At 36.2% G+C, this 72089-nt stretch overlaps 1 protein-coding gene across 4 annotated transcripts; it reads left to right on the top strand.

Moving 5' to 3' along the window:
• Positions 1–21018: 21018 nt before the first annotated feature.
• Positions 21019–64771, top strand: LOC132306078 (uncharacterized). 4 transcript variants are annotated; one of them, XM_059803280.1, is made up of 5 exons: positions 21019–21367; positions 21510–21628; positions 21970–22158; positions 22286–22337; positions 57784–58179. In XM_059803280.1, exons 1-5 carry the CDS (start codon positions 21095–21097, stop codon positions 57916–57918), a joined length of 768 nt encoding a protein of 255 aa, XP_059659263.1. In that variant the 5' UTR covers positions 21019–21094; the 3' UTR covers positions 57919–58179. The 4 variants fall into 4 exon arrangements, with proteins under 4 accessions (XP_059659263.1, XP_059659266.1, XP_059659265.1 ...); XM_059803283.1 differs by lacking the exon at positions 57784–58179 and adding an exon at positions 64431–64771 and having other exon boundaries at positions 21020–21367; XM_059803282.1 differs by lacking the exon at positions 57784–58179 and adding an exon at positions 27325–27417 and having other exon boundaries at positions 21020–21367.
• The last annotated feature ends 7318 nt before the right edge of the window (positions 64772–72089 follow it).

The raw sequence follows: 72089 nt of genomic DNA, 5'->3' as shown, positions 1-72089 counted from the left end.
ATCATGTTTACCTTGTTGACTTGTGGTTTTGGCTATTGGCGATTTTGATATTGTTAAGTACATCCATACTAAATTGATATATTTAGTTGATTTCACACTTTTAGATTTCTAGTTGATAACCTAGAGAATCTATGTCTTGATGTGTGGTATTAGATATTCTAATTATGCTAAATTGTTATATTTAATTGATGTTGCATTTTAGACTTCGAGTAGATAACCTTGAGAATCTATATGTTGTTGCTTTGTGTAAGCGTGCTCCTATGTTGTTGCTTTGTGTAAGCATGCTTCTATATTTTTGCTTTTTGTAAGCATGACCCTATGTTGCTAAAATTGCATGAATGAGGTGATTGATGCTAGAAATGATCTTAGGTAGCTAGGATGCTCCTTGAGTCTCACCTTGACATAGACGTTAGATGGAATGAACCACAATAATTAAATCATGCAAACTTGTAAAACGTAGGTCGATGCATGCTCATTTCCTACGAGTAGCTTTATGTTACTCACCCCTATGATACTAGGGCATATTTCAGGTACAAGAATTAAAGTTAAGACTTCCATTATGCTTGGATGACTTGTGGACTTGAAGACTTCCATTTTTGTGAAGGTTGGCTCGGAATGTGATAAGCGCCGAATATTGCATATTCAAGCACCCTTAATTGCATTATTTAAGTCCATTGTTTGCTTATTTTATGTAGATTATCCCCATTTGTGTGTTTGTATATATTTTCAGGTCCTTTTGCCAAAAAGGAGTACAAATAAGACTTTGTGGATTTTAGACCGTCAAAAGGCACAAGGCTGAATTTCTGGCAGCAGTGGAGTCAGGACTATGGTCGCCATTTCGACCGAGAAAACTCAAGAACTGGACTTCTCTCATAACATAAAAGATTTAGAGCTCTGAATCAGCTTTCCAAATCTTCAAACGGTTTGTCATTCAGAGCTCGGAGCAGAGAGTTATGGCTTTGTTACCAGAGGTGCACAGAACTGCCTCACAGCAATGAAATTCTGCCTTGATCTTCATTTTCGACCAACCATCCTTGAGAATTGGATCTCCACCAAAACATAAAGTATTTAAAGCTCTGAATTACCTTTCCAAATCTTCAAACGGTTTGTCATTCGGAGTTTGGATCGTAAAGTTATGGCCGTTTTACCAAAGTAGGTCTGGGCGGAGCAAACCAAGCATAGGGCATTCTGCCCAATTTTCGAGTGTTCGAGGCCCTATTTCGAGCACTAGAAATTAGGGCAGAATTCTACACGACTCAGCCCACTTGTGCTCAGATTTTACCTACTTTGGAAGCTCTCCTTTATGAGTTGGTTGGGGATGTTTCTTGGAGGAGAGAGAGGGCTTTTTGGGTGGATTTCTTATCTAGATAAAGAGGGGAGAGCCACACATTTACATGAGGCTTATTTCTACAAGATTAGAGGAGAGAGAAGAGAGCAAGAAAAGAGGAGTTCTTCAAGCCAACATAAGGGAGCACAAAAATGGAGTTGGATGCCTTGCTTCCTCCTTCATCTAGAGCTACCATGGGTAACTAAACCTCTTCTTAGGGAGTTGATGTAACCCTTGTCAAGTAAATATGTATTAATTGTGTTTATATTTGGGGAACTTTGCATTTATGTAACAAGTTGTTTAATCTAGAGATACACTTTGATGTATTTGTGTTTCATTCCATATTTAATCTTGTAGAGACTCTTTTCTTGTCTTAGAAATTGTTTCTTCATGATTATGCTACTTACATCTTTATAGTGAGAATGAAGATGAGATTATACAATGGTTTTAATGGCATGTTGTTTAAGAAATTTGATATTCCATGGCTTAGGGAAACCGTTGATGGATTATGGCTTAGTTCTAGACTTCATGTGCACTTATCACACAAATTGAGGACTTTGATAGTTCATAGCTTAGGAAGGATACTTCATTCTATACCCTAGTTTAGATAGATGACTTATGCCAACCTTGGATGGATTATACTTAATTCTTGAATGTGTGAACTTCTTGAAGATATTGTAGTTGTCTTGCATTTCTACATATCATGGTTGCACGTATACTTTGTTCCCCAAGTTAATTGCAATTAGGCATGTTTATATGGCTTGTGGTGAAGTCAATTCCCTAGTCTCTTCTCTATTGTTCTATCTCTTTACTTCCTAGCACACTATTGTTTTATGCACTTTGAATTCCTAGTTTAGTGACCACAAAACAAACCCTCTATGAACACCCCTTATCACTCTAAAATGACTCTAGACACTTAGGTTGCCATAGATTAGCGCAGTCCCAGTGGTTCGACTTACCCAACCAATAGCCCTATTTTACAATGATTCGTGCTATTGCGGAGGTTGATGTATAGTTGATCAACCGATCAATTTTTGGCGCCGTTGCCGGGGACTTGCAAACGGTTTAGCAACCAAAGTTTAGGGTTAAATTTAGTTTGATTGTGCATATTGTGTCTTGTGAATATTCCTTGTGTGTTTTGATCATCTTCGTGTTGTAAGATTCTAGGGACTCGAAGCTCGCCGTGGGATGCTAGCAAATTGTAAGTCTAGAGGACCCCAGGTAAGTCTCTTGACCTTCTAGTTTCGAATTGTGAATATCGTGCATGTGTTAAGCTTAGAAGTAGATAAATTGCAAGCCCTTGTCGAGGCTAATCTTTATTGTGTATTTTCAATTCCAAGCATCGGTCCTTGTCGTGGCCAATTTAATTTTTGTCTTGATAATTGAGGAGAAAGGGAATATCATATGTGGAGGTTATGGTGATGAAGTGTTGTGTTGATTGCTTTGTGTGTTGTTGAATTACTCCTAGATGGAGAATAATTATCTCTCAACTCAATTCTACACACCACATGCATTTTGTGCTTTTTGCTCTAGTAATACACATCATACAAGAGATTGTCTTCCAACGAGACAATTCTCGGATTTTTATCTAGAGCAACCAAATGCAAATTTCTCTGATCCGGGTAGTGATCCATACTTCAATGGTTATAACTCGGGTTCAGGAGATCATCAAAACTTCTTGTGGCATGACATAGGAAATTCAGCCCCACAATCTCTTGGGCAACATTTTCACTCCAATTTTCAACCCAATGATCATTATTTCCAGCCCTCTTCTTCTCCTTTTCTACCGTCTCCATTGGATGAGTTAATAGCTGCCAACGAACAAATGATAGAGTCTATGCATACGCAAATGATGGAGTCCAACAAGCAAATGTTGGATGACATTGTTAGCATGCAATCCACCGCCTATTCTCATTCCCAATCTAGAGTTGATTTAGATGACCAGATAGCCCAAATTCAACAAATGGTTAATGTTCTAAATCAGGAAAAGGAAGACGAATTTCCAATTGAACTTATGGTCAATCCAAAAGAGAATTCTATGAATGATGAGTTTACTTCTAGTAATTTTCATCACGAGAATGTTCAAGTGGTTACCGCATGTGAAAATGAAGAAATAGTGGGTGAAGATCAAATTGTCGCCACACAAAAAATTGAAGAATTTGTGGTTCAAAATGAGGAAATTAATGATGATGAGATTGTATCCTATAAAAATCCAAAACAGCCCCTACATAATCCTTTGCTTGATGCACCTCCTTTAATGGAGGATCCTCTAAAAGCTTGCTTAGCTCATTTCAATTATGAGGATTTTGATGTTGACAATTCTATTTTGGAGGTAAATTCTTTGTTTGATATTCCTCCACCTATTCTCTCTCTTCCTTGGGCAACATCAAATGTATCCCTCTCTTGGGAGCTTGCATCTCATCCCATTCCCTTTCTTGAGTTGTCTCAAACTGTTGAGCCCGAACCACCGGATAAGTGTGGGGAGGATGTTGAAAGTTTGAAGGACAATTCTCCGGGCATTCCCGTGCTAAATATGATTTTTCAAAACCCTTTGCTAGGTGTGCCCTCACTTGATCCATCTTCCCATAATCCAAATCAGCCCCATAATCCAAAGTTCTTCATTGAGGATGAAGAGTGGATTGAGGTCTTTCCATTACCTCTTTCCAACTTTTGTCTTCAAGCTCTTTTCTTTCCGCTTCCAAAAGAGCTTTCTTACTTCGGGAAGCTTGAATCTCTTGAGAGACATGGTATAGGGTGATGAGGACTAACCTGATCTCGGTGCGTCTAGCTATCGACGTTAAATTTAGCACTCATGGGAAGCAATTCTTTCAATTCCAAGCTTCCCTTCTTTCAATTGCCTGAGCCTTGAAATTTTCCAGGAAATGGTTTCGAAAAGCCAAAAATTTGATTTTTCTGGAATGTTCTTCAATTGTGTTTCACAATTTTAAACCGGCTTATTAGACCTTCTCAACTCCTGTTTTCATTCCCGCAAGTTTCCGGCTCCATCAGACAATTTTCTCGGACTTTCGACATGGCACTCACATGCATAGCCTCTCATCTTCAATGCATTGTTGGATCATGGTTCCTCAAAATCATCCATGCATTTGTGTGATGTTGCGAAAGTTTGAAAAGTTTCTTAAATTCATTCATGCAGTAGAGAGTAGTTGCAAGGTCTCAAAATTTTCCCAAATTTCATCCATGCATTTGAGATGAAGTGCAAAGTTTAAATTTTTCCATGCATTGAATTAAAATGGAGTTGCTAAGTTTTAAAAAAATTTCCATGCATTTGAGATGATGTGCAATTTCAATTTTTTTTTCTTTTCTCCTAAATTCATCCAAGCATTGGAGAAAAATTGCTCAGTCTGAAAAAATTTCAAAATTTTTCATGCATTGCATTGAAGCTTAGAGCTTGGCAATTTTTCCATCCCTGCAATTGCAAAGCTTTTGAAATTTTTTTTTTTTCCATAAGTCCATCCATGCATTGCATTAGAATAATGTGCCAAGTTTCATAATTTTCCATGCCAAGTTTCACTTTTTATCCATGTATGCAAGGTGAAACTATTCTATCCATGCATTGATTTGGAAGTATATTGTAAGGTTTTATCAATTCTTCAGCTCTCAGTTGATCATTTTCACATTCACAATGCATAAGAATGAAGCACATAATGTTACAATGCATGCAAAAATTCATCTCTCAACCTCAATGCTCACTGTCGAGTGCTCCAAGGCTTTAACCAAGATTCCATGAGCCTATTGCCTTCATTTAGAGCACTCTAGCTCACATTTGGAGTGCTCTAAATGTGAACCATCAATCCCAAGCTCACTGCCTTCATTTAGAACACTCTAGCTTCTATTTAGAGTGCTCTAAATTTTCAGCCCAACATCCCGCAGCCACTGTCTCCAATTCGAGCGCCTGAAGGCCAAGCTTCGAGTGCTCGAAGCTTCACCAATTCCTTAGTATGCTCACTGCCTAATTGTCGAGCACTCTAGCTCCCTTGTGGAGTGCTCGAAAATTCCCTGCATCACACTCTCTCTCAACCACCATCAACCCTCACCATGCCATGCACAACATCAACAACACACCAACACCATTTACCATGCCAACCCCTCGGCATCTCTCTCCACACATTAACCAACAACACAAACCGAGCCTCACAACAACCAACCTCCCAACTCCTCCTCAACCACCTTTCTCTCTCTCTCTCTCGGCAACTTGAGACAGGCCAACTTCAAACCATTCAACCTCACACCATGCACACCAACCTTCATCTCTCTCTTTTCCCAAACCAAACCATGCATCACCATCCCTCATCTCTCACTCTCTGCAGAATTTTCGAGCACTCGAAGCCAAGCTTCGAGTGCTCGCAGCTGCTCAACTTCTTACCACCATGCCCCATCCGAGCACTCGGCCCCCCCCCCCTCAACCTCTCACCATGCATGCCCTCAAGCACACCACCCAACCCTCGCCTTCACCCAACTCCACACCTCAACTTACAACCAACCTACTCTCGGCTTCCTCACAAAACACCATCCCCAACCCACCCACACTCCATGCAAACCATCTCTCTCTTGGCATGCATTCCACTCCCACCAACCAACCCCCATTTCCTGCAACCTACCCAAACCATCCCTCTCAAACCAACTTTCTCTCTCTCTCGGCAACACAACAACAACCCACCATCCAACACCATGCAACACTACCACCTCTCGGCATCCAACCCTCATCCCTCCCCAACCATGCCAAACACCACCCTCACCACCTCCACGCATGCACACCATGCACGCCAAACCAACCTCACCCCATGCCCATGCCAACCCCTCGGCATCTCTCTCCACACATCAACCAACCAACACCATTCCCTCAACCCCCATTTCCTGCAACCTACCCAAACCATCCCTCTCAAACCAACCAACCTCACCCCTTACTCCTCTCGGCAGCCATCAACTTCTCCTCCATGCAACCAATCCAAACCCACCCTCCCTCTAACCATGCATGCATGCCAAAAAAAAAAAAAAAAAAAAAAAGAATTGTATAGATTTTTGTCTTTCTTTAACATTCATGTTTGTATTCTTATTTATGTTTTGATTTTTCTTAAAAGACCTGTGCTTTTACCTGTGTACATTAGTTGTGTTTGGATAGGTCTTCATGTCCAAGTTTGGGGGACGCTTCTGCGCATTCACATCGATGGATATCTTTTGTCTTCGTCACTCCACTTGGTATTATTGTTCTTTTACCTTCTTTGCTCTTATTTTGTTTCCCTTGTCTTCACACATTGAGGACAATGTGACATTCAAGTTTGGGGGTGCATTAGGACATTTTTGGTTTTGCATTTTTGCTAAGCAATGATAGTATAACTTGACACTTGTCGAAGACAAAGCATATGTTTAATACCTTGTGTATAGAAGCAATTGAGAAATTTTTGAAAATAAAGAAATTTGAATTTGAAGTGATCATGCAAATACAATGTAGTCTGTATAAATGCCTCAATTAGATTCTTGCTGGATTTACACTCTTATAAGCTCCACAATGCACAGATGCACATTGGAAACTTAACTGTGAGGCATGCAACTTGATTGACCTTGACCTTGGCCTAGTTAATCTGATTTGATGAACCTAATAGATGGATACCTTTGGCATGTATCTATTAAAAAAAAAAATGAGAAAGAAAGAAAAAAAATGACCAGTTGACGTTCGTAGCCTTTCCAACTCGAGCTATTAAGCCCTAGGAGTGTCTCTACACTTAGCACCCTAAAGCCATCTGGTTTGGGAGTTGTTGGCCTAACGCTTGCTACAAGGGTTGGTTAGAAAGCTTAAGGGACTTAAACATTGCACGGTCATTCAAAAAAATAAACTTGTAATAAACATGGTTTGCTGGAGTTCGTAGCCTTTCCAACTTAAGCTATTAAGCCCTTTGGAGTGTCTCTACACTTAACAACCTAAAGCCATCTGGTTTGGGAGCTGTTGGCCTAACGCTTGCTACATAGGTTGGTTAGAAAGCTTAAGGGACTTCAGCATTGCACAACCATTCTATGTTTCGCTTATGAGTTACAATAAATTGTTAACAGGCAACAAAAGTTGTCTTGAAAATAAAATCATGCCTTAGGGACTTCATGTAAAGGGGAATTCATTGATTTGAAAACTTGTGCCTTGGAATTGGAAAAGAAAGTAAAAGCCGCATGTTGAGAATTCAATTCACTTTCACTGGAGTTTGAGTTATTTCCATTTAAGAGATGACAATTGAATTATTTATATGGACTATGATGTTGATGCATGCATGTTGAAATGTGTTTAGTATCAATGCTTCATATATGCAAGGTAGTCTTCCCAATGACCCCATCTCCAGCTCTTTTTCTGGTTCAAGTTATTTTTGAGCTATATATATATCTCCTTTTACCATTGATGATATTTTTGTAGTAGCATGCCCATGGTTGTCTTTCCATTAAGTTTTTCATTCTAGTTTTGCTAAGGGACTAGCAAAATGTAAGCTTGGGGGTGTGATAAGCGCCGAATATTGCATATTCAAGCGCCCTTAATTGCATTATTTAAGTCCATTGTTTGCTTATTTTATGTAGATTATCCCCATTTGTGTGTTTGTATATATTTTCAGGTCCTTTTGCCAAAAAGGAGTACAAATAAGACTTTGTGGATTTTAGACCATCGAAAGGCACAAGGCTGAATTTCTGGCAGCAGTGGAGTCAGGACTTTGGTCGCCATTTTGACCTAGAAAACTCAAGAACTGGACTTCCCTCATAACATGAAAGATTTAGAGCTCTGAATCAGCTTTCCAAATCTTCAAACAGTTTATCATTCGGAGCTTGGAGCAGAGAGTTATGGCTTTGTTACCAGAGGAGCGCAGAACTGCCTGGCAGCAATGAAATTCTGCCTTGATCTTCATTTTCGACCAACCATCCTTGAGAATTGGATCTCCACCAAAACATAAAGTATTTAAAGCTCTGAATTACCTTTCCAAATCTTCAAACGGTTTGTCATTCGGAGTTCGGAGCGTAAAGTTATGGCCATTTTACCAAAGTAGGTTCGGGCAGAGCAAACCAAGCATAGGGCATTCTGCCCAATTTTCGAGTGCTCGAGGCCCTATTTCGAGCACTATAAATTAGGGCAGAATTCTACACGACTCAGCCCACTTGTGCTCAGATTTTACCTACTTTGGAAGCTCTCCTATATGAGTTGGTTGGGGATGTTTCTTGGAGGAGAGAGAGGGCTTTTTGGGTGGATTTCTTATCTAGATAAAGAGGGGAGAGCCACACATTTACATGAGGCTTATTTCTACAAGATTAAAGGAGAGAGAAGAGAGCAAGAAAAGAGGAGTTCTTCAAGCCAACACAAGGGAGCACGAAAATGGAGTTGGATGCCTTGCTTCCTCCTTCATCTAGAGCTACCATGGGTAACTAAACCTCTTCTTAGGGAGTTGATGTAACCCTTGTCAAGTAAATATGTATTAATTGTGTTTATATTTGGGGAACTTTGCATTTATGTAACAAGTTGTTTAATCTAGAGATACACTTTGATGTATTTGTGTTTCATTCCATATTTAATCTTGTAGAGACTCTTTTCTTATCTTAGAAATTGTTTCTTCATGATTATGATACTTACATCTTTATAGTGAGAATGAAGATGAGATTATACAATGGTTTTAATGGCATGTTGTTTAAGAAATTTGATATTCCATGGCTTAGGGAAACCGTTGATGGATTATGGCTTAATTCTAGACTTCATGTGCACTTATCACACAAATTGAGGACTTTGATAGTTCATAGCTTAGGAAGGATACTTCATTCTATACCCTAGTTTAGATAGATGACTTATGCCAACCTTGGATAGATTATACTTAATTCTTGAATGTGTGAACTTCTTGAAGATATTGTAGTTGTCTTGCATTTCTACATATCATGGTTACATGTATACTTTGTTCCCCAAGTTAATTGCAATTAGGCATGTTTATATGGCTTGTGGTGAAGTCAATTCCCTAGTCTCTTCTCTATTGTTCTATCTCTTTACTTCCTAGCACACTATTGTTTTATGCACTTTGAATTCCTAGTTTAGTGACCATAAAACAAACCCTCTATGAACACCCCTTATCACTCTAAAATGACTCTAGACACTTAGGTTGCCATAGATTAGCGCAGTCCCAGTGGTTCGACTTATCCGACCAATAGCCCTATTTTACAATGATTCGTGCTATTGCGAAGGTTGATGTATAGTTGATCAACCGATCAGAATGCTAATTGTAGTCTTAATTGTCAAATGTGTATATTTGATTAGAAACTTCTAATGTGTGCTTAAGCACACTTTTGATTCTCATTTTATGTATATGACATGAGGCCAAGGGCCAAACTTCTTTTAGAATCACATTTATGTCATGGATGTTGATTTTTGCCCTTAATGAGATTATATGAAATTCATGCATTTTAATATGCTATTTTGCACCGGAGCGTGTATTGCGTATGAAATTCATTATCTATAATTCATTTAACATGTATGAGGTGTGGCCAAAGGCCAAACGGTATTTTGAAGTCATTTCATAGTTTTGAATTCCAAGTTTTCATTCTAAATTACATTTTTGGCATTTTGGCCGTTGGGGGGTCATATTTTGCATCGGCCATATTTTTGGGCCATGGACCATTGTAGCACATCTTACTAGGTAAGTTACGTTTGCATGCATGGTCGTTTCTGGGCAAAGCTTCTTCTTTGGTGAAATGAGCCTCCTACGGACTCAATTTACACTTTTGTTGCATAATCTGACCTAAGGGTATTTTGGAAATTTTCTTTGGGAAATAAATTCCGTTCTTCATATGGTCACTTAGAAAATGTGATTTTAGGGGGGGTTTCTTCTTCGTGTTTTTCCGGAAAATGTCATATTGGCATCGGAAATCGATCCTGAAGTTCAGCTTCTGTTTTTCCATTTAGCAGCTTTTTGGACCCCTCTGGACCAGTTTTCTTGGGAGGGAATTTTAGGTATTTCACAATGTGTAATTTTTTATTTTTCTCTCTAGTCACATAGAAAACTCAATTTTTTATTTTTCTCTTTGTGTTTTTCCAGAAAATGTCATCTAGGCTCTCAAATTTCCATTTTTTTCGGAAAAACCCCTACTGCCAGGTTTTTGGGCTGCCCATTCTGCCTCCTTCACATGTAAATGGTTAGAAGGGGCTTCGTAACCTGTTACATGTGCATGGGCAGTGTTTTGGTTGAAATTTTTGGTCTCCTAACCGGTTAGGAAGGCTTGGTAACCGGTTAGATGTTCTTGGTTGTCACATTTTTTTACCGTTTTGCCCCTTCTTCTTGCGTTAGCCATATCTTCTTCATCCGGACTCCAAATCAAGTGATTCTTGAGTCTAAATTCATTAATTTTTCGTTGTCTTTCCAATGGTATGCTTGGTGGCACCCACTTTTAAGCTAAAAATGACATTTTTGCCGCCAGGTTCATTCTTGTTCGTTTTTGAAAATGTTGCTTCCGCATTTAATTCCTTTGGGTTCCGTGACCTCGTTGAGGGTCATAATGGTGTCTTAGAGCCATGTTGTATCTCTAGAGACCGTTATTTGTCTTTTACTTCCGCATTTTGGATCCGTTATTGGGTCATCTTTCGGTTCATCACTGACGCACCGGGTTGAAAAACTTGGGCCGTCACAGCAATTCGGCTATGGCGTCCCTTTATCTTCCTTGGGCATCTTCACAAGTAAGTTTCTTTCATCAAATTCCCTTTAAAGTTCTCATGTTCTAGCTTTTTAGATGAACCTTCAGTGATTAATTTTTTAAATTCATCACCTTTAATCCTTCATTCACTGAACCTTTGTACGCACTGTAGCTTTTCTCTCTCACATGTAAAAGACTCATTCTAATGAGAATTGCTTAATCTATGGTTTCATTACCTCTTGAAAATTCCAAATTTCCAATATTTATGCAGAAACTACCATATGTCTTTTGTTTAATCTATCAATCCATTACATATACCATTTGAGCAGTGTATTGCAAGGTTCTACTGAATTTATATACTTTTGTGATTTTAATTACTTATCTACATTTTATTGGTATCACTTCTTGCATGTATGAAATGAGGCTTTCGGACTTGAAAATGTTTGTATGGACTTGAGATAATGAGAAATCAAATAAGTCCTCACTTAAGATCCTCAAGGATAAAATCTTCTTGGAAGAGCCATTTCATGAAAATTAAGAATAGGAATTTATAACGCCTTCCTTAAAGTTGTCGAAGTTTTCACCTCCATCAATTTGATTCATTGCCTATCTCAAAATTCCAAATTTTCAAGTATATTTGCATAAACATTCTTCTATGCAGAATTTGCCTCTAAACAAATCCTCTTGACTACAGTGTTGCAAATATTGAAATTTAGCTAGAAATATTTTTTATGTGCTCTGAATTATGGATTTTATTAGAATTCCATTTTGGGTTTCCATTTCTAGGCTAATTTTATAAATTTCATACCCTAGACCTTGTCACATAACAACTGTTTTTGGGGGTTTCAAGTATGAATTTTCTTAGAACTCAAAATTATGACTGTTTGTGCACATTAAACTGTGTTATTTCATTTGCACAAATTTTTAGGATTACTACTATAAATCTTCAGTCAAAATTAATTTGGGATTTGGAATTTACATTGTGTTTTCATTGGGTTTCCATTCTGATTGTTCTTTGTGTATTTTCAGTCCAAACCCTAAAATTATCCTTGGCTTCCATAAATGTAAAATGAAAATTTGCTTCAAATTTTTTTTTTTTTTTTTTCTCATGCACTACTATTTCAAAATATAGCGAGAAACTAGTTTATCCTCCCACCTTTTTGAGATGACAAAGGGGGAGAAAGATGTGTGATTTCTATTATGCTTATGCGTTTCTTGCTTTTCAATTATATATTTTGATAGATGCATATTGATAGGGGGAGACTTTTACACTTTAATGTCTAAAATATCTGTTGTTGATATAAACTCAATGTATGCTTATCGATAGGGGGAGCATTCTTTCAAATGCAACTCCACCTTGACAATAAACACTTCAATGTTTTGTCATCATCAAAAAGAAAGAGATTGTTGGCCTAAGGATTTTTATCTAACAGTCAATCTTATATTTTGATGATCACAAACCATTGATGGTGTTTAAGTACTAATATTTTCATTGAGTGATATATAGTTGATCAATATTCAATCCTCAATGTTGAGCTAGAAGATCCATTCCAAGCATTCCAAATACTCAAGCTATGGATTCAAGGAAGCCTCAAAGTTGCAAGAAATCAAAGAAAAACTCGGACTTCAAAGATCACACAAAGCATTTCAAAGAAACAAAGTAAGTCTTCATCAAGCCTAAACGATCATGGTCAAAGAATGGAGAAAATGGTAGATAAGATGGTGAGAGCTTAAGATTTAATATCAAAATATATTTGAATATATTTTGAAGCTCAAAATTATAGGACCATGCATATCATACATCATTCATATGCTCCTATGACCATAAGTAATAGACTAGGAACTTCATTTATATGTATTGACATATGAAGTCTTTGCTAAGAAAGAGTTAGTTCAAAGTTTATAAGCTTTGAAAGAACTCATTATTTAAGCTAGAAATTCTAGGACCATGCGCATTAATCATAATATTTATTTCAACCTCTAGAAAGTAAAGGAAAAGGCATTGAAATTAATCTTTCATCTTTAAAGCCTTTGTTGCCATAATTTGGTAAATGACTCTAGGACACAATGCACTTGAAATTTATCATCTACATATGTCCCTAGACTCTTAGAAACAGGCCTTGAACTAAATTGAACCATTCATCAAAGTCCTAGGTGCTAGAAAGATGGATATCTCAAAAGAAGCAATTTTTAGCCCAGAAAAATTTAAGACCAGCCTGTACTAAAAATACAATAACTATTTGTGTCATTAGAATTTTTATGTAAGGCCAGTGGTATTGGAAATCTCACTTCGAGCCCTTGAGTTTAGACTCAAATTTCACCTAAATTGGATTTAAAATGACTAAGATATGAGCTTCACAAAATACATGATTCTGGTATGTGAAATTTCTGACCAAGTTGCACTAAAATGGCCATAACTACTTCTGTGGTTTGAATTTTTGAGTAAGGCCAGTTGGATTAGAAATCTGACTTCAAGGCAATAAATTTAGACTTAAATTTCACCTCATTTGGAGTTTCATGGACTAAGTTATGTCCATTTGAAGTCATACACTCTTTTCTGTCCAATCCAAATTTAGAAGCAGCCTTCATGTAAAAAGAGCCTGCTCCACTTTTTCTAATTGAGCTGCCTCCATTTTATAAAAAGAACCTACTCCATTTTTTTAATGGAGCCGCCTCCATTTGAAAAAAAATCGCCTCCACTCAAAAATAATGAGCCTGCTCCTTTCACTCTAGTAGCATTTCTTGGCTCGTAGAACAATCTTTCAGAAAAAAGCTTGCTCCATTTTTTTAATGGAGCTGCCTCCATTTGAAAAAGAGCCGCCTCCACTTTTACAAAGAGCCGGCTCCTTTGAGGGATTTGAATTACAACGGCAATTTTTCTGCATTTAATTCCTCCAACTACTTCTAACAGCTATATTGAGCTATGAATTTCTTTATATATACAAAGGGCTTGTCCGCAAATACATACACGATTTTGAGAGACATTATATTACATTGCAAAGAGAGCTTTTGTTCTCATCTTCTCTTCATCTATCTCATTTCACTCTTATTCTATCTTGAGAGATTCCAGTAAAGATTAAAAGGGCTTTTGCTCTTGTTTTAATCTTCATAAAGTTTTTGCTATATTATACTACTTGAGAGAGCATTCAAGAACATTCATTCAAGTGCATCAAAGAGAGCTTTTGGCTCTACCATTATACAGAGCTTTTGTTCTGGTTTTACTCACTCATAGAGCCTCTGTTCAGACATCGATCTTCATCTCATATACAAGCTTCCATAGCTGAATTAGAGTGAACTTCAGAGAGCATTTCGTGAGTCTTTGTTGAAATTTTATTCTAGTATTTCATCAGAGCTTTTGTTCTGCATTTTCCTTATCATCTCTCATACATTTCATACTTAGAGTTTGAGCTTCACTTGATTTCATATATACTCTACTATGAGGTTTGATTTGTATCAGTTCTTGAGAGGATTTCTTGTACTATAAATTCTATTTACAAATCTGTTGTAAGCCTAAGAGGAAGAGTTTCTCTTAGCAAAGAAATTGTAAGGGCTGGTGTGACCTATGTAAAACTAAGAGGGTGGTCTCTTAGCAAGGATATTGTAAGGGTTGGTGTGACCCAAAGGAAGACTAAGAAAGGTTTTCTCTTAGCAAGAAGTTACTTCTAATCAAGGTTTGCTCTCCACCCATAAGCAGAAGCTATATTGGATTGGGAAGTCTCAAGAGGGATCTTGAGCCGAGGAGTAAGAGTTTTCGAACCTCGCAAAAATCGCCGTGTTATAGTTTGCAATTTCTCTTCCCTTATCTCTTTTACAATTGTGCTATAAATTGTTTACCTTCATATCTTGATTTCATATGTTGATTATTGCACAATAGGTTATATTATTGATTAGAAATTGTATTTCTATAATTTGCAAAAATTGGCCATTGACTCTATTCACCCCCCTCTAGAGTCAATTCTTGGGCAACATATGTGAAATGCACCAATCTTGTCTCATTGCATAGATTTTATGCTTCATTCATGATTTTTCTCTTTAAATTTTAAGTGTTGTATTCCTTGAAGATTTAAGACTCTTTTCGTGTTATGTGGTAGATTCTACCCATGTTTAAATGCATAGATATTATGCCTTGTTCTTGAATCTATGTATAACTCTTATCGTGTTAATTGGTTTGGTCTAATCTTGTTCACTTGTATAGATATTATGTCTTGTTCTTGATTCCATATATGACTCTTTTCGTGTTTCATGTAACGTCCCATTCTTGTTTAGTTGCATAGATATTATGCCTTATTCTTGATTTCATGTATGACTCTTTTCGTGTTTCATGGAATGTCCTATCCTTGTTAATTGCATAGACATTATGCCTTGTTCTTGAATCCGTGTTTAACTTGCATAGATATTATACCTTGTTCTTGAATCCGTGTTTAACTTGCATAGATATTATGCCTTATTCTTGAATCCGTGTTTGACTTGCATAGACATTATGCCTTGTTCTTGAATCTTTGTATAACTCTTATCGTGTTAATCAGATGTACTAATCTTGTTAATTGCATAGATATTGTGCCATGTTCTTGATTTCGCATATTATCTCTATCGTATTAATTGATATGTTCCAATCTTGTAAATTGCATTGCTTTATGTGATCCATGTATTCTAGTATCTTCTTGTCGTGTTGTATGGATTATTCCAAATCTTGCTTAATTATATTGAAAATGCAATTCATGTTAATCTATGTTCAAGCATTCTTCTTGTCGTGTTCTTTGGATTATCCCAACCATGATTCGTTTCATATGTGTATGTATATCATGATTCTTGTTGCTTCCCACTTTGACATAAACTTTAGGTGGCATGAGCCCCTTTAACATGTTTCACCTTAAGGTGATAAATTTGTAAAATGCTAGGTGAATGCATGCTCATTTCCTACGAGTAGCTTTATGTTGCTCACCTCAAAGTTACTGGGGCATATTTCAAGTACGAAGACTTGGTTCGTGATGCTTAGCATTCCTTGGATGTCGTGTAGCTTTCAAGTTCCCATTTCATGCAAATGTTAGCATGAAATGTCATTTTGTAGCCTTACATGTAAAACTTGTATTCTTTGATTCCATGTAACTTTTAAACTTTATGAAATATTATGAAAACCTTGAAAAATTGCAAGTCATTGCTTCACCATGGTTGCATCGGGTGTGGAAATTCCATTTTCATTCTTTCATAGGGTCTTATTAATCTTGTATGAAGTGTGGCCAAGGACCAAACGGTTATTTGACTCCATTTTGTATTTTTAGATTCCATGTTTTACATTTCAAGTCTATTTTTGCCTTTTTGGCCGTTGGGGGGTCGAATTTTGCATCGGCTATATTTTTAAGCCATAGACCATTGTAGTGCATCTAAATAGATAAGTTACATTTGCGTGCATGGTTGTCTTCAAGAATAACCTCATCGTTTGTGATTTGAGCCTCCTATGGACTCATTTCGTATTTTTATTGCATATTCTGAATTAGGGACATTCTTGACTTTTCATAGTGGTTTTATTTTCTTCTTTCAACATGGTTGAATAGAAAACATGATTTTAGGGGGGGTTTCTTCTTCGTTTTTTTCTATAAATTGTCTTTTTGATACCGGAAATCGCTTACGAAGTTCAGCTTTCAGTTTTTCAATTTAACTTTTTGGACCTCCATGACCAGATTTCATGGAGGGGCATTTTGAACATTTTACATTACATTTTTTTTTTTTTTAATTCTCTTACAATTGACATAGAAAACTCGATTTTGAGGGGGGTTTCTTCTTTGTGTTTTTCCAAAAAATGTCATCTTGGCCCTCAAAAACCCATTTTTCCAAGAAAAACCCCTGCTGTTAGGTTTTCCTTGCTGAAGCCTTCTGTTTTTGTTATCTAACCGGTTAGATGGGGTCTTCTAAACGGTTAGATGTGCTTGGACAGTGTTTTGGTCATGTTTTAGGGCCTTCTAACCGGTTAGATAGGTCTCCTAACCGGTTTGATGTTCATGGGTTGTCTCTTTTTGACCTTTTTGCCCCCGTTTCTTCCGTGAGCCATATCTTCTTCATCCGGACTCCGAATTATGTGATTCTTGAGTCCATCGTACTTGATTTTTTGTTGTCTTTCCAATGGTGTGCTCGGTAGTACTCACTTTTATTTTAGAAATGACCATTTTGCCCCTAGGTTCATTCTAGTCTCTTTTGAAATGTTGCTTCCGCATTTATTTTCTTTGGGTTCCGTGACCTCATTGAGGGTCACATTGGTGTCTTAGGGATGTGTTGTGTCTCTTGAGACCATTGTTTTATCTTTTGCTTCCGCGTTCTAGATCCAGTTCGGGTCATCACAAGAGACACTGGGTTGAAAAATCTAGGGTCGTTACAATAGTAACCAAATCAATTTGACCTTGGCGCTTGGTAAGGAGAGAAGCCATCTCCTCACGTAATAATTTTTCTACCTCCACAGCTCTAGATGATAAGCTGACAAGTTAAAAGAAAAGGAGGAAAGAAAAAAAAAATGGACACGAATAAATCAGGAGCTAACCTTGCCAAGATCATGCAATAACAGTTTTGCCACTTCAGATGAAGGATGAGAACTCAATCGAGTCAAATCTTCCTTCACTAAAAAATTCTTTGTTCATTCAAATGAAAAACCTGGGCTATCTAGAACTGATGTGCCGAAAGTGAAAGACTCCACAATAGGATGAGACACACCAGCTTGTACAGTAAGATGCCGAATATTAGCATTGATCGAACCCACATATTGAGGTAAAGGTCGAGAAGGCAGATGAGAGACGTCAAATACTGGTATGTTCCCACTAGTCATAGTTTTAGACTCACGCTTCCTTTTAGGAGGAGTGGTAAGAGGGAGATCATTTGATTCCCGAGCTTGATCAAGCGTTTTCTTGCTGAATTTCTTTAACACAACTAAAAATAAAATAAAAAATAAAAAAATGAAGGGGTTCAAAGGCACTGTTTATTAAAATGTTAGCTGAGTTAAGGTCCAATCCCTATTACACATTGCATTATTTCTTGCAATTCACCATAAAGGTCACTGTTACTTCTAGTTAATAATTATGTATTAACAAGATTAACTCCTACATATGTGTTAAAGTTAATTCCTAATCAAATATGCATCAGGTCATATTTAGGAATTAGCTATTTATGTGTTTTGGAAGTCATAATCAAATATGATACTTTTTATACACATTTAATCCATATTATGACCTGACAGTAAAGGCAATCACGCACACACATAGCTAATTCCTAACTATGTGTTTAGAAAGTTAATTCCTAAATATGTGTTTTGGAAAGTTAATTCCTAAATATGTGTTAGAAAAGTTAATTCTGTTTTAAACTTTCCTCTATCTCTCACACACACATATATATAATAAAAATGATACTAATAAAAGGCAAAATAAAATTCTAGGCATTTACCATGTTTCCAGAATTAATAAAATTAAAATTTCCATAAATAAATAATACATATATATATATATATATATATATATATATATATAGTATGTACCGTCATTTGTACAAGATGATTCAAAGGTAGGTTTGGGACCCAAACCGTGAACAAACAAGGCTTGGACAGTTACCAACATGGAAAAATCTGACACTCCATGGTCAACGGCGTTCAACACTTTTTCGAGGTCATGAGACGAAGCATCAGGCACAAATTTGAAGTCTGAAAAATTAATAGATAAAGATCAAAAGCAACTAAAAATTCATCAACAAAAATAAAGTACCGAACTTACCAAAGGAGTTTGGATCGCCCTATACACGAGGAATAGATTTTCCTCCTCCGAAAAAAAGATTCTCATGGGGAGAAAATTCCCAATCGTCACCAGAAACATAAAAGAAACAATTTTTTCATTTTTTGTTGTTAGATGGTTTACCGGTAATGAGTTCATTCTTCTTATCCCGGATTGAAAAATACCACCAATCACCCATCCTCTTAGCCAAGTAACAATGGAAGAATTGGGCGACTGTTAGTGAGCCGTTGCCACAAGTTCACCAAAGAACCATGCAACCCAACATTGCTCTCCAGGCATTTGGTGTAAGTTGAGTGGGGGCAAGGTTAAGATGGTTAAGAATCTTTCTGATAATGGTAGGAATTGGGAACCGCAGACCAGAAAAAAGAGCGAACTCATAAAAGCATAGTTCGCCTAGAACAGGAGTACAAGCTCTTTCCTTAGGAGTCGGAAGCTGCAGACAAACAGTCTTGAGAATAGAATATTTTGACCTGAAGTGCTCTAAGTCTACCAAAGTAAGTGAACACTGCATGTCTTGCACTTTCTCTACGAGTCTTTTGCATGGTGGGGACGGGCCGTACTCGGATCTTTCTTCATCGCTGGTTTCTTCATGCAAACTGACCACCTCATGTGAAGACATCGTAGGATTGTAAGAAGGATTTACAACAAAGCAAAGTATGTTGAAAATTTCGCTCACCGACTGGTACAAGCACAAGCTTGTGAACTCTTCAAACGAAGGATTTGGAGAACCAAAACGATAAAAATATAGGAGACGAGCAAAGAGAAAGAAAGGTAGGTGATTTGAAGAATCCAGGGAGAAAGTTCCATTACACGTATTAGGTTGTAGGAATTTTTTCAGCACTGGAGGTAGCTAAAACCCTTTCTCTACTATGCTTTATAAAGATACAAATTGAAATTGGAATCAGGAATACGTAATAGATACAAATTGAAATTGGGTCTCATGATGTTCCAAGAATTCTAATTGTTTTAGAATTAAATGCATTGCCCAAGAATTCTATTTATGTTAGAATACACTAGACACATATCAGGAGTATTTCTGTTTATCGTTAAAATTATTGGTTAATTTATTTATTTTTCACTTAACAAATCCTACACTGTGGAATCAAATCCATAAGGCTTAGTTAAAACTCTTATAAGAGGGGTGTGATTGATTAGAGTATATCAAATACTTTGATGTAAGGCTCTCAACCATTAAAATGGACGAGCCATTGGGCAAGCAATGACTCGCCCAACATTTGGCGCCCAGAGAACAGAGCATCAATTAATCCCTGGCAATAACTAAACTATATTTACTTTGTTTGTTTATGCAAGAATACAAGTTTTAGTGCTTTTTTTTTTTTTTTTGCTATCACCAGTAAATTGATGGAACAAATTAGAACACCTTACTTTAGATGATAAGTTCATTACTTGCTTTTAAACTCTTTTGCACAAACATTATCACTTGTCAAAGTGGGCGAACCGAGGTATGTTTAGTTTAAAGTACTATTCATTATTTGCTAACTTGCACACCTTGTTGAAAAGTTATCTCAACTATAGGAAATTTGTATATGTATGAAAATTATAAAGTACAGATGAAGATTTATATACAAATATATATATATACATACGAAAATAGTGAGAATTTATACGGCGATCCTGACTTTCGACAAGCAAGAATTCAGGAATGGGGGGCAACCGATGAGGAAATCAACAAAAGAGGCTGAACAAACGGATAAGATGATAAGGTGATGAGGTGATAAAATTCGAAAGGTGGTCTTGATTTGATTATATGAAATTCAAATTACTGACAAAACCTCTCCTTAAAGATTGCAACAAACACTCGGCTCAGTTAGCTATAAAAAAACGAACTCCCGTTAACTAATGAGGTACGTGCAATATTGAACTCCACGTCATGAATTGCTTATTTGATTCTGTAAGCTGACTTAGCCATCGAAGCTTGTTTGGCAGGCACCACACCGGTGTTAAGAGAAAACGTTATCGTTTTGGATTGTTGCAGACTAATCTTTGTCATTAACCAACTGGAACATTACTGAAAATAAAAAAAATAAAAAAATAAAAATAAAAATAAAAATTTACACTGATATTGTATCTGTCTGCAGTTCTTTCAATTATTGGCCCCAAACGCCCACCATTTTCACTGTGAGTAACTAGCAGGTGAAACTGGGGATATATAACAACGGCCACCAATTCTGATGATTCATATGCAATTTTGTGGTCCAGAATTGAGGAGGAAAATAATAATAATAATAATAATTGTTCTCCATCTCTCCCATGAAACTAGTTATATACAAAGATGATACGACGGAGTATATGAATTTGGGGTGTTTAGATTCCCAAATGTGTGGGGGAAAAAATGCACACCCTCACTGCTTTCAACTCCTGTGGATTTCTTCCCAAATTTCCTCACCATACAAGTCCAAATCACTCTGTACCTAAAACATTTTGCTGTATGAGAAAACAAAGCAAAACAAGTCTGAGAAACACTTTGCGGCCAACCCTCTTTCTCTCCCTTTTCGGATCAGGTTTCTTGTTGGGTCCCCTAATTGATGGAATTCATTCCAGGGTAAATCTTGTGTTATACCAAAACGGGTCGATCGAAATCGGTCCGCTTCACACAAACATCTGGGTGGGTATTACTGTAAACACTCTTTTCTAACTTGCCTTCTTGTGCATGTGGTCTGCTTGCTACTTTTTATTATGTTATAGATGATAAGTTCAGTTAATTTCAAGTAGCTCTCGAAAACTAAAAGCAGTGTTTCATTTGGTAGGTTCCTCCTTTACTTGGATTGTTCTACTGCACTGTTGGGTTGCTGCAACTGTTTTTGGATGAAAAGTTTCCCTCCAATGTTCCAGAGGGGAACCTAGAGAAAACCACTCTCTCACTTGTGTGAGTATCTCAACTCAACAATCCATTTTTGTCAATTATTTGGGGTGGTTCTTTATGCTATTCTAGAGGGTGGATCCCTTTGGCGCATTGGTAAAGTTGCTTCATTGTGACATGGACAGAGGTCATGAGTTTTATAAACAGAGAACTAAGATCCTTTACTTCTGACCCTCCCCAAATCTCGCAATAGGAGAACCCTTGGGTTCAAAACCTATCGCTTACTCTATTCTATAAGCAGGGAAACACTGAACTTGAATGAACATTAATCATTTTAAATGATTAGTGATGGGGGTGTAAAATTGACTTCTAACATCTTATATTATGTTATCCTTTGAATTATTCAGAGCATTGATAGTATTTATCGAAGTGAGTGCTGAATTGTACAAAGCTGGAGTCGCAGACAACATTGAAGCATGCATATTATTTGCAGGGGCTGAATTGATGTGGTTGTTACTGGATAGGACCAGGCTAGGGTTTGCCTTGGCTTGCTTTGTAGGCCTTGCTTGCCCATTTGCTGAGATTCCTATAATGAAGTAAGTCTGTTTTTATTCTTTCTTAATGGAATCTTAAAAACTACTACAGCTCTTAATTGAGATATATATATATATATATATATATATATATATATATATTTCTAATGTTCATATGTCATTCATTCAGGTTGTTTCATCTCTGGTGTTATCCCCAAGCAAATATTGAAATCTTTGGCCAGGTAATTAATTCATAATGACTGCATGAATCATTATTATTATTATTATTATTAGGGTTAAATTCATTTACACCTCCTATGGTTTGTCAATATTTCAAAATGCCCCCATCTGTGAAAATTCCGACCCCTTGTCGAACATAGGGCCAGCCTTGGTCCAAGGCGACCAAGGCGGTCGCCTAGGCCTCTAAATGCCATTTAGAGGGCCTCAAATTTTCAATCCCATGAGTGATAGACCCCAAATATATATATATATATATATATATATTAGGCCCCTTCCCAAGAGCCATAGGCAAAATAAAATAAAATAAAATAAAAACTTAAAGTTCAATTACACAAATTCACACTCTCGTTAGCCCATTCAAACTTGGGCCCTTAAAAACTTAGTGATTAAATTCGAAATTGAATATGGCCTTACTACTTTATGTGTATATTAGTGTGTATTTCAGTAATTAACTCTGAAATTAAATGCGGTCCTTTACTAATTTTATGTGTTAATATCTATGTATGATAGCAATTACTTTGAAATTAAATGCAGTCCTTGGGGTAGATAATATATTTTTGGATGAAATTTGAATAAATATAAGTTAGTTATGTATTACTTATATAATTGATTTGATATAAAGGGGAAATGTTTGGGTCTAAGTTTGAAGTCATTTGAAGTTGATAAGAACTCCCATAAGGCAAAATTCTACATTTTTTTCAAGAATTTAGAATGGGTTGAAAGTTCTAAATTTGATACATTCGAAAACTTGAAAATCTTTTTGGAGTTTAAATTAACATGATATCATTCTAACTCTTTAGCTCATCTATCTCATAGGGATTGAACTAAGCATTTGTTAAAAAAAATGTACTTTTTTAACTTTATTATGAGAGATGGCATATGTAGAATTTGAGAGAAATTGATAAATTGTGTTTGTTTTTTTTTTTTTTTTTTCAACATTAATATATTTTATGTGCTTATCTTCTCATTTTAATAAAAATTTCACTCTTATAAAGAAACCTTGTGTATAAAAGGCCTCACATCTAAGTTCCTCTCAAGATTTTGTCAATATCAGGGCGGGCTCTGGGACACATTGTCAACTGACAATACCAAATGAGTGAATGAATCTACCATTTTTTTGGTCATTTTCCCATATACAATCAAACACCATTTCTGCAACTCTGGCTACCCTGGCTGTTGAACCAAACACCTTTTATTCGTCTACCCAAACACTGACTCCAGTCCACATCACGAAAACATACATTTCACCTTTTATATGTTGTTGTATTTGCAGTGATATGGGTTCTTGCAGTTTAGATAGTCCATGGGTCTGCTTTGTTTTGTTTTTTTGTTTTTGGCCTTCGTGTTGATGAGATCTCGATTCCGTTTTTTTTTCTTTTTTTTTTTTTTTTTGTGCCTTTTACATTTTTTATTTTTTACCTTTCACATTTATATTTTCATGTTTTATAGTATTCTTTTTGTTATATAATCTGATCCTTTGATTTCGTACAGTTCATCACTCCACGTGTACTGTACTATATGTGTGTGTATTTTTTAGATTTTTTCCTTTCTGATCCACTGACTTCTTGCAATATCTCATATGGTATCCATAGTCAGTTTCCTGTGTTTTTTCTCTGATTTTTCCTGCTTATGGTCAACCAGTTATTCACAATATCTTAATGTTAGTTCATCCTTTGTTTCACTTTTTGTTTTATCTTCCCCAATTATTTCATCGCTGCTTAACCCATTAACCGTTTGAATAAAGGCTTAGAAAAAGATTTGTTATTTGCACTCTTTCTTCTGAGTTCTTGCAGACCCCAATGGAGCTATATGTTTCTTTTATTTGAAAAGTCATTTTAACAGTGAATAATGTTCTCATAAAGTGTTTTTTTTTTATATATATTTTATTAGTCACATAAAAATGGGCAATAATGGTTTTGTTTCTTTTATTTGAAATGTGTTCATTGGTATGTTTTTAATCACTAGAACAACTATGTTCTCTAACAGCAATTTTATTTGTTGTTAAAAGTAAAAAAAGTGTTGCCATAGCTACATGGTAGCATTTCTAGGCAACATTTGTATTTGTTGTCATTACCTATGTCGCGATAGGCATGACAGTAATTATATTTGCTGCATGCATGCCATATATGAAAAACATATAGTGCACAAAAAATGAAGCAAATTTAAAATAAATAAATAAATTCTTATAATCAAGATCAATCCATTCGTAAACCAAATTTACTAACCAAATAAATCCTTAGGATTTGCATCAAATTGTAACCGTCTCATATTCCGTGGTTGTAATCAATCATATTGTATCCCAGTGAAGGAAGTCAAATTGGGAAATCAGCATATGAATTTGATAGAACAAACCATTTGAACAGAGAAAGAATTTGATAGAAGAGACCATTTGAACAGGAACTAACTATTCTCATTCAAAACCTCTGCTTCAGCCTTTGCCATGGGGTCATCCTTGGTCTCTGTTTCTTCTTCCTTTTCCCCTTCTCTTTCCTGGGCCATTTTCTTTCTGTGCAGCTCCTCTGCCTCCTGCATTGCAGCCCCGTTCTCTGCCTGAAGACATTGCATTTCCTCCTCTTGTTGCTGCCGTTCAAACCATGTGTCGGCATCCGCTCAAACTGAAAACCAGAAAACAAAATTGGCATTATCAATCAACAAGTACAACATGGACAGCCCAACTAATACCATTTTTCAAGAAAAATAAAGATCTAGCCAACTAACAATGAGTTTCACCCATTTACTATCTTTGTTATGTACCAAGTATCATCTTACTCTACATAAAACTTGAAATAAAACATTTAACGTATTAGAAACCAACAATTATTATTTGAATGAATACAAGCAACAATTATGCATCAAATAAGTCCCAAATAGGTTTTATGTTACCTAGTGTTTTGAGTCCTGAATATAAAAGGAGGTTTTTAATAAAATAAAGTATGACAAGAATTATGATCATGCAAGCTTATCGATGCTTGTGGCTTTAAATCCAACAGTTATTTATTGAAACTAACTTTATCTTCCCACTGTTAAATTCCCCTCAGGATATAGCTGTATTGATGCAACCTCTGGACCCTTCTTTTCTTGTTTAATCAGTTGGCCAGTTTCAGCCTATGTAAACTTAACAAACTCTCCCTATTGAAAAGCCTAAAAAGAGATTGGGGTTGTGAGTTCCATTACTGTTTGCTGGCTCTAAAATTCTGGAGAAAAATGCAAAAAGAAGAGGGGTTCAAGATCCTTCAAATAGTCCTTCTAACTTATCGATCATCTGTAGCAGGTTCTCTAGTATGCGCTCAAAGCTGCGAAATTCAATCCCAAGTGATACCAATACTACAGCTAGTGAGCCATGGCAGTCTTCACTCTTCACTATCTTTCAGCCCTTTTGACACTTTGGAAAGCAGTCAATAAAGTAGAGATCTGAATTTGAAGGTTTTTCTTAGGAATCTCATACTTTTACTTTGACCCGTCAATAATCACAAAGTTAGGTCGTTGGCACAGTTCAAAATCCACTTCCTTAAGACTCAAAAAGACAATCAAAAGATACACAGCATATATTCCCAAAGATACACTGAGTTTTCAAAGCACATTATTTTTTCAATAATAACTAGCAAGAAGTAATGCTCAGATGTAATTCAATAAAATGCAAAGCATCAAAGGACAAAAATAATCAATGAGAACTAATGTGGTTTCTCAAATATTAGTCTCAAAATAGATTGAGATACTAAGATGGAGTTTGTTTACTAAACATCTAAACCTTCTGGGCATCATTCCTCAATATGGTTTATGTTTTGTTTCTATGTGATCAATTCCGCGTCTACTGGATGAAATATCTGTCCATTCCTTTCTAACAGTTATAACAGTTCCCAAATTTTCACAAATTGATGATTAAAACATTAAATAGACATGAACCTTGTGCTCAAGGAACTTGCCTTGTGGTCCAACACTAAGCCTAACCTCCCACTAAAGTTGGACTGCAATTCCATCTCAACATGAGATGTATTTACAATGTGGGAGCCAAAATGTCAACAAGAGTTTAGCACAATTACCAAGAATTTACACACAAGTATAAGAGAGAGAATCACCTTAACAATTGCAACCATAGGCTTCTTTTTAATATCCTTAGGAATAACGAGCACATGATCCTCCTATGCAACAGCCAAAAACAAAATAAAACCCATAAGTAAATTAATAAGCCAAGAAAATAATAATAAAAATAATAGTAATTTTTATTTTAATTTTAACGTATCTCTAGGTCTTATTTCTCAACATCAAGTCAAAGACAGTTTAGATTTTTGTTTTTTAGACAAAGTTTTACCATTCAAACTACTAAAAACCCACCAATCTGTCCCACGATATATCTATAAGTTAGAATATCTTCTTGTACTTTTCTCTTTGCATTCAATTGTACTCAATTGGTGGTTTAGAAGACTACACAAACATTACAGAAAGGCAGAAACTGTGGTTGCTAAGCCCACATTACAGAGCTTCAAATCCCTAAGAATAATAGAAAGACAACTTCATTGTGGTCACTAAGGCCACATAATAGAAGTTCCAACATTCTGCATTTAAAAGATTATTGATTTCTACTCACATTGCCAAAGGAAATTTAGAAATGTTTGCAAGAAATTTTAACAAAAATCTTAATATTTCATCTATTTAAAAGATCCTTTTAATATACATTTTTAATTTTAGTGATATTTGTTGTCCAAAATATGGTCTAAGTATACTATATACTATAGTAGTATTTATTTAAATATTATCTGAAAAATATAATGTATATATATAATTATTATAATAATCTATATATATATATATATATATATATATATATATATATATATATAATTTGTTATAATATATAGTTTAATATAATAAAATAAAACCTATAAAATAAAAGAACCTGATTAAAAGTCGAGGCTAGAATTTGATTCTATGTCCTTAAGACAGATTCGCCCCGCTATGGTGCTAACGGACTCAGTAGCGTCTATTTCCCAGGATACGACTTGTCTTCCTTCGGTAGTAGCACTGCAAACTAAAGGAATAGGCGAACCGGCTCGATGTAGTACTCTCTGACTCGAACTCAGACTCGGAGTGACTGACTAAGGCTCGACCCCAAATACTAAGGTTCGAACCCACAGACTAAAGAGAGAAAGAGGAAGAAGAAAATTCAGAAGAAGAGAAGAATTCTTTGAATTTTGGTGTGATTTGCAAATGATCCAAATGGGGGTATTTATAGGTTGCAAGGTGCCTTTTCGGGTGGGTGCAACCATGGGTTATGATGGTTCGGAAAAAGGTGTAACCCTTTGAAAAAAACTAAAAAGTGGTTTTTTAATTTAAAAGGTGTAATCCTTTAGAAAAATTAAAATATGGTTTTTTAATTTAAAAGGTGTAACCTTTAGAAAAACTAAAAAGTAGTTTTTTAATTCAAAAAACCAACCACCCAAAAAACCCACCCATTTGTGACCCCCATTTAAATAAGCCCAGCCCAAAAATAGGCCCAATCCAAAATTCCATTTAATAAAAAGAATAATCCGGACTTTATAATTAGGCCCAAGCCCAAACCCAAATCCAAGCCCAAGCTTGACTTATTTAAACTTCAATTGGTTTCAACATTTTTTCTATTTACGCTTTTCAAATACTTCACTTTGGATCTAATTTCTCATTCACCCGGAAACGGATTTGAGAAAGTAAATATACAATGTTCATCTCCTTGCGAATAGGAACGCGCTGGTCTATAGATTCGCAAAAAATTCTTAACAGAATCTATTCCAATTCTCATCCAAAGTTTATATTTTTAATTCCTCCATTTCCAACAATCCCCCACATGAATGGAAATTTGCGCATATTACAAATGAAGAAGATACAGACACTAGAGAGAGTACTATTAGAAAGTAAATGCATCGGGATAGGTAGTTTTTGGCCTTGAACCTTCCCTAGTGTATTATTGTCAGATTTACTGGCTAACAAGTGAACATGATGTCTTGAATTGTTCAGCCGTTGATGTAAACCAAGACAATAGCAAACACAGTTCCTTCGCATACAAAGTCGGTTCTCACGGTTGTGTTCATATGGCCCTGAACAACTCCTGGTATTTCATGAGCACTTTTAGAAAACTTAGCCTTAGAAGTTCTCATAGAAGCGGCCCCACTTCACACTCATATGGGTGACTTCTTATTAAGAATATCCTACTATATCCCACTTGAATTTTCAAGGTATAAGAGTCATTACAAGCATAGCTTACCCTACTCAACGCTGTAGGTAGCACTGTCTCATCATAGAAATGGGTAGAAGATTAAATCCTCCCAGTGCTTTTGGTGAGCCATTCAGAATTTCTATTGTCCATTTGAACCTAGATCTTGGAATCTCCAGTCAACTAAGTTGGGTTTCTATTAAGATGACTCATTCTTTCGGCTTTAATCCCATTCCCCTCGATGAACTATACACTTGCTCTCTTGTCAAACCTTTTGTAAACGGATCCGCTAAATTATCTTTTGACCTGATATAATCTATTGAGATTATCCCACTTGAGAGCAATTGTCTAACGGTATTATGTCGTCGACGTATATGTCGAGACTTACCGTTATACATATTACTTTGTGCCTTTCCAATTGCTGATTGACTATCGCAATGTATGCATATAGCGGGCACAGGTTCAGGCCAATTTGGAATATCTTCTAAGAAATTACGAAGCCACTCAGCTTCTTCACCAGCTTTATCCAAAGCAATAAATTCAGATTCCATAGTGGATCTGGCAATACAAGTTTGTTTTGAAGATTTCCAAGATATGGCACCTCCTCCAATAGTAAAGACGTAGCCACTTGTGGATTTAGAATCTTTTGTATCTGATATCCAATTAGCATCACTGTATCCTTCAAGTACTGTTGGATATCTAGAATAATGTAATCCATAACTTATGGTATATCTTAAATACCTTATAAACTGATTATTGCAGTCCAATGGTTCTTTCCTGGATTACTTGTATATCTACTCAATTTATTAACTGAGTATGTTATGTCTGGTCATGTACAATTCATCAAATACATTAAGTTTCCTATAATGCGAGAATACTCAAGTTGTGATATGCTAGGATCCGTATTTTTCAATAAATGAAGATTTACATCAACAGGAGTCTTTACAAGACTACTATCTTCCTTATTAAACTTTTCTAATATTTTCTTAATATAATGAGATTGAGATAATACTAGACCATCTGATGTTTTAGAAATCTTGATTCCTAGTATGACATCAGCTATGCCTAAATCTTTCATATCAAAATTTTTTGTCAACATCTTTTTAGTAGTTTTGATTATAACATCATTACTACCCATTATTAGCATATCATTTACATATAGGCACACAATGACATATCCAATTTGAGTGTTTTTCACATAAACACATTTATCACACTAATTAATTTTAAAACCATTTGACAACATCACTTTGTCAAATTTTTTATGCCATTGTTTAGGTGCTTGTTTCAATCCATATAAGGATTTTATAAGCTTGTACACCTTCTTTTCTTTTCCTGGAATTATAAAACCTTCAGGTTGTTCCATATAGATTTCCTCTTCTAATTCACCATTCAAGAAGACAGTCTTAACATCCATTTGATATATTTCTAAATTTTGCAATGCTGCAATAGCTAGTAACAATCTAATGGATGTTATTCTTATGACTGGTGAATATGTATCAAAATAATCCAAGCCTTCCTTTTGCCTATATCCCTTAGCAACAAGACGGGCTTTATATTTATCAATTGAATCATCAGGCTTCATCTTCCTCTTGAAAATCCACTTATACCCTAAAGGTTTAATACCAGGAGGAAGATCCACCAGCTCCCAAGTATGATTTTGTATGATAGATTCAATTTCACTATTTATGGCTTCTTTCCATAAAGGAGCTTCAGGAGAAGACATAGCTTCCTTATAGCTTTGTGGCTCATTCTCCAATATATATGTCAGAAAATCAGGACCAAATGACTTAGACGTTCTATCTCTTTTGCTACGTCTAGGTTCTTCCTTATTTTCATCATCTATAGACTCTTGGTCTATATTCTCTTGTATATTACTATTAGCAATATCATGATTTCTTTTAATAGGATTTTTATACGTAAATATATCCTCAAAGAAACAAGTATTCCTTGACTCAATAATTGTATTGACATGGATGTCAGGAATGTCTGATTTATGCACAAGGAAACGATATGCACTACTATTTTGTGCATAACCTATGAAACTACCATCAAAATTTTTTGGTCCTATCTTAATTTTCTTAGGAGTGGGAACCGCAACCTTAGCTAGACACCCCCACACTTTTAAAAATTTATAGGAACGTTTTTGACCTTTCCATAATTCATAAGATGTCACATTTGTTTTCTTTTGAGGTATTTTGTTGAGAACATAATTAGCAGAAAGCAAAGCTTCCCCCCACAAATTCTGGGTTAAACCAAAACTTATCAATATAGCATTCATCATTTCTTTTAAGGTACGGTTTTTGCGTTCAGCAACACCGTTCTGTTGCGGTGAATAAGGAGTGGTAGTTTGGTGAATAATACCATGTTCTGAGCAAATGTCAGCGAATGGTACTTCGTATTCACCACCTCTATCACTTCTAAACACATTTATCTTTTTACCAAGTTGATTCTCAACCTCATTATTGTAATGTTTAAACATTTCCAAGGCTTCATCTTTACTTCTTAACAAGTATACATAGCAATATCTTGTGCAATTATCAATAAAAGTAATAAAATACTTTTTCCCACCTCTAGTTGGCACAGATTTAAAGTCACAGATATCACTGTGAATTAATGCTAGAGGTTCAGTACTTCGCTCTATAGAGTGAAATGAGGTTCTAGTCAATTTTGCTTCTACACATGTTTGACATTTTTTATTTAAATCAATACTAAATTTAGGTATAGACATATGTTAATTAATATACGAATCGTATCATAATTAACATGTCCTAACCTACCATACCACACATCAGATGACTCAATCATATAAGCAGAAGAAGCATTAGCTTTATTATTATTATTAATAGCTTTGGGTACAACAGTCATTACATTGAACTTGAAAAGTCCATTACTTAGATACCCTTTGCCCACATACACCCAATTCTTGGTCAGCACAAACTTGTCAAATATAAAGACCAGCTTGAACCCATTATTGCTTAGAAGTGACCTAGAGACCAAGTTCTTGTTGATGTCTGGTACATGCAGCACATTATTAAGAGTGAGCTCTTTCCCTGAGGTCATTAGTAGCTTGATCTTTCCTTTCCTTCAACCTTTGCAGTAGAAGAGTTCCCATGTAGAGTTGTTCTTCATTATCTATAGCTTCATAAGTAGTGAACATCCTCTTTTCAGAGCAAACATGACGAGTAGCTCCTGTGTCCAACCATCATTCTCTATTGTTGCTCACCAAGTTGATTTCAGAAACCACAGCTGAAAGATTTAGCTCTGACACATTTTCTATCAACTTATCTTCCTCAGCAATATGCACCTCAGTGGTCTTTTTCTTGGGGTTATGTTGTGCTTTGCGGCTACGACAGTCTTTAGCTCGGTGTCCTAGCTTGCCTCATATAAAGCACTTCCCATTGAACTTCTTGTAGTTTCCTTGGCTGGGACCTTCGCCAGACTACTTCCTCTTATTCTTCTGTCCAGCTTCCACTACATTTGCCTTTGACACCATTGAAGAATTCTCGGCTTTCTTTTCAGATGTGCGGTTATCTTCTTCAATTCTTAGCCTGACAATCAGGTCTTCGAGCCCCATTTCCTTGCGCTTATGCTTCAAGTAATTTTTGAAATCTTTCCAAGTAGGTTGCAGCTTTTCAATAATTGAAGCTACTTGAAAGGATTTACTCAATGTCATCTTCTCAGTATGTATCTCATGTAGGATCAGCTGGAGCTCCTGCACTTGGCTCATGACTGTCTTGGAGTCTATCATTTTGAAGTCTAGCACTGGGGCAGTCTCAGTTAGATACTTGCTTAGATTCAGAGTTGTAAGGTAAAACATCTTTTTCTGTTGCCACCTTTTAAACTCCGCCCCATTGAATTTTTCAGGCTTCTCCCCATGACTGACGGGAACATTAGGCATAGTAGTACTCATACTTGCCATTTGCCTGATTAAAATATATTAAATATACAGACCATAGTCAAATTTACAAAAATAAAATAACAACAATATTTAAATAATTAAACAATAGTATAAGTAGTGTCTGTCTTAAGATTGTTGTCCAAAATAAGGTCTAAGTATATTATATACTATAGTATTATTTATTTAAATATTATCTGAAAAATATAATGTGTGTGTGTATATATATATATATATATATATATATATATATAATTTGTTATAATATATAGTTTAATATAATAAAATAAAACATATAAAATAAAAGAACCTGATTAAAAGTCGAGGTTAGAATTTGATTCTATGTCCTTAAGACAGATTCGCCTAGTTATGGTGCTAACGGACTCAGTGACGTCTATCTCCCAAGATACAACGACTTGTCTTTCTTCGGTAGTGGCACTGCAAACCAAAGGAATATGTGAACTGGCTCGGTGTAGTACTCTCTGACTCGAACTCGGACTCGGAGTGACTAACTAAGGCTCGAACCCAAATACTAAGGTTCGAATCCACAGACTAAAGAGAGAAAGAGGAAGAAGAAAATTCAAAAAAAGAGAAGAATTCTCTAAATTTTGGTGTGATTTGCAAATGATCCAAAGGGGGGTATTTATAGGTAGCAAGGTGCTTTTTCGGGTGGGTGCAACTATGGGTTATGATGGTTCTGAAAATTGTGTAACCCTTTGAAAAAAACTAAAAAGTGGTTTTTTAATTTAAAAGGTGTAACCCTTTAGAAAAACTAAAATGTGATTTTTTAATTTAAAAGGTGTAACCTTTTAAAAAAACTAAAAAGTAGTTTTTTAATTCAAAAAATCAACTACCCAAAAAACCCACTCATTTGTGAAACCCATTTAAATAAGTCAAGTCCAAAAATAGGCCAAATCCAAAATTTCATTTAATAAAAGAAATAATCCGGACTTTATAATTAGGCCCAAGCCCAAGCCCAAGCTTGACTTATTTAAACTTCAATTGGTTTCAATATTTTTTCCATTTATGCTTTTCAAACACCTCACTTTGGATCAAATTTTTCATTCACCCGGAAACGGATTTGAGAAAGTAAATATACCACGTTCATCTCCTTGTGAAGAGGAACACGCTGGTCTATAGATCCGCAAAAATTTTTTAGCGGAATCTATTCCAATTCTCATCCAAAGTTTATATTTTTAATGCCTCCGTTTCCAACAATATTTCCTCTCTTTTAATAGAGTTTGGGAGGGTAATTAAGGTCTTTTTTAAAAAACCAATATGGATTTACCAAATAAATAATTGATTAACACAAACGCGTGCGCACACACAGATGAGGGAGCGGCAGGAAAAATATATAAATATTATCATATAAGCATAATGAATAAAATAGCTTATCTCCTCCTCACGTATTCATGCAAAGCTTGTGGACCCTGCTGTGTGAGTATTTTTTTTTTTTTGCTTAGAGCGGCTAGTAGTATTAGTAATGCTACGCTCTTAAAACTAATTAAGCTTTTGGAACCTGTTGTGTGAGTATTGATGCAATTTATATGTAAGTGGACGAAATGGATACATCGCTGATAGTTAGAGAATAATATATCGATTTAACTCCAAAATCAAAGAGGATAGACCAATTAATGAACTGAACAACTTGGTTTCCATTTCTCTCTAATTAGAATAGAAGCTCCCGATTGAAAATTGAAACAGCGCTTGTAGACACTAAAATTTTAGTGGACTTTGATTTGGATAAATGGAGCATTAAATATGGGCCTAATATTTAATTAAGTTATTTAATTGGCCCACATTTGGCCCACTTAAATTATTTAATTAGCCTAGCCCAGATGGTTAAATAAAAAGAATAATTATTCTTAAATAAAATATATTTGGAATAATTATTTTTAAGGATAATTATCACAATATAACCGGCCCGGCCTAGTTATAATTTTATCCTTATTAGGAGATGACACGTGTCATCATCCTATTAATTCAAGAAGCCTATAAATAGAGGCCTGGAGGAAGAAGGAAGAAGGAAGGGGTACACAAATTCAGAATTCAGAAATTTAGAATTCCAGAGATAAATACAGAAACTCTCATCCTCAACATCCAAACCCAAAAGTGAAAAACACCAAGCACATCAAATCGTGCCGTTCTTCATCAAATTCCACGGTGATCAACAACAAGCACAGCCAAAGACGTGCTGTTCTTCATCAAATTTCACGGTGATTCAAGATCAAGCCTGTGCAGCCCTTGGATCCAACCAGCTAACAAAAAAAAGGAGATTTAATCAGAGGACTAGTTCTTTCTTTTGTAAAGAATATTACAGAGGATTGTACCCCATCTATCCAAATTAATAAAATTATATTATTTGCTCTATATTTTGTTTTTATTGCAGACTTAAAAAATTTGTGTGTACAAATTTCTGGCACGCCTGGTGGGACCTCCTTTGCCTCTCATCTCTTCTCCTATCAACAAGTTTCTTCTCTATCAGATTCTATGGCTCCCCCTAAGACTCTGACAAACAAAAAAGCTCAAAAGAACATCGCTACCACAAAGGTCGACGCCAAAGCCATCATGAAAAGTGGCACGAAGGCCAAATCAAGTAATGGAAGTACCTTGGCGGGCCTTGTGACACGTAGCAAGTCCCAGGCGATGGCTTCATCCAAACATCAGCAAGACTTGGTGAAAACCAATCCTGCAAAGCCGGCAAACGTGAAAACCCAACATGTCAAGAACCCTGACGTTGTTCCAGAGGAGATTCCGCCACCAGTAGATTCACCTCATTCCATCCATGATGCTCGCTCTAGTGTTAGTTCACCCACAGAGTCACCACGTCAGACTTCGGAGTATTCAATCACTTCAAGAAACGTTGACTCTCAAGGCCTATCATACTCAAATGTGGTCGCTGTTATGATGACTGGAGCTGCCACGATGGAGGAACAACTAGCAACTATGTCTCGTGCCATTGAGAACCTCACAAAGACTGTTGAAGAGAAGGACTTACAAATCGCTACGCTGATGAACAAATTGGAAGTTCAGACCTTCGGTGAATCACCAGTACAATCTGGGCATCCTACATCTTCCACACCACCGCCAACTGGGAATCGTGCAACTTTCACACCACCACCGTCTGGGAATCCTATATCTTCCACAGCAATACCGACGGAGAATCTTAATTCTACCGCGCAAGGTACTCGCATGGAGGACCCCAAACAGATGCCGGTCACAGAACAGGTGGCTAATCAGAACCAGACGCCGATGACAGAACAGGCAGCTAGTCAAACTAGTCATGCTTCTTCAGTCTCTTCATTATCTGTCGCACAATTGCAAGTTATGATAACGAATACAATCCGAGCCCAATATGGAGGCGTCTCACAGAGCACTCTCATGTACTCAAAGCCCTATACATGGAGAATCGACAGTATGAGGATGCATGTAGGATACCAACCTCCGAAGATTCAGCAATTTGACGGAAAAAGTAACCCCAAGCAACACATTGCCCATTTTGTCAAGACTTGTAACAATGCCGGGACAGGGGGGGACTTGCTAGTTAAACAGTTTGTCCGCTCCCTTAAAGGAAACGCATTCGAGTGGTACACCGACCTAAAGTCAGAGTCAATTGATAGTTGGGACCAAATGGAACGAGAATTCTTGAACAGGTTCTATAGCACTCGTCGTACTGTTAGTATGATAGAGTTAACTAACACGAAGCAATGGAAGGATGAGCCTGTAATCGACTACATTAATCGGTGGAAAGCACTCAGTCTTGATTGCAAGGACCGATTGTCAGAAATCTCTGCTGTGGAGATATGTATGCAGGGAATACATTGGGGCCTTCTTTATATTCTGCAAGGTATAAAACCTCGCACATTTGAAGAATTAGCAACACGTGCCCATAACATGGAGATCAGTATGAAATCCCATGAAGGCAAAAGTCCCGTGGCCATAGAACCATGCAAGGATAAGAAAGATTGGAAGAAGGGCGATAAGTCGTCAAAGACCGTTGTTAAAGATTCCATGGCTATCTCAACCACCCCAATCAAGATATTTGTTAAAGATGACAAGAAGGATGATAAAAAGCCTCGCCAGTTTCAAGAGAGGGAAAGACAGCGTCCTACGCTAAATGAGTTAGAGAAAAAGGAATACCCCTTCCCCGATTCCAATGTCCGTGGCATCTTGGAATGTTTACTCGAAAGTAAAGTTATAGAACTCCCTGAATGCAAACGCCCTCAAGAGATGGGACGTGTCAACGATCCAAAATACTACAAATACCACCGTATTGTCAGTCATCCAATTGAGAAGTGTTTTATCTTCAAGGAGGTGGTGATGAATCTAGCAAAATAGGGAAAAATCTTGTTGGACACGGTTGAAGTTGTAACTTCAAATCATACTACTGATACTGTGACAACCTCTATCGTGGGAAGTGCTCATTCTCAACCTTCAACTTCTGAGATGTATTGCACAACCATCCAGTTTGGCTCATTGGAACCAATCCCCATCTCTCTTGGCAAAGGGAGTGCACTTGACGTTTCAACCTTTGGAAGGGTCTTTCCTCCAGATGATGAAGAAGGATGGACTTTGGTGACAAGGAAGAAACCACGGAAGCAACGAGCTGACATTTTTCGGACTAGTTATTCTGACAGGGGGCAAAGGAAGAAGAAACTTCAATATCGCCATAAGCAGTCTGGCCATAAAAAATGGGTCAAGAAGACACAGTTAACCAAACACGCCTCTATAAGCCAAAGGATCCAGAAGCCTATTACTTTGCAAGAGTTCTTTCTAGAAGGATATCTAGATAACGAAGTTGTGACAGCTTACATGGTTTCAATTAAAACGGGCCCTGATAGTGAGAATAGCAAGGATCAAGCTGAAGCCCAGACTGTGGAGAATCATACAAAGGACGCTGCCGTCATTGAAAAGTCCGATGATGATGAAGTAGTTGGAGGTACTCTGGATTCATGTTATGCACCAATTATTTTCACTGACGAAGATCTTCAGTTGGGTTCAAAGCCGCACAATTGTCCTCTTTTCGTTTCCGGTTACATAAAGGAACAAAGAGTTACTTGAATTCTTGTTGATGGTGGATCAGCGGTGAATCTCATGCCAAAATTTACGATGAAAAATTTTGGCATCACAGTCGACGAGTTATCTCGTAGCCATCTTATTATTCAAGGTTTTAACCAAGGAGGACAGAGAGCTATTGGCATGATTCGAACAAAACTAATTCTTGGCGAGCTCCAAGCTGAAACCTTATTCCATGTTATTGATGCAAAGATGTCCTATAATTTGTTGTTGGGAAGGCCTTGGATATATAGTAATGGTGTCATTCCATCGACTCTTCATCAGTGCTTCAAATTCTACAAGAATGGCGTACAAATGGTTATGGCAGACCATAAACCATTTACAAAAGCAGAATCTCATTTTGCCGATGCCAAGTTCTATATCGATCCTGATACACCTTCAAAAGTGCCCATCCTAAGCCATCCGTCTACACAAGAGATTCAATCTACAAAAACAAAAGAAGCGTTAAGTGATCCATTAGATGTTTCAGTGACAGACATTGTAAAGGTGGCTAAAACAAGAGGGGTCTCGATAAAAGCACATCGGACGAAACCTATTTTAAAGTATGTTCTAAAATCTCAACGACAAGAAGGGCAGTCACCTGTCATTGAGATACTTGAAACCAAGGAATTTAAATTGAAAATGTCACAAACCAAAGAGAAAGAAGATATGCAAAAGCTGAAAGGAGAGTTAACTCTTCCTCTCACCAAGATTCAAAAGTCTTCGCCTTCCAAGCTTCCGTTAAAAGGGTTCATGCGTCTTTCTCAATCTCTGGTCAATCATAGATCACTTCTAAAACAAAGGACTGATGAAGGATTCGATCCTAAAGCATACCACCTCATGGCTAAGTCGGGGTATGATTTTACAAATCCTGCAAACCTTGGAAAACTAAATTCAGAGGTCACCGGTGAGAAAATGCATGGCCTCAATGAGACACGGAAGAAGTTGAAAGATCAAGGGCATAAAATCATTCCACCCAAGTCTGGTATCGGTTTCGTACTTTCTGAGCCACTTCGAATTCACATCACAAAAAAGGATAAGAACTCACACACTTTTTACATTGGGTTTGAAGAAGTTATGGATGAACAAGATTAACAGACTATAAATCAAAAATCGGTCTTCGACTGTATTAGAGCTTCATGTGATCGAATATCTGTATTCAACAAGTTGTCAAGCCAAGAATCAAATGTTTCAAGTTCTCATGTCAACAGTTTACCTCGTGCCTCTGTTTTTAACAGAATGAGCTTTCATGACCAAGGAAGAAAATCTCTACAACCTCAACCTCGAAAGTCAGTATTTTCTCGAATTGGTACTATCAATGATGCACCGCTAAAAAGTAGCAAGAGTGGGAAGTCAGAGGAAACAAGCATTAACATGGTGGAACAATAGTGAAGTTCAGAGCCTAGTGCCCTCGCGAATGAAATGTAAGACAAAGGTAGATGTCACCAATGATGTTACATTAAAAGTTAGAAGGAGAACCATTGTATTCACTAATCAAGCAAAAGAAGTGGAAGACATTGGCGAATCATCTTGTGTTACTTCATACCACATCACTATTGAAGAGGAACCTGACGCTGAACAACCAGATGACATCGAGAAAGCTCCACCAACACTAGAAGACGGGGGGCAAGCTACCGTTGATCAACTCAAAGAAATCAACTTAGGGACTGATGATCAACCCAGATCAGTTTTCATTAGTACATTCCTAAGCTTCTCAGAAGAAAATGATTACTTTCAATTATTGTCTAAGTACAAGGATGTCTTTGCTTGGACATACAAAGATATGCCAGGTCTTGATCCTAAAATTGCAGTGCACAATCTCGCTGTCAAACATGGGACACGTCTGATTAAGCAATTTCAACGTTTCTTCCGTCCAGAGCTAGTTCCGAGGATAGAGGAAGAACAAAACAAATTAATTGAAGTAGGGTTCATTCGTGAGGTCAAATATCCAACATGGATTTCGAGCATTGTTTCAGTGAAGAAGAAAAATGGACAGATTCAAATTTGTGTGGACTTTCGTGATTTGAATGAGGCATGCCCAAAAGATGATTTTCCTCTTCCCATCCCCGAGCTCACTGTAGATGCAACCATATGGCATGAAGCTCTCTCGTTCATGGATTGTTACTCCGGGTACAATCAGATAAGAATGACTCCAAAAGATGAGGAACTAACTGCCTTTCGCACTCCTAAAGGTATATATTGCTACAAAGTTATGCCCTTCGGACTCAAAAATGCGGGAGCAACATACCAGCACGCCATGCAAAGGATCTTCGATGACATAAAGTAGGGTTCATTCGTGAGGTCAAATATCCAACATGGATTTCGAGCATTATTCCAGTGAAGAAGAAAAATGGACAGATTCGAATTTGTGTGGACTTTCGTGATTTGAATGAGGCATGCCCAAAAGATGATTTTCCTCTTCCCATCCCCGAGCTCACTGTAGATGAAACCACATGGCATGAAGCTCTCTCGTTCATGGATTGTTACTCCGGGTACAATCAGATAAGAATGACTCCAAAAGATGAGGAACTAACTGCCTTTCGCACTCCTAAAGGCATATATTGCTACAAAGTTATGCCCTTCGGACTCAAAAATGCGGGAGCAACATACCAGCGCGCCATGCAAAGGATCTTCGATGACATACTCCACAAGATTGTTGAATGTTATGTTGATGACTTAGTGGTAAAGACGAAAGAGCGAAGAAATCATTTACAAGATCTACGTACAGTTTTTAATCGCCTCCAAAAATATCAGCTCAAGATGAATCCCCTTAAATGTGCATTTGGTGTGACTTCAGGAAAATTCCTGGGATACGTTGTACGTCATCGTGGTATTGAGATTGATCCTAATAAAGTTGAGGCCATTCAAAAGATGTCACCACCAAAGAATTTGTGTGAGCTTCGAAGTTTACAAGGTCAACTTGTGTTCATTTGTCGGTTTATCTCAAATTTGGCTGGCCGTTGTCAGCCTTTTAACCGACTCATGAAGAAAGACACCCCATTCAGCTGGGACCAATCTTGCCAAAATGCTTTTGATAGCATCAAAAAGTACCTTCACAATTCTCCGATATTGGGAGCACCTGTACCTGGAAAGCCGCTCATACTTTACATTACTGCGCAAGAAGAATCGTTGGGTGCCCTACTTGCTCAGAATAATGAAGAACATAAAGAAAATGCATTGTATTACTTAAGTCGCAGACTCACCCCAACGGAGCGAAATTATCCTCCAATTGAAAAAACATGCCTCACACTTGTCTTTGCCTCTAAGAAATTGAGGCATTATTTCTTGGCTCATACGATACATCTTATTGTAAGAGCTGATCCTCTCAAATATGTCATGTCTAAACCGGTCCTTTCCGGACGCTTGGCGAGGTGGTCAATTTTGTTTAACGAATTTGAAATTGTTTATGTGCCACGAAAAGCAGTGAAATGACAAGTCTTGGTAAATTTCTTAGCTGACCATCCTATTCCAGCCGATTGGGAAATTTCTGAAAAAATTTCCCGATGAAGAAGTCTTCCTTGTGGATATCCTCCCTTCGTGGATGATGTTTTTCGATGGGACAGCACGATCAGATGGGGCCGGAGCAGGCATAGTTTTTGTTTCTCCACAAAGACATGTTATTCCATACTCTTTTGCACTCGTTGAAAACTGCTCAAATAATGTAGCTGAATATCAAGCCTTGATCACCGGCCTTCAAATGGCAAATGAGATGAAGATCACAGATCTCAAAATATATAGAGACTCTAAGTTGGTGATTAACCAACTTCTTCAAGAATATGAGATTAAGAAAGATGATCTAGTGTCGTACCATCATTATGCCTCTCGTTTATTGAAACGGTTTGATAGTGTCATGCTAGAACACATTCCGAGGAAAGAAAATCGGATAGCGGATGCTTTGGTAAATTTAGCTACAATATTAGCATTAATTGATGAGGACCTGGTTGATGTTCCTGTATGTCAACGATGGGTCTTGCCATAAGTCTTGGAAGATAAATGTGAAGAAAGTAATTTGGTTTCTTGCTGGACACAAGAGGAAGAAGACTGGAGGCTCTCTATCATTGATTATCTGGAACATGGAAAGCTTCCCGAAGATTAACGCCACAAGACTAAAATATGAAGACGAGCACCTCGATTCATCTATTACAATGATACGTTGTATAGGCGTTCATATGAGGGCCTTTTCCTTCACTGCCTCGCAAATGATGAAGCCACCCATGCAATGAAGGAAGCACATTCTGGGATTTGTGGAGCCCATCAGCCTGGACCAAAACTTTATTTTTGCGTCAAAAGAATGGGTTATTATTGGCCCACCATGGTCAAAGACTGCTTGGAGTATGCGAAGAGGTGTCAAGCTTGTCAATTCTATACTAACTTCATACACAAACCACCGGAGCTGTTACACCCTACTGTGACATCATGGCCATTCGATGCATGGGGTTTAGATGTAGTGGGTATTCTAGAAAAATCTTCAAAGGGCCACTTTTATATCTTGGTTACCACTGATTATTTTTCCAAATGGGCGGAAGCTGCACCCTATAAACATGTGAAAAAGGAAACAGTGGTTGATTTCATCAAGTCTAACATTATCTATCGATATGGTGTTCTTCGATACATTATTACTGATAATGGGACGAATTTCAAAAATAGTTGGGTAACTGACCTTTGTGAGAAGTTTGGTTTCAAACAACGTAAATCCTCCATGTACAATGCCCCTGCAAATGGTCTCGCGGAAGCATTCAATAAAACTCTTTGTAAGTTATTGAAGAAAGTAGTCAACCAGACAAAGAGAGATTAGCATGAGCGAATGGAAGAAGCATTGTGGGCATAACGCACTATACATCGTACACCTACTCAAGCGACTCCGTATTCTCTTGTCTATGGCGTAGAAGCGGTTCTTCCATTGGAACAACAGATCCCTTTGTTGAGGATTGCCATACAGGAAGACCTTACAAGTGAAGAAAATGCCATCTTACGTCTTCAAGAACTGGAAGCATTGGATGGGAAGAGACTAGAAGCCCAACAACAGCTAGAGTGTTATCAAGCTCGACTTTCTAAAGCATTCAATAAGAAAGTTCGACCTCGGTCATTTCAAGTTCGAGACTTAGTATTAGCTGTTTGGAGACCAATTATCATGAATCGCAAGGGAAGTAAATTTGTATCTAAATGGGATGGACCATATGTTGTTCGTGAAGTTTATACTAATGGCACATATCTCATTATTGATGAAGACGGAGTAAGAGTGGGGCCCATTAATGACAAATTCCTGAAGCGCTACTACCCATGAAGGCTATGCTACTGATCGTATGAGCTTAAACTACACTATACTCCTGGCCCGCATGAGCTAAAACTATGTACGACCAAAAAAAAAAAAAATTTCATATCCCTTTTGAACTACGTGATGACTTGATCCCTCATTTGGGGGTACGTAGGAAGCTTAGAATTCATTCTAAGTTCAGTATGATGAAAAAAAATAATAATAAATAAATAATAAAAATCGTTACTTGGAAGGGTTCTGAGTTTCCTTTGGACGATAAACTTTTTTTTTTTTTTTTCATTCTCTTTGAGGGATTGGCATGCCTTGATGCACCTTGATACCAGAAACTAATCCAGTCAGATATCTTCACATTCTGTTCTCCTTTGTACTTTTTGCGGAGTCTGTGGAAAGCCAAAAATAGATGTTGACAACTCAAGGGAAGAGAACGTTTGTTGTTGCCAGCTCTCGAGAGTTCATCTGCACACGGAATGACTTCATCATAAATTCTTCCTTGATGGGGGAGACCGCCTAGCGCATATAAATCTCGAAGGGAAATAGACAGCTCGCCAATAGAACAATGAAGAGTATTAGTGGCTGAGCACCAACATTCGAGGAATGCTTTGAATACCTCTTCATGGTGATCATATGAAAACAGGGAGGCGAATAGAACACCATATAGATTTTGTTTTAATAAGAAGTTATTGAAGCGCGCCAAGACATCTTCTAACCATTCCCAATATAATTCGGTGTGTGGCAATTCAGCTGAAAGTATACAGGGAATACTCCATTATACTTTCTTCGCTTGAATGTTGAGACCCAAGAGAGAAAACTGGTTTTCCTCAATTATGCTATCATGAAGTGGAGAATTTAAGATCAAGGCTTCCGAGACAATAGATTCTTCATTAATCTGATCAAGACCAAAGTTCGTGAGGTCGCCAGTAGCCTTGCGTGTCCAATGAGAAGAACATTATTCATTGTCGGGATCAGGCATTCGAATACGTGTCCAATGAGAAGAACAATGTTCATTGTCGGGATCAGGCATTCGAATGCGTGTCCAATGAGAAGAACAATGTTCATTGTCGGGATCAGGCATTCGAATGCGTGTCCAATGAGAAGAACAGTATTTATTGTCGGGATCAGGCAATTGAATGCGTGTCCAAATAGAAGAACAGTGTTCAGTGTCAAATCAGGCAATTGAATACTGAAAGGAAGAAGTGGCTTTGCATGTCCAATGAAGTTGAAAATTTAATATCAAGTTCAATGGATTCTTCATTAATCTGATCAAGACCAAAGTTGGTAAGGTCGCCTGTAGCTTTGCGTGTCCAATGAGAAGAACATTGTTCATTGTCAGGATCAGGCATTTGAATGCGTGTCCAATGAGAAGAACAATGTTTATTCTCGGGATCAGGCATATGAATGGCATCGCGACCGAGAAGTGAGTCGAATACCGTTAATATGGTTCCTTGGCTTCTTCGACAATTTTCGCTCTCTAAGATAGTCACATTTTGCTTCATAAAACACTTGAATGCCACCATGATGGAATAATACACAAATTTTGAAGCTCGATCAATATTGTGAGGAAGGAAGATTTCAATTTCTGATACGGTTGGTGTAATCAAGTTGTTATATCCAATCAAGTCCTGAAAAAAAAAAAAAATAAAATAAAAAATAAAAATAAAAATAATTGATCTCCAGCAAACGTGGAGAAAAGAAAAAAAAAAAAAGAAAAAAAATTGATCTCTTTGTTGGGTTTATTTCCTTCTATATGGAGGAAAGCCCAAGTGGGTTTTATTAAAAACCCAAAGCCCAGCCTTTAGGAAAAAGAAAGCCCTAAGGAAGTTAGTATAAAAAGAGAGATAGGTTAGCCACAAGTAAAAGAACAAAGAGAAGAAAAACGCAGGTTTTTTCCATTCTGCCCAGGTTTGATAAAACGTCCGATCCCGCTTCATCCGTGGTCCGATCAAGCTGAAATTTGAAGGAGAGGTTCATGACTCAGTGACGCACAATCTGAACAGTGAAAATCGGATTTTGAGCTCGGGAACAGTGATTCATGCTCGTGAACAGTCACCGGGTTTTGGTAGAAAAACGTAGGTTTTTCTATTCTGCCCAGATTTCATCAAACGTCCGATTCCGCTTCGTCCGTGGTTCGATCGAGCTGAAATTTGGAGGAGAGATTCACGACTCAATGAGTTAAAATCTAATGGTGAAGATTGGATTTTGAGCTCGGAAATAGTGATTCATACCAATGAACAGTAACTGGGTTTTGGTAGAAAAGCGCAGGTTTTTCTATTCTGCCCAAATTTTATCAAACGTCTGATCCCGCTTCGCTCGTGGTCCAATCGACCTGAAATTTGGAGGAGAGATTCACGACTCAATGAGTTAAAATCTGAACGGTGAAGATCGGATTTTGAGCTCGGAAACAGTGATTCGTGCCCGTGAACAGTAACCGGGTTTTGGTAGAAAAACGCAAGTTTTTTCTATTCTACCCAGATTTCATCAAACGTCCGATCCCGCTTCGTTCGTGGTCCGATCGAGTTGAAATTTGGAGGAGAGATTCACGACTCAATGAGTTAAAATCTGAACGGTGAAGATCAGATTTTGAGCTTGGAAACAATGATTCGTGCTTGTGAACACAGGAAGCGTGGAAAAAAAAAAAAGAAAAAAAAGAAAAAGAAAAAGAAATGAAAGAACAGTTGGATACTTCAAGTCCCACTCGAAAAAGGAAACAAGTCTTGTTAAGCTTGGGACTCGAAGTGGGGGCAATTTGTAGACACTAAAATTTTAGTGGACTTTGATTTGGATAAATGGACCCATTAAATATGGACCTAATATTTAATTAAGTTATATAATTGGCCCACACTTGGTCCACTTAAATTATTTAATTAGCCCAGCCCAGATAGTTAAATAAAAAGAATAATTATTCTTAAATAAAATATATTTGGAATAATTATTTTTAAGGATAATTATCACAATATAACTGGCCCGGCCCAGTTATAATTTTATCCTTATCAGGAGATGACACGTGTCATCATCCTATTAATCCAAGAAACCTATAAATAGAGGCCTGGAGGAAGAAGGAAGGGGTACACAAATTCAGAATTCAGAAATCTAGAATTCCAGAGAGAAATACAGAAATTCTCATCCCCAACATCCAAACCCAAAAGTGAAAAATACCAAGCACATCAAATCGTGCCGTTCTTCATCAAATTCCACGGTGATCAACAACAAGCACAACCAAAGACGTGCCGTTCTTCATCAAATTCCACGGTGATTCAAGATCAAGCCTGTACAGCCCTTAGATCCAACTAACTAACAAAAAAAAGGAGATTTAATCAGAGGACCAGTTCTTTCTTTTGTAAAGAATATTACAGAGGATTGTACCCCATCTATCCAAATTAATAAAATTATATTATTTGCTCCATATTTTGTTTCTATTGCAGACTTACAAAATTTGTGTGTATAGCGCTCTCAATTGAAATTTTCAGAACTAGATATTAACCATGACTACACACCTAAAGTAAATCATACGTGACTTAACATCAAACCATTCACATATTGATATCATGAAAATTAGTTCGCCTTAATATAAAAGCAATAAAACATCAATCTCCGATTAAAGATGAATTTCAGCAAAATTGAAGTGAATCTTACTAAAATTTGTTCAATTTCAAAATCAATTTGACTTCTTGACTTTCAAAGCTTTTCAAATTCAACTCTCTCTTAGAAAGCTAAGGTTTCCTACAATATTAACATCAATGCCTAATTAGAGCATGAAATTCAATAAAAACAAAGTAATACTAATTTAATTTACTTGCAATACTGATCATTGACGAATGAGAAACAAAGCAATACTGGTTGGTGGCGAATCAAATATCGATTATGAATTTTTTTTCTCTAAAATTCGAATCGAAGCTAAACTCTGGGAGCAATGGTGACGAACCATAAACGAATCGAAGCTATCGATTGAAATTGTCTTTGGAGTTTATGACGAAGAGCGAGAAACCTAGGGTTCGCGGTCTAATTTGAGAGAAATAGTGACGAGCAAAGAAGTAAGGAGTGTGAGTAGAGAGAGAAGATGAAGGAACGGGAGTGAAGAGAGAAAGTGATATCTTAATAGAGGGGGGGTGAATAGAGTCAATGGCCAATTTTCGTAATTTATAGATTTGCAAATTCTATTCTACCATTCAAACAGTTATGCAACATATATATATATATATATTTAAGTAAAGTGTATTAACCACTAATTGACTCTAGAGGGGGGGTGAATAGAGTCAATGGCCAATTTTCGTAATTTATAGATTTGCAAATTCTATTCTACCATTCAAATAGTTATGCAACATATAAGATATGAAAGTAGACAATTAATAGCACAATTGTAAAAGAGATAAGGGTAGAGAAATTGCAAAGAAAGACTCGGAGATTTTAGCGAGGTTCGGAAACTCCTACTCCTCGGCTCAAGACCCCTCTTAAGATTTTTCAATCCACTATGGCTTCTCCTTATGGGTGAAGAGCAAACCTTTACATGAAGCAAACACTTGATTCTCTTCTTTGCTAGAAGAACACCTTTCTTCTAGGCTTCTTTGGGTTACACCAACCCTTACAAGTTTGTAGAAGAAATTATAGTTGTGATACAAGAATGAATCTCTCTCAAGATAGATGTACAAATGTAAGCTCACAAGACTAGAGTAATAGATGGATTAAAATGAAGCTCAAGTTGGTATGGTTGAGTGAAATGAATGCTTGAGTAAATGCTTTGAATGATATTTTTGAATTCTCTCAACCACGCCCCTTCCTTCTTCAATGCTTGTCTTTTTATATAGTTGAGGAAAAATGAAATGCATTAATTGCTCAAAATATGTTTGTTGAGGTAGGTTGAAGAGCATTAAATGTTTGTGTGACCGTTAGACCAATAAATGTATCAATCTTCAGATCTGCTTCAGTTTCTAAAAATTAGAAGAAGTGAGATTGGATCTCATCTAACCAGTTAGAGGATTTTTCCTAACCGGTTACATCTGCTGAGGGACTTCTTTAGTAAGGGCCAACTATTCGAACACAAGAGGCTTCCTAACCGGTTACATCAAAGGCCAAGGTAAGTATCGTTCTGTTAACGCATATCTAACCGGTTATATAACTTCTTCTAACCGGTTACATCAATGGCCAAGAAAAGTTTCATTATGTTAAAGCACATCTAACCGGTTATATAGCTTCTTCTAACCGGTTACATCATTGGTTAAGAAAAAATCGTATTCTGTTTAAGTACATGTAAACGGTTACTTGAGTTCTCCTAACCGGTTACAAGAAGGTAGATACAATGTTTTGTATGTTGATCTAAACAGTTAGAACAATTCTTCTAACCGGTTACAAGGTGCGGATAAGAAGATCAAGCTTTCTGTTTTGTTCATCTAAACGGTTAGATGAAAATTCCTAACCGGTTATGAGATATCTTCGATCATCTTTTGCTTTCTGTTTTAGCTCATCTAAACGGTTAGATGAAAACTTCCTAACCGGTTATGAGATACTTTCGATTATGTGTTGCTTTCTGTTTTAGCTCATCTAAACGGTTAGATGAAAACTTCCTAACCGGTTATGAGATTCTAAGGAGATTTTTGATTTTTCTTTTTGAGTGCAGAATCTTGAAAGATGTGAATGAAAATGCATGAGCCAATAGATTTGAGCTTCAAATTAATTCATAGATTACTTTGACAGAAACTCCTAATCACTCACCGATCTATCTACCCATTGTCTTCAAGTCCATCATGATTGCATTAACCTCGGAGTAGATTTGATTTCTCTTGAAATGATTTCTTTGTCTCGGTTGCTAGGCATATTTTATTTCCTTTGCCCTGCAAGCTCAATGCAAACATTAGACCGAGAACACTTCATAATGTTTTGTAATCATCAAAATTATTAGACGATCTTTGAATGACCTTTAGGGTCAACAATCTCCCCCTTTTTGATGATGGCAAAACTTTAATGTGTTCATACATAAGGAAAATAATTATATAATATCCATGTTTGAATTTTCTCCCCCTATCTTAGTGCATAGGATGAATAAGGCTTAAAAATGCATTAAGTATATACTCCTGCCAAAATAAGTCATCATGTTTATTTCATATTCAATGTAAGTGATAGTGACAGCACATCAAAACACATCAAGCTATTCTCCCCCTTTGACATCTCAAAAAGGTATTGGAGGGGGGACATCAGATAAGACATGATAAGAATCAAAATAAAACTATCTAGGAATAAGCACATCAATCATTAATTTCAACCACGGCGTCACGAGGCTTGGGACGAGGAGGTGGAGGAGGAGGTGGGACATCAGATCGACGACGCTGTTCCGGAAACACAAATCCCGGAGGAATGATTTGAATGCGCTCGACCACCAATTTTAGAAAATCCTTCATAATTTCGGCATTAGTATTGTGGACGGCCAGCCGGCGATCAATGAGATCATAGGTCTCCATAGCGCGCTGAATGACAATATTGAGATCGGATGACTGATCATGGGAGCGAGAGATGAGGGACTTCCTAACACTGTCAGCGCGAGTCTCAAGAGAGGTGACTCTGTCACCTAGGGCTTGGATAGCCGCCATAGTCTCGGCATGCTGATCATTGAGTAGTTGAGTTACCTCTGGAGGAATGGGAGGCTGAGGCTGAGGCACTGTGGGACCCTCTGCAAAGAAGTCATCAAAATTGTCAAAGTCAAACGCTTGGTGCTGAAAAGGATCGGCCTCGGGTGCAGGAGCATCAGGTGCGGGAGCTGCAGGAAGTCTTTCCCAGACTCTATTGACTTTGCGACACTGCATATTTTTAAAAATTTTTAAGGACAGCCTGTCTTCACGAGTGAGGTCCTTTTTGTGGAATTCTGAGTCAAGAGGGACGTTGAAGTGTTTAAATAGTTGAGTCAGAAACATACCGTAGGGCAATGTGGCAAGTTTGCCAGTTTTCCCGGGAATGGAGGTAGTGTCATCCGGATCTGCAATGAACTAAAGAAGGTGCTGAAAAATAATATAGCCCAAATTGAGCTGAATGCCCAAAGTAATGCACCAAATCAAGAACAGATCCAAATGGGATACATCAGTTCTGCCGTTGCCTCGAGGGATGACACAATAGAACAGAGCATTATGAATTAGACGGGCTTCAACGGTGAAATCCGTAGAGGTGAGAGGAAAAATCTTTGTCCGGAAGAAATTCTGAGTGAGATACATCACTGCCATCATCTCACTATACCAATCAACCTCAATTTCAGATCTGTGAGCATAAATCTTCTTTCCCTTGTTTTCAATGCCCAAGATGGAATTTAGGGTTTTATAGTTAAACTTAATGTTCACACCTTTGACCTGTGAGTGAAGGTAGCCGTCTTTGAGTTTGAGATGTTTGCAGAAGACTTGAATGAGAGTGGGATAGTAAGGTTCCTCGATTCCTATGAATGAATCCCACCCCAAGGCCCGAAATTTGTCGTAGAACGATAGATTTTCTCATATGCAGAAATCGGCATCAAAAATTCGACCTTGAGACACCCCTTTGTTGCGAAACCAAGTGTTGAATAGCAATTCCATCTCTCGTGAGAGATAGGAAGCAGCAAGGACTGGATTTTCATCTTGAGAGGTTTCTTCTTGATTTTCAGTTCGCTTGCGCTTTCGTATTTGAGCAGTGGAGGAGGATGGATTGTACTCTTCTCTTGAGGAAGGATCTTCGATGAAGAAGGAAGAAGATGATTGATGATTGCCTCTGCCGGAGCCACGACCACTGTGACCACCGCGAATGGGGACGTTTTTAGGATGAAGACTTCCTCGAGTGCGAACCATGGTGACTGGATTGAGGGTTGGGGAAGAAGATGATGAAGTGTTCGAGTAGAGAAAGAGATGTGTTCGATTAGGACTGGTGAAAGTGACGTATGGTTTTTATATTAAATGAACAACTAACCGGTTAGATTGAGGGAAGTACTCGAGTACTTTAGATTTGTATCTAAAGTAACCGGTTAGATCCCTTGTGGTAACCGTTTAGATGACTAAGAATCTTTATGATTTTAATGAATGTAACCGGTTAGATGATAAGATCTGATCGATTAGTTTAGATCTAGATCTTTAAGTAACCGGTTATGTTGCTTTATCTAACCGATTAGAAGAGATTTGCAGGACAATGTAACCAGTTAGATGTGGTTTGGTAACCGGTTAGAAGGGAATTTGGTAACCGGTTAGATGAATAGAGAGTTTAAGTATCAGTCATTGGGTTTAGTTTATCTTACCGGTTAGGAGGAATTATATAACCGGTTAGATCACTTATCACAGAATAGTCAAATTTCAGAGATATTTGTCATTCCCAATTCTCTTTGAATTGTAAGAAAGTTGTCTTCTTGAAGAGGTTTGGTGAATATATCAGCCCATTGTTTATTGGAATTTACAAACACAAGTTCAATGTCTCCTTTTGTCACATGGTCTCTGAGAAAGTGATAACGGATTTCTATATGCTTGGTTCGAGAATGCTGAATTGGATTTTTGGAAATACAAATTGCACTAGTATTATCACACATAATTGGAATGTGATCAAAGAAAATACCGTAGTCCTCAAGTTGCCATTTGATGTAAAAAGCTTGAGCACAACTGCTCCCTGCGGCAATATACTCGGCCTCTGCTATGGATAGAGCAACGGAGTTCTGTTTCTTACATGACCATGAAATAAGTGAATGACCAAGGAAGTGACAAGTGCCACTGGTGTTTTTTCTGTCAATTTTGCATCCAGCAAAGTCGGCATCCGAATAACTTGTAAGATCGAACGTAGTATGACTAGGAAACCATAAACCCAGATTAATAGTTCCACATAAGTAACGAAATATTCTTTTAACAGCATATGGATGTGATTCTTTAGGACAAGATTGGAATCGAGCACATAAGCATACACTAAACATTATGTCCGGTCTACTTGCAGTCAAATATAGAAGACTACCAATCATGCCTCTAAATTTTTTGACATCAACATCTTTTCCTTTCTCATCTTTGTCTAGTTTTACCGAGGAACTCATAGGAGTTTTGGCATGTTTGACATCCTCCATGCCAAATTTCTTTAGCAAATCTTTGACATACTTGGATTGACAAATAAAGATGCCATCAAGTTCTTGTTTGATTTGCAACCCTAGGAAAAACGTACGTTCGCCCATCATACTCATCTCAAACTCATTTTGCATGCTTGAGGCAAACTTTTCACAAAGAACTTTATTTGATGATCCAAAGATGATATCATCAACATAAATTTGAATAATTAAGAGATTGCCATTAATGGTCTTAGTAAAAAGAGTGTTATCAATTTTTCCTCTATTGAAATTGTTATCAAGAAGGAAACCACTTAATTTTTCATACCAAGCTCTTGGAGCTTGTTTTAATCCATATAGAGCCTTTGACAATTTGTAAACATAGTTGGGATGATCATAACTTTCAAAACCCGGTGGTTGTTCCACATGTACTTCTTCCTCAATGAAGCCATTTAGAAAGGCACTTTTTACATCCATTTGATAAAGCTTGAAATTTTTATGTGAAGCAAATGCAAAAAGCATTCTGATAGCTTCAAGTCTTGCTACGGGAGCGAAGGTTTCATCATAGTCAATTCCCTCTTCTTGATTAAACCCTTGAGCAACAAGTCTAGCCTTGTTCCTTACGATTGAACCTGATTCATCCTTTTTGGTTTTAAAAACCCATTTTGTGCCAATGATTGTCTTATTTTTAGGTCTAGGAACTAATTTCCAAACTTCATTTCTTTCAAATTGATTAAGCTCTTCTTGCATAGCCATAACCCAAGACTCATCTTTTTCAGCTTCAAGGATATTTTTAGGTTCAAGTTGAGAGACAAAAGCTACATAGTTGCGTATATTGCTAATTTGAGATCTTGTGCAAACACCTTTGGATGGATCGCCAATGATTTGATTTATTGGATGATTTGGCACTTGCTTCTAATCCTTGGAAAGAGTGACTTTATGAGGATGACATTCTTTTGAATTATCTATGGAGAGATCATCAAAAGGTGAATTGCTTATGTCAAGAGTTTCAATACTCTTTTCAATTTCCACTATATCCTCATTATCATCCAAAGAACCTCTAGAAAGAGACGGGTGATCCATCAAATACAACGTGTATGGACTCGACAACCACACGTGTCCTTTTGTTAAATACTCTATAAGCTTTACTTCGAGATGAGTAACCTAAGAAAATTCCTTCATCCGACTTAGGTTCAAATTTTCCTAGGTTATCCCTGTCATTTAGTACAAAACACTTACACCCAAAAACTTTTAAATAACCAATGTTTGGCTTCCTTTTGTTCCAAAGTTCATAAGGAGTTTTATTAAGAAGTTTTCTAATGATGACTCTATTAATGACATAACATGCAGTATTAATGGCCTCGGCCCATAAAGATCTAGGAGATGAATGCTCATTCAACATAGTTCGAGCCATTTCTTGGAGAGATCTATTCTTTCTCTCAACAACTCCATTTTGTTGAGGAATTCTAGGAGCCGATAGATTATGATTGTAACCATTTTCATCACAAAAACTTTCAACATCTTGATTATCAAACTCTCTTCCTCTGTCACTTCTGATGGTCTTAATCTTGTATTCCTTTTCGTTCTCAACTCTTTTACAGAATTTTGAGAATATAGCATAAGTTTCATTTTTATGAGAAAGAAAGAATACCCAACTGAATCTAGAAAAATCATCAACAATAACAAAAGCATATAGTTTACCACCAAGGCTAGCTACTCTTTCTGGACCAAATAAATCCATATGAATTAGTTCAAAAGGTCTTGATGATGTTATATCCTTTTTCCTTTTGAATGATGACTTAACTTGTTTGCCCTTTAGACATGCACTGCAAGTTTTATCCTTAGAGAAATTAGTCTTTGGGAGGCCTTTGACTAATTCTTGTTTAGATAATTTTGAAATTAGATCCATGCTAGCGTGACCTAGTCTTCTATGCCACAACCAACTATTCTCATTTGAAGACACAAGGCATTTAACATCTTGATCATATAATTCACATAGAAGTAAGGTATACACATTTCCATTTCTACGAGCATGAAATATATCATTATTATCCTTTTTCGCCATGCACTTATCTGATTAAAATAGTACGTCATAGCCTTTATTACATAATTGACTAATGCTAAGCAAATTATGTTTTAAACCTTTAACAAGCAACACATCATCAATAGATAGGGAAGAAAAAATACCGATAGATCCAATACCAATAACCTTGCCTTTTGAGTTGTCTCCAAAGGTGACGCTTCCTCCTTTGTGGAGCTTGATAGAGATGAAATTTGATTGATCTCCCGTCATGTGTCTAGAGCATCCACTGTCCAGAAACCACTTATCCTTGAATGAGGAGGAAGCCTTCAAGCAACCCTACAAAAATAATTTAGATAATCTTCTTTTGGTGCCCATCTTTTCTTGGGTCCATGGGAGTTACGAAGGAGCTCATAAGTTCCTTTAATTACCCAAATTTCTTTTGTCTTGCATGGCCTAGTGGGACAATGATTAATTTTATGTCCTATATTCTTGCAATAATTACATGTTGAACTTTGAGATGTATTTCTAACAAAATGATCACTTAAAGGTTTTCTTTCTTTTATCAAACAAGATTCTTTGTTATAAGGGTCATAACCAAGTCCATCCTTAGCATAAGCATTTCTTTGTTTACCAAGCATAAGATTTAAGTTTTCTCTACCTTTTGTGAACTTACCTAGAGTCTCGATTTGATCCTTAATTATGATCTTTAATGACTCATTTTCAGAAGCCAAATCAATAGAAGCTAATTCTTTTGCAAGCTCACATTCTTTTTCCTTTTTCAAAGTTTCATTTTCAGAAAGAGATTTTTCAAGCTTTTGAGAAATAATGTATTTTTCTCTTTTAAGACTAGCACACTTTTGAACCATCTTGCCTAATTCATCATGCAATTCTTTGAAAGCATCAAGCAAGTAATTGTGAGCATTTACTAATTCATCATAAGTATTTTCTAAATCAAGTGAATCATGGTTCGAATTTACCTCATCTTCATTGGCCATGGGACAAAGATTGACCAACTCATTGATTTCATCATCACTTTCGGATCCATTTAAATCATCATCCTCCCATGTAGCTCGCAAGGCTTGGGCTTTCTTTTTCCGTTCCTTTTCATTTTTATATGCATAGCAATCTGATTTAAAGTGCCCCGTTTTTCCGCAATGAAAGCAAGTAGGTGCTTCTCTTTTTCCATGCTCACTTGTCAGACCACTTCTTTTGAGATTGTTGCTCTTTTGAAACTTCTTCATTTGAAGAACTCTTCTCACGGTTTTGGTGATGAGAGCAATTTCTTCTTCTTCATTATCAATAGCTTTCTCAACTTTAACTTCTTTCATAGTGGCTGAAAGAGCTAGATCATTCTTATGGACTTCTTTGTCGTCATCCCCATCATTCATCTCTAGCTCATATGCCATTAAGGAACCAATGAGTTCATCAATAGGAAGCGTGTTGAGATTTTTGGCTTCTTGAATAGCAGTTTTCTTGGCTTCCCAACTCTTGGGCAAGGACCTGAGAATTTTTCTCATATTTTCAGAAGTTGTATATGACTTTCCAAGAGCCTTCAAAGGATTGACAATGTTAGTAAAACGAGAGTACATTTCACTTATTGTTTCTTTATTATTCATGGTAAATAGTTCATATTTATGGACAAGCATATTCATTTTAGATTCCTTGACATGACTAGTGCCAACATACGTAATTTCAAGTTTATCCCAAATCTCTTTGGCCGTCTCACAATCCAAAATTCTATTGAATTCGTCTTTACTAAGAGCACAATAAAGATTTGTAATAGCCATAACATTACATTGTACAAGCCTACGCTCATTTGGAGTCCACTCATCATCTGTTTTGGGGATTATTTTCCCTTCAACAGTTTTGGTCGGAATATGATCATCTAGTTCAGTGGCTTTCCAAGCATCAATATCTAAGCCTCTTAGAAATGCTCTCATTTTGATTTTCCAATAATTATAATCATTACCATCAAACCAAGGAGGTCTATTGTTAGATTGACCTTCTTGATGAAAATTGGCTATGATCGTTCTCTAAGATGGTTAGATCTTTAACTAGAGATTAGGCTCTGATACCAATTATTAACCACTTATTGACTCTAGAGGGGGGGTGAATAGAGTCAATGGCCAATTTTCGTAATTTATAGATTTGCAAATTCTATTCTACCATTCAAACAATTATGCAACATATAAGATATGAAAGTAAACAATTAATAGCACAATTGTAAAAGAGATAAGGGTAGAGAAATTGCAAAAAATGACTCGGAGATTTTAGCGAGGTTCGGAAACTCCCACTCCTCGGCTCAAGACCCCTCTTGAGACTTCCCAATCCACTATGGTTTCTCCTTACGGGTGAAGAGCAAACATTTACATGAAGCAAACACTTGATTCTCTTCTTTGCTAGAAGAACACCCTTCTTCTAGGCTTCTTTGGGTTACACTAACCCTTACAAGTTTGTAGAAGAAATTATAGTTGTGATACAAGAATGAATCTCTCTCAAGATAGATGTACAAATGTAAGCTCACAAGACTAGAGTAATAGATGGATTAAAATGAAGCTTAAGTTGGTATGGTTGAGTGAAATGAATGCTTGAGTAAATGCTTTGAATGATATTTTTGAATTCTCTCAACCGCGCCCCTTCCTTCTTCAATGCTTGTCTTTTTATATAGTTGAGGAAAAATGAAATGCATTAATTGCTCAAAATATGTCTGTTGAGGTAGGTTGAAGAGCATTAAATGTTTGTGTGACCGTTAGAGCAATAAATGTATCAATCTTCAGATCTGCTTCAGTTTCTAAAAATTAGAAGAAGTGAGATTGGATCTCATCTAACCGGTTAGAGGATTTTTCCTAACCGGTTACATCTACAGAGGGACTTCTTTAGTAAGGGCCAACTATTCGAACACAAGAGGCTTCCTAACCGGTTACATCAAAGGCCAAGATAAGTATCGTTCTGTTAACGCATATTTAACCGGTTATATAACTTCTTCTAACCGGTTACATCAATGGCCAAGAAAAGTTTCATTCTGTTAAAGCACATCTAACCGGTTATGTAGCTTCTTCTAACCGGTTACATCATTGGTTAAGAAAAAATCGTATTCTGTTTAAGTACATGTAAACGGTTACTTGAGTTCTCCTAACCGGTTACGAGAAGATAGATACAATGTTTTGTATGTTGATCTAAACGGTTAGAACAATTCTTATAACCGGTTACAAGGTGCGGATAAGAAGATCAAGCTTTCTGTTTTGTTCATCTAAACGGTTAGATGAAAATTCCTAACCGGTTATGAGATATCTTCGATCATGTGTTGCTTTCTGTTTTAGCTCATCTAAACGGTTAGATGAAAACTTCCTAACCGGTTATGAGATACCTTCGATCATGTATTGCTTTCTGTTTTAGCTCATCTAAACGGTTAGATGAAAACTTCTTAACCGGTTATGAGATTCTAAGGAGATTTTTGATTTTTCTTTTTGAGTGCAGAATCTTGAAAGATGTGAATGAAAATGCATGAGCCAATAGATTTGAGCTTCAAATTAATTCATAGATTACTTTGACAGAAACTCCTAATCACTCACCGATCTATCTACTCATTGTCTTCAAGTCAATCGTGATTGCATTAACCTCGGAGTAGATTTGATTTCTCTTGAAATGATTTCTTTGTCTCGGTTGTTTGGCATATTTTATTTCCTTTGCCCTGCAAGCTCAATGCAAACATTAGACCGAGAATACTTCATAATGTTTTGTAATCATCAAAATTATTAGACGATCTTTGAATGACCTTTAGGGTTAACAAAGTGAGATCTTAATATTGTTTAGAACTGAAAAATTAAAAATGAGCTAAACCCATTTGTTGAAGCTTACTACAACGGTCACATGCGGCACTCTTAAAAAGGGCTGCTAGAAACATTTCAATAACAACATTTTTTAGTAATTGCTGTTAAACTAATGCCACCATATCATTATTTTGTTGTAGTGACTATATGTATTCTCATATGCGTTATTTTAGGCGTTCTCATTTGTGGTTTCTTCCCTTCGCTTAAGCATCTGTTTTAAATTCCTCAAGAATACACTCCAAAAGTTCTTTTCCATGGTGGGATCATTCATCCTTTGGTGGATCAATAGTTGTTTGCTGTTAAACTAATGCCGCCATATCATTATTTTGTTGTAGTGACTATATGTATTCTCATATGTGTTATTTTAGGCGTTCTCATTTGTGGTTTCTTCCCTGCGCTTTAGCATCTGTTTTAAATTCCTCAAGAATACACTCCAAAAGTTCTTTTCCATGGTGGGATCATTCATCCTTTTGGTGGATCAATAGTTGTGGCCAACAACTCCCAAAAAAACTCCACCCTTTGACTTATACCTCCCATAATTTATTTGAAAAACACAGCAAAAAATTATATACCTCCTATACTTTATTTGAAAAACACATCCAAAAAAAAAAAAAAAGGAAAAAAAAAAAAAGAGGAAGCTTGCAAATACAACCATCTTCGAAGAGAGTGAAGATATATATCAATACTAGTCTTAAAAGTACAAAGAGTTAAAAGAGTTTCAGTATTTATGTACAAAAATAAACATATACAAAAAATATATACCTTATTTGAAAATTAGTACGAATTAGAACTGGATTGAGAATCTATATTATTATTCAAATCATGTACAAATATATGTACAAAAATAAATTTATTGAAATTATGTACAACCTAGCCAAACACGACGGTTTGAGACAATGAGGGGAAAATTGATAAATTCAATCTGGTATATGGTATCTAGGCCAACATGACTGCTAGAGGGCAATCTGGGCATTATAATTTACTTTTTTGTTAATGTCAGCAAAAAGTGTGTCAGACCACCTTTGACCTTTAAAGAAGGGTAAAATTAATGCGTGTCAGAAAAAGTAAAGGGTCTGACTGAATTTTTGCAAATGTGAAGGGATCTCCTTGAATTATTGACAAAGCACATGTGGGTGTAAATGAATTTAACCCTTATTATTATTATTATTATTATTATTTTTTATTATTATTTTTTTTCTGGGACAAGTAAGAAGAAACATTAGTTAAAACCATTTGTTGTTTCCCGAGAAAAAAAATTTTAAAAGTTGTTGTTGGATGCAGGGATTAATTACTTGGACAATTACCTGCTATTTCGCCTACACGCCATTTTTGATTAATTTGTCTCGTTGGCTGAAATCAGTCATCACTGCACCAGATGTGAAGGGCAAGTCTGTCTGAGTTTAATGTGGGAACTTTTTAGGCAACTAATAAGTGTCGATTTGGTATTACTGTTGGACAGGCTAAGAGCACTTAATTTGAATTTTCACTATTAGTTGTGTTTGGTAACAAAAAATACTTTTTAGATTTTGACTAGTACATGCGTGAATCTGAAAGGAGCTTATATGCACTCGTAATTGAACTAAGAATAAAAACTAGTCACAATTTTAAGATTGTAAGTATATGTTATCTGGGTCAAATCGGATATATATATATATATATAGGGTAATATAACTGTACAATGTGAGGAATACAAAAAGAGAGGAATAAGGGAAGGAAGATCAGTCCAACTTTGGGAGTTGAAGCGATGGTACATGGGAAAAATCATCCTTTGAAATCTGTTCATCCTCTTTTTAATGAACATAAGATATACAACGAAACCCTCTCAATTAATGAAAAACTTTGGTTCTTGACCTCAGTTAATTTAAACTTCACTAGTTATATGTAAGTAGTTACATGCTCATTTGTCTCACACTCTACACACACGCTCTTGTACAAGTTGAAATACTAGCTTTCACAGCCTCTATACATATATTAGCTCAACACAGTCCTCAGAAGCACTCCCCCTATCCTAAGCACCCTTGCTTAGACCGTGCAAACTCTCACAGCTCACCAAATACATATAAAAGAATGAATATTAACAATATTCAAGCATACACAAAAGATAAGAGTGGTTGTGTAGCTCAAAACAACAATCTGTAGTCTCACGTTCACCTTCTACTGAAACTAGGGTTTAGGGGTAGAATTGCAAATTCGTATCCCCAAAATTTTGAGATCAATCACACAGCCTTATACCACTATTACAAACATGCTCAGATGATAAACAAGATAAGTATAGCATGTGAATCATAATACAACATCAATTGGTCCTTGTCAGCAATTACACAATGAAGAACTAGGGTTTTGGTAGGTCAAAACCAAATGTGACCAGAGTTCTGTCCAAAACTAACTTTAACAGCTTTGATTGATCAATACAAACTTGCTAGCATATAGATCAAACATTGTATAGCAAGATATAAATAATCTACATATGAATCACAAGGCTAAACAATCTACATATGAATCACAAGGCTAAACCAGGAAACAGCTCAAATCACAAGTATGATAAGTGAAAATCATTTGCAGCATAGTATGGCTCAAGAACAAGTGTTCAACAAATGTAAATAGCTCAAATATACTCGTCTAAACCTTGACTAGCACAACAACAACCTTAGGCTCAAAGTGAACCTTCAAACCAGGCCTTGCACCAGCAAAATATGACAGCAAATGGATTCCATGATGAACACAACAACAAGGATCAATTCAGTGACATTTCTATAAATATTTCAGGTTCAGATCACTAATCCAAAGATAGAATCCTACGTCGATGACATCGGAAGTGTGATGATGCAAAGTCTCTAATCTAAACGAACAACTGCTAACACTGCTACTGACAAGGACCTGAGAAATATAACAATGGTGGGTCAAAACCCACAACAATTCATCATTTCGTTTGCAAGAAGCTCCTATGATATTGGTAATGAAGTTCAACTTTGAAAAAAATTGATGGACAAGGATTAATTCTCTAGATGCGGCAACTAATGCTAGTTGTAGTCGATGAGCTAAGCGATGCACATAATATGCACAATGTCAATCATTAATAAATAATGCTTGCAAACCATTCCATTCACCAAGCATATTGCTAGCACCATCATAACCTTGACCTCGGAGATTGTGAACATCAAGATTATAGTGAAAAAGAACCACACAAAGCTCCTTTAAAGTCAATGAAGTTATATGTTTAACATGCACAAGATCAAAAAACATTCTTGTAAAAAAAAAAAAAAAAAAAAAAACCATCTTTTTCAACGTTTTTTAAAATGAGACCGATTTACTTTCTCTTAGATTCATCACGTGCTTCATCAACAAGAATTCAAAACTTTTTTTTTTTTTTTTAAGTAACAAGAATACAAAACTTGGCATCTCTGATATCTTCACGAATCTTACTTCTCACTTTTCTAGAAAGAATATGCAAAATCTCCTTTTGAATTTGTGGTAAGGTATACTTAGCATTCTTTGGAGCATTTTTAAGAACAATTTTAGTGACATCATCATTATACGACGCGTAAGCTTGTATCATTTTAATGAAATTTCCCCTACTACTTTATTGAAGGGATTCATCGTGTTCTCTAAAAGCACAAGCTTGGAAACTAAGTCATCGGACCGCATCAATTGTGACCTTCAATCTCAATCGATTATTTGAATCTTATTCGGAAGTTTGTCTTTCCATCACTCTATCAATATGACAAGGTAGATTCATTAAGTCCTTACAATATCTCTCAACAATGTTACGAGAAGGATAAGGACATCCTCCCACATAATTTAAGAAAGTACACCTATTGCCATCATTAGTTTTCTTCCAACTTCGAAATCCTTCACTAGTGAATGCATTTGTAACAACTCTCACCCTTGCCAGACACACTATTGTCCGCCTTTGGTTCCCCCATACCAGAGACTTCCTAGGGGGTCACCCATCCTGGTACTATTCCAGGTTAAATACGCTTTAATCTGGAGTTCTGGTAGGTTCACGACCACCACGGCCTTAAAACACGTTGTGTCATAGAAGGGTGTTGAATCTACATATAGCACTTGCACCATCCACACCCAAGCGATGTGGGATTATGCACTTGTAGCTCGTCCAGTGAGGTAGCCTACTGGTCCCACACACACTCGCTCACAAGGTCACTACAATCACCCCCCGGGGCCCAACGTCCTCATTGGCCACAATTCCAACTAGCTGGGTTAGGCTCTGATTCCATTTGTAACAACCCTCACCCTAGCCAGACACAATATTGTCCACTTTTGGCTTCCCTAGACCAGAGACTTCCTAGGGTGTCACCCATCTTGGTACTACTCTAGGTTAAGCACGCTAAACTCTAGAGTTCTGATAGGTTCATGGCCATCACGGCTTTAAAACGTGTTGTGTCATAGAAGGGTATTGAATCTACATATAACACTTGCCCCATCCATATCCAAGATATGTGAAATTGTGCACCTGTAACTCGCCTAGTGTGGTAGCCTACTAATGTCACCTACACATGCTCACACACACCCCCCCACAAGATCGCCACAACATTGGTTCCGGGACGCCTTGTTGGTTTTGCTCCAAAAAGAAAGCAAGGTAAGCAAAATGCAGCATCTTTTGAAGGAGAATACTCTAACCAGGAAGGAAATAATTTAAACCAGGATGATTGAAACTGACGAGGATGCTTTCCCAATTCAAAAAGTAGATATTCTAAAAGCAAATTTGGTATCATTTCGATTTGATATAAGCTGGTCGAACTTCATCACATTTGTCAACAAGATAATCCCATATTTGACGACATAATCCTAGATCATATTCTAAAAATGTAGGGTAAACTTTTGTACGTCCAAATTTTGGAGATTTTAGAGGACGTTGGTTATCATGAACTGAAACGTCAACATTAGAGACGGAAGCCGCAGAAGGCACGTTATTTTTTAAATAAAAAAAATGTGTAAATATTTCTTTTTAGCTTGACCATCATATAACATTGTACCAACGTCCTTATTTTACTTTGCAATTTAAACCATCCTAAATTCCTAAAAAGCATAATTTAGTAAAAAATAATAGTGCGTCCTCACTGCGCATAAAACAACTAATTTAAAAAATAAAACAATTATCACCCACAATTGTGCGTATGTGCAATGTCTAAAAAATAAATTGTGCGCCTGTGCAGTGTTTACATATCTTGAAAACGTGCGCCTGTGTAATGTGCAGAAGACAACGACGACACTTCATATCTTGAATAATTAGATAGAGTTAGTGTATCGTGATGGTTAAGTCCGTGAGCTTAGAATTTGTTTTCCAAATTTCGACAACGAGAACACTTCTTTAAGGATTTGAGCCTTACTTTGACATCTTTAGGATGATCACCTGAATTAAAAGAGAGGGAAAAAAAATTTCGATCAAGACTAAACATGCCAATATATCTATAAATAAAGTTTTTTTAAAGAACATTTGGGTTTGTTTGGTTCATTTTTACAAGACGGTAACCAAATAAGCTTCTCTTTATTTTTTATTTTTTATTTTTTATTTTTTATTTTTTTGATAAGTACCAAATAACCTTCTCTTTAGGGTAAAGTGCAAAAAACCCTTTTCAACTATGTTTAAATTTGCAAATAACCCCCCTGAACTATGTTTTGTGCATAAAACTCCCTAAACTATCACATTTAGTTGCAAAATGCCCCATTGTCCTACCTATTTTTCATTAAATGACTACAATACATTTTCTTATTGAATTACTCTTGATATATTTTTCTTGTTAAAATAAATTATGAAAAAAAATTCATATTAATTTGATGAAATATTCTCCATTAAATTTGCATAAGTTTGCCTTTAATTTTATAAATTAATTATTTAAATAAAAATCTTAAATAAAAATTTTTGAAACAATTTAAGTAATTTCTTAATTTTCATTAATATATTGCATTGAAAAGAAGATATTTTTTATTTACGTAATTTATTAATTTTTCATGAATATTGTCTGAAAAATAAGATATTTTTTTATACTAATTTTTTTTAAAGTGAGTATAATAAGTTTTATTATAATAAATTAAACATTTTAGAAAATGAAAGCTACAAATTTTTTTTTTTTTTTCTATTTTCATAATCAATTGATACTAATTATAAAATTAAGGTAAATGGTATAATTAATATTTAAATAAGAGAAAATATAATAAAAAATAATTTAATAACAAATGACAAATTTAATAACAAAGGGTAAAATAGTCTTTTTGTAATGGATTTGTCCTTTATTGAAACAAATCAATAGTTTAAAAGGGCAATGTTTAGTTCAAGGGAATTAGTTGTAAAAAACCAATAATTCAGGATTTTTTTTTATTTTTGTTTTTTTGTTGCACTTTACCCTTCTCTTTATGATGATTTTCAAACAACCATTTATTTTCAAATTTCAATTTATAAATAAAACCAAATCCAAACAGCCCATTGTCCATTCAATCCATCTCTTTAAAATGGAATAGCTGAAGCCCCATATAATTCACAAGCCCATTGTCCATTCAACTCTCTAATCCATCTCTTAATTCACTCGACCTAACCCGGAGGACATTTCCACGCAAGCCGAATTGGCGACGACGAGGACCCAATAGCCTTACCATTGCAAAACGCCGACAACTCTCCTTCACAATTTCAATCAGTCGATTTCCTAACAGTTTAGTGTATATCTCTTCATCTTTCTCATAAGTTTCGCAAATTTCTCTCTAATCTTTGTTTCATGCAATGAGTTTAATATTTTAGAGGAATATTTGATTTGAGTTGGATTGAGTACCTTGATGTGAGTTTGATATCTCTTCATCTTTCTTCTAGATGAATATCGGAAACGGATCGGCTCCACCAGAAGCATCCATATATGGACTCTACGCAGAGGTGATTTGAAGACAAGTGATTGCTCCCAGGGGCGGAGGCACATGGACGACTGAACTAGATACAGGAAGCAGACTCGTGTGCCCTAATTTTTTTTTCCCTTCAACTATGTGCCGGCCTGAATCTATTTGGGGCCAAATAAACTAATTATTTATTTATTTTATTTTTTATATATACTAATAAATAAATAAATAAAATTTGTGAGATGTTAATAATATATTTATGTGTGAATATGTATATATATATATTGATAAATCATAATTGATCGAGAATTTATTTTAGAAGAGTTTTTATTTTAAAGTTAAACTTTTGTGAGATGTTACTATAATAAAAAAAAAAATGCAACTTTATTTGCATTATGATTTCAATTATAATAACCACTTGATGCATTGTAAGTTGGTTTTTACTTATTATTAATATAAAATTGCAACAAAACTAACCAAAAAAATTTTAAAAAAAATTCTTGTCCAAAACTAAGGGAACTGGACAGTTAAGAGGTGTAATTTTGCAGGTTTTGTAAAATTAAAGGGTTATTTGGAAAAATAATAATAATAATTTTTAAAAATAGTTTGTGCATGTTTATAAAAAATTTAGATGGTTGAGGGAGATTGAGTGGAATAGTGCCCTATATTTTTGAGCCCGCCCAAAATATGAGTAATTTTAGAGCAAATTTACAACAGTTGTGACCACAAAGCAGCACCACTACTAATTTGAATTAGATCTATCAATGGATTGGATTTTGATCCGAATCCGATATGAATTCAATCTAATGACTCAAATATGGATTGAAGATTTAATCTTATAACCCGTAAACGATCTGAATCCGATAATCCGTTAACTAAACAAATTAGATATGGATTACGGTCGATCCGATCCGATAATAATCTGATCCAAAATAATATATTATATAATATATTAAACATATATAATCTAACTTTATAATATATAATTTTATATTATCAAAATATTTTATTATTTTCTCCTCTCTTTCTTCACATTCTTTATTTTATTTTTATTCCTAAATCTTTATTCCTTAACAAAGAATAAAAGATATAATTTTCTTTTTCATATTTTATTTATCTTTTATTATTATTTTTATTCTATTTTGACATAACTTTTTTATAAAATAAAAAATTGTACACACCTCCTTACCGGATCAGACCGGATTATCGGATTGAAAATCCGTTTAATAACAAATCGAATATGAATTTATTTACAAAATATTCATCGGATTATCGGATCGGACCGAATCGAACATAGCTTTATTGGATTCGGATCGGATCAGTATTGACCCGGTCCGAATCCAACCCATTTACAGGTTTACTTTGAATCGAAAAGTGTCTCAAAATATGTGTAATATATATATATATATATATATATATATATATATATATATATATAATATTAGAATTCAAATTCGTGTTGAGGTCGACACCTTAATTCAAGCTAAATTTTTTTAACCCAAGTCAAATCTTAATTGTAAAAAAATGACTCATACCTTAAAAAGTGGAATTCGATTCAGGTTAAGTTAGGATTAACTCGCTCAAGTTGCACCTCTATCTGTTGACACCCATTTTGGTAACAATTGGGCTTGGATAACAATTGGGGCAATGACGTGGTAGTTAGGTTGGGCTGAAGATCATTACTAATTTATATGAATTAAACCGTGGGCTTGGGATAGTGACGTGGCAGTTGTTGATGTGTGAAAAGTGGACCATATTTTACATGGATTAAAATTACATGCAAGGGCATTATAGATAGAGTTATTTTGAATATTTTGAAGTAATTGATGGATAGTGATTGTATTGCTAGTATATATAGATTAGTTCATTTCAGTTAAATACTGATGTTTATCTTTAGGATTAGTTGAATAGAATTTACATTTTGTTCTGTGATAGAGTCATGATGTAAGTCAAATACTTGAAAGTAGGATTTATGTTACGTATTATTCTATAAATAATTGTTGAGGTATACTGTGTTAGAGGTCTAACACCCTCAGAATCTTTTTATTAATGTTATTGCTTTCTTAAGCTCTTCCCCCATATAGTAACCTTGTTATTTCTATCTTTCTCTCAATCTCCTTCTCTCAATCTCTTTCTATCTCTCTTTCTCTCAATCTCTTTCTTTCTATCTCCTTCTATATCTACATCTTCTCCCATTTCTATTCTCTCAAATCGTTACTATATTACTCACTTATTGAAAGCCCTTTTAATTAAGGAAATCCTGAACTCATAAGAGGAGTTTACTTGTTCTCTTTCTCTTCGCATCGCCTGAAAGTCAACATTCTCAAAGGGACTACTGTGACGACCCTGGTTTTTAGGCCAGCGTGTCCTGTGATGAACCGTAAGGATGATCCGATAACGGATCTGAATGCAGAAGCGAAAACAGAAAATAAGACTCTAAGAAGTCAAAGTGACCTTCCATGAGGTCGTGGAACTCAACAAGAACTGATGCGGAAGCAAAAGATCAAAAATATGACAAATAAGCCCCCAGGGGCAAAATAGTCATTTATGAAAACTGTAGATTCGGGTGCCACTGAGCACACCGCTGGAAGGACAACGAAAAACCAATCAAGATGGACTCAAGAATCGCATGATTCGGAGTCCGGACGAAGGAGAAACGGCATGACGAAGAAAAACGAGCACTTAAGGCAAAAAGGGTAAATTGGCAATTATCCAGGAAGAACCGGGTGCAACCGAGTACACCGTTGGAAAGACAGCGAAAAATTAGTCAAGTTCAAAAAAAAATTCACTTGAATCGGAGTCCGGACGAAGGAGAAAAGCCCAAAAGAAGAATTGACGTCGCGGCGGCCCAATGAGGGGCCATGACAGCCCCATGCGCGCGCCCATGCATGCCGCGCGCGCGCTGAGTGCACCATGGCTGGTAGCAGCAGCCCATAAAGCTGCTGTGGGCTTATTTTCCAGAAAAATCCAAAACAGAGGCTGAATTGGGAGGCTTAGATGAATTGTTTTTTGCAAAAACACAAAGAAGAAACCCCCCTCAAAATTGAGTTTTCTACATGACTTGCTAGAGAATTAAAAAAAAAAAAATGTAATGTAGAATACCTGAAATGCCCCTCCATGAAATCTGGTCATAGAAGTCCAAAAAGCTTCTAAATTGAAAAACTGAGAGCTGAACTTCGTAAGCGATTTCCGATATCAAGACGAAATTTTCTGGAAAAATATGGAAAAGAAACTCCCCCTAAAATCATGTTTTCTATTCAACCATGTTGAAATAAGAAAATAAAACCACCATGAAAAGTCTATAATGCCCCTAGATCAGAATATGCAAAAAAAATGCGAAATGAATTCACAAGAGGTTCAAAACACAAACGATAAGGTTTTGCCCGGAAACGACCATGCACGTAAATGTAACTTACCTATTTGGACGTGCTACAATGGTCCACGACTTAAAAATACCACCGATACAAAATCCGACCCCCCAACGGGCAAAAAGGCAAAAATGGAACTTGGAATGAAAACTTGGAATCCAAAAATACAAAACGGGATCAAATGACCATTGGGCCATTGGCCACACTTCAAACATGATTAATAAGACCCTATAAAAGAATGAAAATGGAATTCCCACACCCGATGCAACCATGGTGAAGTAATGACTTGCGATTTTTTAAGATTTTCACAATATTTCACGAAGTTCAAAAGTACATAGAACACAATATCATGGTGAAGTAATGACTTGCGATTTTTTAAGATTTTCACAATATTTCACGAAGTTCAAAAGTACATAGAACACAATATAATGGTCATTGGCCTCCGGCCTCATCTCATACATATCAAATACATTGAAAGAAGTATACTTAAGTACACATTACATACATAGAATCAAATATACATATTTTGACATATAAGTCTACAAAATGACATTTCATGCTAACATTCGCATGAAATGGAAACTTAAAAGTTACACGACATCCAAGGAATGCTAGGCGTCGTGAACCAAGTCTTTGTACTTGAAATATGCCCCAGTATCGTAGGGGTGAGTAACATAAAGCTACTCGTAGGAGATGAGCATGCATCGACCTAGCATTTTACAAATTTATCACCTTAAGGTGAAACATGTTAAAGGGGCTCATGCCACCTAACGTCTATGTCCTAGTGAGACTCGGGGAGCATCCTAAGCTACCTTAGAGTCTAAGCAACAAGAATCATGATATACATACGTGTATGAAACGAATCATGGTTGGGATAATCCAAAGAACACGACAAGAAGAATGCTTGAGCATAGATTAACATGAATTGCATTTTCCATACAATTGAACTAGGTCTAGAGTAATCCATATAACATGACAAAAGCATATTTGAATACAAGTTAACAAGAATCACATTATCTATGCAATTCAACAACAAAAGAGCATGTTATACAATGCAACAAGGTTTAAGTTCTCAAAGCCATCAACTTAGAATCTAAAGCACAAAATAATAGTAGTGGTTTATGCCACCTAACGCCTATGTTATAAATGAATCAATAGGATCAATCCTAAGCTTTATTAGAACGTCAAAACACGATTTTCAATATCGATGCAATTTAACTAACATTGGAACTTCCAATACAACGCATAAAGCACAATTTTGCAAAGTTAACATCCTGTAACTTAAAATGGAACGACAAATAAGAAACAACAAGTTACAACATCATCTAGTTATCAACTTGAAAATGAAATGCGAAATCAAATAAAGCAGATACTCGGACGTCACGCCGGATCAGACCGACAACATAGTTACTTTAGGGTTACTAGCCCATGGGTAACCTCCCTATGTGCGCACTAGACTATATAGAGGAACTATCCCCCGTACTAGAACCACGTCCTAGCCATAGCCAAACAACGACATTCCCAAGTTTCCAAAATCAGTAAGTTGTGCAACAACGCATATATCAACAAGAATATGCAAGATAATCAACTATCTACCAAGCACAACCAAATTTGGAAACCTATACAATACATGCTTTAAGTCCACAACTAATATGATGTGATGAATGTCGAATCTTCAGTGTGCGATTCGTTACACGCTATGCATGAATGATGTTAAATACAAAATGTGCAAATCATTACATAAGGCAACAATATATTCAATAAGGAAAACATATTCTCATGAGTATAAACATAACAACTATATTATCCAATGCTCAAAACATAACCAAATGAATATACAACAAGTCCATGTCTAGGATTTTGATATAGAAACGACTTTCAAACACAATTAAATCCATGGCTCAATTCGATAGAATTTAATTAAATAAAAATAATTAAATTTCCTAGATTTTAATTCAATTCCAAATAACTTTAAATTAATACATATTAAAGAACATGGCATGGTCATCACCTATATCCATTCTAAAACTCAATTAGGTTATTGAAACAACAAAGTAGAACTCTAATTAAATCATGCTAATTTAATTACCAAGGTTTTAAAGCAACTTCAAATGGTTCACAATTAATATATACTAGTAAACAAGTCATGGCCAATACAAATATCAAGTTAAAATCTTAATTAAGCTAATGGGACCGCAAAATTGATTTTGATTAATTCTTTTAATTAAAATCTCTAGATTTTCAAACTTAACCAAATGCTCTCAATTTAACCTATGTTGAAAAACATGCTAAGGACTAATGTAATATCACATTACAAGTTTATTTCATTCGATTTACGACCATGCGAATTAAACTTTCACTAAAGTTAAATATAAAACAAAAGTTGCAATTCGCATGCAATAAATCCCAATTTAATACATGTGAACAACCATACCAAAACTTAATTTTCTAGCATGCCACAATACAATTCCAAGTTGTATATCACCATGAGGATTAAATCTTAAACATGGAATTTAATTAAATAAAAGGTTTCAAAATCTAACTGAATATTCTAAATCAAATATATGTGAAGCTATATGGCATGTAAATCAAGAATATCAAGTCGGAATTCAAATAGAGTGAATAGTGCACTTGGGGCAAATTAATTAATCAAATTAATTAATAAGTACTAATTTTCAAAACACCTCCAATTACTTTCACATTCAACTATGTTGAAGAGCATGCTAAGGTCTAATATAATATGCTAACACATATTAATTTCAAGCTAGTTAAGGCCATGTGAATTAATCTTTCACCTAAGATAAATATTAAATAAAATCTTTAATACTTATTCAAATGTTCCAATTTTAATACACGACAATGAGCATATCAAGGGGCAATATAAAATCACACTACATGTTTAAACCAAGTCATGAGCAACTGGAAAAATTTGATCCCCGTACAAGAAAAATAAATAAAAAAATCTCTAGATTTTATATTTAATTATGCAAACAAGTAGTATAAGCATCAATAGTATGTTATATAACAAGAATTAAACCTATAACACCTCCTACCTCAATTTGAGATGAAAATCCAAAAGGCCCACCAAAATAAAAGTGCTCCGAATTCGACGATACCGAGAGGTTTTGTCGGGGACAACACCGTGAACAAGAATCCACAAGAAGACCCATGAAAATCTCAACTTGACTCCAAACCCGAACTCAAAAAATCGTCGAAAATGGATTCTAATAAGGGTAAAAAGTAGAGCACGTCGAGGGAAGCAATAAATGCTAAGACCGAAAGATTTCTACCAAGGAAAAGTGGACCAAGGGAGGAGAGAGAAAGTGGTAGCCATGGCTGCTAGGAGATCCGGCCAAGAGAGGTGGGGAAGATGACCAAAATCTGATTTTTCACTTAAGGGCATCCTATTTATAGTACGTCTCAAAAACTGCCCTGAAAGGGCCCCGCCGGGTTCGAAAAAGTGGATTTTGAGCAAAAGCGCTCAAACGGCAAAACTCTGTGAACAAAAAAAGATTCAAAATGAGAAAATATGAACAACGGAAGAAACGGTGTTGAAAACTGAGTCTCGAGCAGAAAGTTATGCCCCAAACAAGTTCGGCGGCAACCGGGTCCAGAAATTCTGAAACTGGAGAAAAATGACCAGAAGGAAATTCTATGAATTTACAAGTCAATGAAAAGTGAAAATGAATCCTGTACGAGGATCCAGGCTCCAGACGAGACATTTTGCAATAACTTTCGTTAATTGCATAATAGCCCCTACAAAAAGGGTTAACTGCGAAACTGCCCCAGAATGAAAATATCTTCCAAAAGATATTTTCTTAGATGCCCCCGAAATAAAATATCTTCAAAAGATATTTATGAAAAACACCCCAAGAAATGAAAAAGATTCTAAAGAATTATGCATCCATGCCCCTATGGGCACCGGGAGCAACCAGAGTACTTTCTTGCAAAAGTAAAGATACGTATTTCAAGAAAACCACTCAAGAGGAACGCACGTGAAGTCAAAAGCCAACTCCAAGCATGAGAAGTGAGGTTGTGCCAACAATATGACAAACGGGGAAAAGACAGAATAGGGAAAAGATGAAATAGCGCATAGTGTCTGAAAAACGAAAAATGCGAAAATGACTCGGTCCTCAAAGGAAGTTGTCAATTCACATGAAAGAGTCTCAGAAGCCAATTCTGAGCACTTAAGATGACACTAAGCGACATGAAACAGAGCTCAGAAAAGAAAATTAAACGAAAAAAATTCATTCGTAAAATTTTAAGAAAAA

This window comes from Cornus florida, unplaced genomic scaffold (assembly GCF_030987335.1).
Source record: "Cornus florida cultivar Cherokee Brave unplaced genomic scaffold, ASM3098733v1 CherokeeBrave_3.0.0_Hap2_Chr05, whole genome shotgun sequence".
Lineage (NCBI taxonomy): Eukaryota > Viridiplantae > Streptophyta > Magnoliopsida > Cornales > Cornaceae > Cornus > Cornus florida.
Note: the sequence above shows the minus strand (reverse complement) of the source record. Positions and strands in the feature narration are given on the sequence as shown.

Bases quoted from the DNA above. Each gene is read 5' to 3' on its own strand.
- LOC132306078 (XM_059803280.1), top strand. From the start codon at position 21,095: ATGCACACCCTCACTGCTTTCAACTCCTGTGGATTTCTTCCCAAATTT. The intron at 21,368-21,509 runs GTGGGTATTACT...TTCATTTGGTAG, and splicing joins CGCTTCACACAAACATCTGG to GTTCCTCCTTTACTTGGATT. The intron at 22,338-57,783 runs GTAATTAATTCA...GCGTTATTTTAG, and splicing joins ATATTGAAATCTTTGGCCAG to GCGTTCTCATTTGTGGTTTC.